Raw genomic sequence first — 72,089 nt, 5'->3', positions numbered from 1 at the left:
GGCATAGAGTTATATGGTCATACCTATATCCTAATTGTTGGCCAAGTACATATATTCAGAATTCAAAGCATAAAAACTTTTATGCACAATAGTAGCCCATAGCAGTAGGTTTTGAGATTTGTGAAGACTGAAAAGCAATGGCATGGTACATGTACAAACTACAAATTGTGAATCCGTAAGCTGCAGGAACAGAACAATGGTTTTTTTGGTTTTCTCTTGTTTAAATTATCATATTATCACGTATTTAAATAATAAAAGAGTCAAATAAAGTAAATCTATTAATGTAATTTTATATAATTCACAAAGCCCACTAGGTTAATAAAAGCCAACCAAATCACATGAGTTGCATCGGTTTTAACTGAATCACATACTTTTCTAATTCAATTGATCACCCAGCCCCGTCTATGCACCGGGTCACTGGTCCAACTGGTCGGTCAAGGCCGGGTTTAATAACACTATGTTGTATTGTTAAAGTAGTAATGTGAAATAGATAAAATGGCTTTTAAAAAATGTAAAATGCATTTTCCTGGCAATTCTTGATGGCAATGCTCTAAGAGCAAAAATAGAAGAACAAAGATGTGAGTAGAAGTGCACATATATATATATATATACTTTGTTGAGAAGATTATTAATGATAATTCTATCAAAAAATTCCAATAGTAAACAAAATCACTTACACACTCAATAATATCGTTATAAAAATAAATAAATAAATCACTTATTACTCAATTTGTTTCGTTAGAAAAATTTATGTGAATATAGTTTTCAAAGGTTTTTTATGTTTGGTAGCATAAAAAATATAAAATAAAAGAAGCCAAGTCAAAGGAAAACTCTATTTAAAATATAACTTTTTTTTAGAGATTGTTTCCCGTTAAATTTCTTTTTTTAGAAAACAACTCTCGCACTCATAATAAGGCCTCTCTCGTATCTTTATCTTCACTTGCTCTCCCTCCACTTTTGCTTTTTGCTCTTTTCCTCTCTCCCTCTATATGTCTCCTTGGCTCTCCCTTTGTCAATATATCTCTCTTTGTCATCCTGTGGCTCATTAGTGTTGTTTATGCCTCTTTTCCCACTCTATGTCTTTGTTGGTTCACGACATGGATTGGATTAATTGCCAGACATGGTAATTGATGATGCATGAAAAATCAGTGAGCCATGCGTCCATCTAGAGGCGCTAGAAGACCTGCAAGAAGAAACAACACTACTAGAGGGCATCGGTGGGGAGTCGGCCAAAGCTTCTTCGATGCCTAAGTCAGAACCTTACAAAAGATTTCCAAGGACTCTCAAAGTATAAGAGTTGAGATTTTTCTCATGTGCCTTGATTTGAGTGAGGTTTGGCCTTTACATAGGGGACTTTGAGTGGATCTCCTTGTTTTGTGCCACTCTTCTCATGGGAGATGTGTTGGCTAAGTGGAGTTAGTGGGAGTGAATTTCGGGGAGATTGCTTTGGCGTTCAAAGTAGTGGACTTGTGGAGTAAATTCCATTGGAAGCATCTAAGTATAGCTGAATTTGTCTAGGTGTAGAATGAATGTTACCTTAGATGATCATAATGTGGATGAACCTTATGGTATGAACAATTGTTTATAATCCACTTGTGTAATTAGGTGGTCCTTTGTATGGACAATCATAAATGTGTTGGACAACACCTTAGACGAGACTGTTACTTTATTCTTTAAAATGACCATTTATGTGGACGAGTCCTATGTATGGACGACCATAATGCCATGGATAGTTGATTATGGTCCTATGGTGGAAATAGGCAACATTTACATATTCTGATTGAACCAACATGAGATGGATGAATAAGTCTGGATGGACGATCTCCTTAGACGAACGGTCTCCCTAGACGAGTGAGGCATTTATCTCTAGTGTCGAGTCATTGCTCGTCGGATGAATAAGAATAAGTATGATCATCGATGGATCATTCCCTATATAAATGAGCAAATAAAGAGTCTCATTTGGAAGAGTCTCATTTGGAAGAACTAACATTTTTTAGATAAGGTCGTTTAGGAGAGTTTTCATTTTCAAATGAAAGGTACCATGGTCATCCATGTAGTTGGACGACTTACTTCGGGTGGTGGTGATGGAAAGCCGACTTGGTAGACATGTTGGACAAGTTTATTGTAGAGTGGCAGGAAATTCGCTTAAGGGGTGAAAATATTACCCTTATCAATAATTGTTGTACCAATACATGTGATACATATATATTAGAGATTAAATTCATAAGGACGGGGTGTAACCCCTTTGGTTTACACTAACCAATAAGGGTATGCCACATCAGAATTTTACTTAAACTCATTGTAAAATCAATACATCATAATACATCTAATAACATCTCAAAAAAAAAAAAAACTCTATTTCACGTTTTCCCTAAAATCTCAATCCCTCCTCAACTACCTCCATTTGCCACCGCACTACCTTGCCAGACAACCCATTAAAAACCAATATAATTCAATATTTACTAAAAAAAACAAGCAAATAAAAAAGAAAACCTATTGTTGTGTAAAGTTTGAACACACTGCCTCACTGAACTTAGAGAAGTTGCCTGAGACCTACTGAGACTGAAATGTGTTTTTATATGACAAAACTCAAATAAAATGTTTCTGTTCAAGACTTCCATGGAAGTCTTCTAAGTAATCTATAATAAACAAATGAAATAAAAAGGAAAACTTAGATGAACTATACTCCAAATACGAAATCATACCCAATCACACTAAGATTTGAAATTCATACCCATCACTACGAATTTGAAACTCAATTTTTCTTCTTCTTCTACTTATTTTTAATTTATTTATTTATTTATTTCAAAGGTTAGAACAATCACACTAAAGATTTGAGGTTCATTCATATAAGATGAGATTCAATGTCGCTCATGGCAGTTGTAGTTACCAATGAAGGAGCGAGGCACTGCCAATCATGGCAGTTGCAGTTATCGGTGAAGGAGCGAGGCAGTGGGAACAGAGAAGAGGAGAGAGAGACAAGATGATGGTGACCACTGGTGAGTGACGGCAACAGCAAGCAAGGGTTGCTCAGCCATGGCTAATGGTTTTTGTGGTTAAAGAATGAGTCTGACGAAGACGATGAATGGGGTTTTGGGACTTTAATTAGGTGTTACCAGATGTATTAGGGGCTGTTTGGTTTTTTTTTTCCATCACTCCTCACTCAATTTTCGTCACTCATCACTTAAAATACCTCAATTTTCTAAACCCCACCCATTTGGCAACTGTTTTCCCTTCACATCACTCAAATATTTCAACCTTTTTGTGAGTCCCATAACTGAGTTGAGTGTCAGACCCTTCTTCTTCTTCTTTTTTCTAATTTTTTCTTCTTTCTTTCTTTCTGACTCTTCACAACAGTGCTTCTTCTCTCTTCTCAACCATTACTCCAACAACCTCCTTTACTCCTCTCATCCACCTCTCTTAAGCTAAAATAAATTTGCTCCATTTGTTTTACTTTTTCTCTTCCTCATCAACTCTCAAGTGCTACGTTTGGAGTTTCATCTCTTCACAGCTGAAGAAAAGGTGTCCTATTCGAAGAACCCCAGCCCAGTTGAAACCCATCAGACACTGAGAAGCCTAGCCGAAACTGAGGCACTCTTCAGATCTCTCCCTTGCTCAGCTCATGAATTTTCTGCCAAAGACTTTGCCTAGGTGAGAAGCAAATAATAGATCTATGCCCAAATAATCTATAATAAATTTTGAGTTTGGATTATGGACTTTGATGTTAAATTTTGATGTTAATCTTGATTGAATTCAAGTGGGTCTGACTTCATATGTTTAGATTTATAAGTTTAATTTTAGTGGGTTTTGTTTGTTTCTATTTGGTGCTAAATGTGGGTTTTCTGGGACTTGAAAAAATATGGGTTTTCTGGGCGTTATGGAGTGCAGTGAAGACCAAAAATATTTTGTGAGGAAGAACCAATAAATAAATAAAAAAAGAAAAAAAAAGAAAGACCTGTAGAGCTGAGATCATGAAAGTATAGAAAGAATAACATATTTTTGCTTGGAATTAATTGCCCAGCTAAGATCATTAGGTAGCTATATAAAGCCATGGAAAGCAAGTAAGTGGACACACATATCATATTACAATACACAAATCATATTAGAACGAAATTGAGCACAATACCCAGTGCCCACATAAAAAATTGCAGAGCACTCTTTACTCCACAAAGACCAAAAAAAAAAAAGCTTACAACGAAGAAAAAAAAAACTTCATGATGATCTTAGAAAAGAAAAAGGAAAAGAGATAGTCTGAAGGATGGGCTGTGTTAATGGCAAATGGGTATGGAGAGAAGAGAGTGGCTTGGGACAAGAGGAGGAAGAGGAAAAAAAAAAAAAAAGAAAAGAGATGGTTTGAAGGATGAGAGAGCCATTGGTAGTCAATGAGCTGGCAAGGAAAAAACAAGACACTGAAAACGGGGGCCACCATTTGAATATATTTACAAAAATGCCATCATAACTATGTTTTCATAACTTGAAAACACTTAAAATGTGTTTTCAGTTTCCATAACCCATCACTCAAAAATCAGAGAATTGAGTGATGAAAACAAAACTTAAAAACAAATCCAAACAGAGTTTCTCTCCGTGGGTCCCACCATTTTTGATTTATGGGTGATGAAAACAGAGTTATGAATGATGCAAACAACAAATCCAAACAGCCCCTTAGTCTTTGATGCTCTATTTTAAAAAGTCTGATGTGGCATTTGTTAATTGGATGGTGTAAATAAGGGGTTTTACATCTTGTCCTTATGGAATTTAATCTCTATATATTAATATGCGTGATTGACCGATTGTTCACATAACTAATTGATTGTGAATCCATGGATATTCATGTAATCATATGTGGTGAATGAATCTAAGATCTATTATAAAGAACATACTAGTAACTGGAAACATTTCCCTTTGGTATACATGTAAATTGTGTGACCTATTTAACTATTGTTGAAGAAGTTCATGGCTGTAGATATTAATATGGGTATAATGTTGCTTTAGGAAAGGGAACTACATCTATATTTATATTTATACTACTATTTAAGGGTCTCTTTTTGTTTGGACTGGATTTTTTTTTGTTCCAAAATACCCTCATATCCAACATTTAATAAGTAAAAACTGTTGAGGACAAAGCAGCAAATACGTCCATTAACTGCCCATAAAAAAAATGCCTCATTAAACTATCTAAAATACCCTCGCATCCAACTTTTAATAAGTGAAAACAATTGAGGATATAGCAATAAAAATACGTCCATTAATTCCCCCTTATAAAATGCCTCATAAATCTGTTGCAGTCTCCCATCAATTTACAAATTGAAATTTAAAGGTTTAGTCTTCTACTCATTCACAATTCGAAATTTCATGTTAATTGGACTTTCTTACATTGGCGGCGAGGGATGGGTGGAGGCCAGAGCTATTCCTCACAGTGGTGAGGAATTGGCTATGGGGATTGGTTTATAATTTTGTTGCTGAGCCTCAGAGATGGGCGTGGATCAATTGAGGGATCACAGTTCAATGGTAATCCATATTTTCATTCTTTGTTTCTAGAGAGTTCTAGGTCTCTCTCTTTTCCCATCGGCATAAGCTGTTTTTTTTTTTTTCCTTTGATTTTTATCAATAATTTATGTACCGATATGGGGTTTTACAACATATATGGTGATTTTTTTTTCTTTTTTGATAAGTAACGACATATATGGTGATTTTATAATTGCTGTGTATAAGATTTGGAACTCATGTAACATGTAAGTTGTTTAATATTCCGTCTTTTGAGAGAAATATGATGGCCACAATTTCTATGATCACTCAATGTAGTCTTTTACACTCTTTTTTCTAAGCTTTCGTTACTTTTTAAAGATCCAATTTTTTTAGTACTTCAATATATTCACTTAGATAAAGTTTTAGTTCAATTGTTTTCAGAATTATATTTTCCTTTATTCTAATTTTTTTAAGTTGGTATTTTATTTATTTCATGGTTCCCATTCTTTTGCTTGAAGGTATTTCATTTGAAAGTCGTTGATTAGATTTAATAAGAAGGCAAAAGAACTTTATCCTTGCTGTCCATCAACAATTATACTATTTATTTATTTAACAGTGGAAATTGCCTTATCGATTATGCTACTGCTACTTTGATTAGATTTATCACTCGAGTTAGTTCAAAATTCCTTCTAAAAAAAAGTTAATTTCAAATTCTTAATTCAATGATTGTGTAATTGCTAACCTTTGAACATTCTTAAAAACAAGGGAATTAATTTTGTGATTAGAAAATGTAGTAGCCCAAATTGAGATAAATGGAAAATTATAATACTAAATCCAAATAAAAAAAGATCCTCAAGTTTCCATTAAAAATGTTATGTACAATTTCTTGGTTTTAAAAGTAGTTACTAAACCTTGAATTTAAGCTCTTTTTTTTACTTTTGTTGTTGATGTGTAATAAGTGGCTAAATTTTAGGATTAAAAATAAGTTGATAACCCCCATAAATAAATCAGAATTTTCTTTTAAAAAAATATAAGAAGCAATTGAGGAAAGAGGTCTAAGTAAAAAATGTGGATAAATGAATCATTTCAAATGAAGTGTTCTTTTTCTATAGTTCACTGAAAAAAAAAAAAGAGATGGTTTAGATATGACCACAAATATCGGACTGAATTTAGTACTAATAATAAAAAGGAATGAATATGGACTTTAACAATTTTAACTTAGTAATACTATTTTTTAAGCATATTTTATATTTTAAGTGCTCACGTTTTAAGTTAGCAGGTTTCAAGTTATATTAGACTAGCCTCTCAGCACACGCATAACTCTTCTATTTTTTTAATTAAAGATTAATAATTTGCATCTATTATAATTTGGAATTATTACATTTTCCAATCACAAAATACCTAGAGGTGTGGTGAGTATTATGAGTTTATGATTGAAATAATTTTTTTCATCACATCTCTAGGTTTTTGTGATTGAAAAATGTAGTTGTAAGTGCACAATTGCACCTGGTCCCAAGAACATTTATGGGCTCAGGCCCAATGAGCCTTAAACAATATGAATTTGTAGAGTGTGGGCTTGAAACCCAGGTTAGAAGCGTGTGAGGATTCAATGACAAACTAAAAAATTGCAAATAATTGGAAACAACAAAGAATATCGTAAATCAGCTTCCTCGAATGTAAACCGAGAGTTGTTCTTATATTATATCTTTGTCTTTGTTTCTTTTTCTTTCTAGGTTACACAAAGTCCGTCCCCCTTTTTCTGTCTTAGATTGCTCTTTAAATACTACTCTTTTGAATACTTTGTACACGTGTTGCCTCACCTCCCCCTTAGCCTAGATATTTCTTTTCTCAGTTCCTTTGAATAGTAACTAGAAGTTTCTCTTCCACTGTTCAGGTGTCACTTCCCCATAAATGCGGCCAGGGTGGTAGGTGCAGGGTCTTTAATGTGGAGGCAGCAGCCTTTATCTTTGACATTTCTTCAACACCGGTGCTTCTGGGGCGTTCTAGGGTTCACCCCTCTTAACCATTGGCCTTAACCGTGTCATCCCCTAATCTTTACCATGAAATCCCGAGTTCTTCGATGTTCATCCGAGGGTAAGCTCACCCTCGGCTGGATCCTCGGATCCTCGGCGTATGGGCCGACCCATAGTACTAACAGATTCTAAACCCAGGAGCAGGTCAGTCTTCCTCAACACGGCCCAAAAGGCCCACATTCCCATCAGGATCTTTTTACCCCCCACAATAGCCCCTCAAAACTCTAATTTTCAACGTCCGAGGAGAAAAATAGGGTTTTGATCCGACGAGAACCTACTCCACTCACTTTGTGAGTGATGGCACGTGTGGAAATCGTTTCGCGTCCCAGAAGATGCCACTTGGCGGTTTTATTTTCAACAACGCGCGTATTTATTACTGCCAGTTACACTTTGTCCCTCACGTTCAACGGTGAGATGGGCATCCAACGGCCCTCGTTACTCCACGAAATTTTAGGCGGGACAAATATAATTTCGAGGCCGCCTTTTCGCACGTCGTGACGCTTTGGGAACCTGCGCCTTCATTTAATTCCTCAGGGATCAATCCCATCAAAACACCAACAATCATTCTTTACCAGCAGAAAACCGTGGAAACCCGTACCTTCAACTTTGTAAGTTCTTGCTCTCTCTATTCTTAACCCTTTCTCCTCGGTATTTGTCATCGGCTACCACTACAAACATTCTCCCTCTTAGAGTTTAGTCTCGCGTTCCTCTGTAATGGGAAGATTCAAGTGTCTAGTAGATACCGCCGCTGGGATGGAAGGCTTTAGGGCCAAATACCGTATTCCCAGCGACGTAGGATTAGAATATTGCCCGGCAGAAGCCGTGGCCGGTTCCAGGAAAGAGGGAGAGGTTATCATCCCAATGATAGCCTTTATAGAGGGTGGGATGACCCTTCCAATGAAACCTGTAACTAGGGAATACCTTCGCAACCACCGATTGTGTCCCGATCAATGCCTCCCAAACGTTTTTAGAGTTTTAGGTAGTGTAGATGCTCTGAACGAGCAGATGGGTTTAAACCTCACATGGCACGATGTCGTGTTTCTATATGAGTCCCACAAACTTTCCAATGTAGGTTACTACATTAAGTCCCGTTCTAGTGTCGTTAGGTTAATCTCATGTCTGCCCAAATCCAACAAAGGCATGAAGGACGACCACCTGATCGTCTCTGGGAACTGGCACGACGGCTTCCATTGCCCAGTTGAGTGGGGGGATCCAGGTGCGATGCCGTAGGATTAATCTCCCCACACCACAACTTCCTCTAACACACACAGAAATGCATATTCGTACTTACTTAAACTTGTTAAATATTTGTGTGAATCTGACCAGGTTTGTTTGTTTTGATGTCTCTTTTGCAGATAAGCAGCACGTGCGTCCTCGTCTGAGTCACTGTAACGTCGCAGATCTAAACCGAGTACTTCGCTCCGAGGTGTTCGTTAGCGAAGACTTACAACTCCGGGCTGCTCATCTCATTCTAGGGTACACTCCCCTTTCCTCGAACTTCCAAGAGATAGAGAACGCCATAATTGCGGGCGACCAAAGACGAAGGAGGATAAACATAGCTCGACCCCACTTTCTGGACGACCGCGACCTCCCGGACGCTCCTAACACCTTTTTATACAACCAGCCTATATCAGCAATTCCCCTTGCTGTGCATTCACAAGCAACTGTCGTTCCAGAAGAGCAGGTGTCTTCCTCGCACACACTTGACGACGAGATAGATCAATTCCATCTCGAAGACACCGAGAGACCTCGCGGGAACCAATTTGTGGTACTTTCCGACGAGGAGGAAGAAGCCACCGAGGCCTCTGGAATTGCAGGGTTTGTGGTTGCCCTTCCCGAGGACGAATTTGAAGAAGACATGGGAAGAATGGAGGGTCTCCTCACCAATAGGGCTGCTAAGGTTGCAGAGAAAATGAGGGGGACGTCTCAAGTTCCCCCATCTCTACCACCTCCCCCTCCTCCAGCTGAGCCAAAACTTCCAGCTGAGGATCCCAAGAAGAAGAGGAAGGGGGATAACGAGGGGACGACTAATAAGGACCCCAAGAAACCACGACAACAACTCCCACCGGCCCAGCAGCAGAAGCTGGACAAAGGCAAGGGCAGGGCCCGCTCGGTTGAAATCGGGGAAATCAGAGACGAGGCTGAAGTGCGCCGAGCACCGACCACCTGGTCCCCCGATCTAAGACTGGACGGCGCACCCATCTCCTGCCTGTCCAGTATAAGGGCGGTTCAACAAGGCCATGCCCACCACCTGGCCGAGGTCTTGGAACGCCCTCTCCTGCTGCCCAAGGACATGGAGACCTTGGAAAAAATGGGCCAGCCACAACTATTCCTCTCTCCAAAAAGAGACTTAGTGCTGGTAAGTGTTTCTCCTTTTTTCCGGAAGATTCCACTTTTAACAATATTTATAAGTAAGTTTATTTTTTACTGTTCTTAGCTCCATCATACTTTGTTACAGGCTATTCAGGAGGTCTTTGTAGCTGAGAAGTTTATTGAAGACACTCGAAAAATAGCCAGAACTGAGCTCGAAATCAGGCTGGAGACTGAAAAGTCCTTGGGTACAGCCCTTGCCGAGAACGAGAAGCTGACCTCTGAGGTGGCGGATCTGAGGAGAGAGAAAAATGGGGTCGAGTCAAACTTGAAGACTATGAAGACCCAGATAGAAGGACAGCGCAAGCTCCTTCATGAAAGAGATGAAGAACTCTCCCAAGCTCAAAGGGAGTGCTCGGATCTGAAGAAGGAACTGGCGTTGATGAAGAAAGAAGCCAGCTCCTTCCAACTCTCTCTCCACGTTGCCAAGCAGGCAAGTTTCGATGAAGGGGTAGCAACCACAGAGGAGCAGCTGACAAAGGAGTTCGCGGCTTTATGTCGCGAATACTGTCAAAAAGTATGGGGGGAAGCTTTAAACGTAGCAGGAGTTCCCCAATCTTCGGATCTGAGGAAGTCCGAGAACGTTTGGCTTCCCCTAGAAATACAGGAGATTGAAGAGGCTCCTGCTGCTACTCCTACCCCCGAGACAACTCTTCCTGCTCCACCTCCGGTGGTCCCACAGCAAGTTCCTAATCCTACAGAACCCTCTGGTTCCAACAAAGAGAAGGAAGGAGGAGGGGATGCAGAGAAGGACTTAAGCCAGACAGTGGAGCCCAACGTCCTTCCATCGAAGACAGCAGATAAGGGGAAGCAAGTCTTGACTCCCTTTGAGCTGGAGTTGAGAAAGACCGAGGGCACCAGTACCTCTCAGCAAGACCCCCCTACCAAAGCTTAGGATCTATCTTTAGGACTTCTCCTTTATATTTGAATTATATATATGTAATGTATATTTGACTGATTAATAAAAAACAATTTCATTTGCTTTTCACTTGGGTTGTATCTGTTTTTACTTTATTCTTTTTGTACTTATTATAGAAGTTTCTCTGAGTAAATAAATCTAACTCCAAGGATTGCACAATCATAACTTTCACATAATCACGCGCATATTATTAAAGATTTAATAAAAGGTGACGTGGTTAATATATTTGAACAATGCCTCGATTAAGAAGAAGAAGAGAGGACCTCGTATAACGATTAAACCCTTATAATGCATAACACTGTTTCTAGTAGGATGTAAGATCCGAGGACCATTCCTTACACAAAGTTGCTTAACACTTGAAGATATAAAACTTAAGATCCAAGTTTACTAAACAGTAACGCATTAACATCCAGACATAATAAGGAGATAACTTTGATCAAAGTTGTAAGTTCAAATGTTAATTTTCTCAAAGTAGGAGGTCCGAGGACCCGACATAACTAAGGTTCTGTTTAACAAATGATAAGACATCAATTTCCACAAGGTTGGTGGTCCGAGGGCGACACTTAACCAAGTTTCTGTTTGATTCTTTAGAATAGTAACTTCAAATGTTAATTTTCCCAAAGCAGGATGTCCGAAGACCCGACATAACTAAGGTTCTGTTTAACAAATGATAAGACATCAATTTCCACAAGGTTTGTGGTCCGAGGACTGCACTTAACCAAGTTTTTGTTTGATTCTTTAGAATAGTAACTTCAAATGTTAATTTTCCCAAAGCAGGAGGTCCGAAGACCCGTCATAACTAAGGTTCTGTTTAACAAATGATAAGACATCAATTTTCACAAGGTTTGTGGTCCGAGGACTGCACTTAACCAAGTTTCTGTTTGATTCTTTAGAATAGTAACTTCAAATGTTAATTTTCCCAAAGCAGGAGGTCCGAAGACCCGTCATAACTAAGGTTCTGTTTAACAAATGATAAGACATCAATTTCCACAAGGTTTGTGGTCCGAGGACTGCACTTAACCAAGTTTCTGTTTGATTCTTAAAAATGATAACCGCGAGCATCAGAGCTACTCATAACTTTGAAATATTAATTGACAAAAACTCATTTCATTAATAATAATACCTTCTAAGATTATTTACATTCCATGGACGTGGTACAATTCTTTCGTCTAGATCAACTAACTTATACGACCTTATGCCTGCTACTGAAACAATGCGATAGGGGCCTTCCCAGTTGGGTCCCAACTTACCCCAAGCTGGGTTCTTAGAAGTGCCTACAACTTTCCTTAGTACAAGATCGCCTGGCGCGAGTGGCCTTAGTTTCACGTGGGCATCATACCCTCGTTTTAGCTTCTGTTGATAATAAGCCATTCGGACCATAGCTACCTCACGCCGTTCCTCAAGTAAATCAAGATCCTTTTCTAGGAGTCTTTTATTATTCTCTGGGCTAAAAGAACTCGTCTTTAAAGTAGGAAAACTAGATTCCAGTGGTATCATTGCCTCGGCACCATAAGTCATAGAGAATGGCGTTTCTCCAGTGGACCTGCGCGGTGTGGTCCGATACGTCCACAGGACATGAGGGAGCTCTTCTACCCATCTGCCTTTCGCATCGTCCAACCTCTTCTTGAGCCCGTTGACTATGACCTTGTTAACGGCCTCGGCTTGTCCATTTCCTTGAGGATAAACTGGGGTGGAATATCTATTTATGATACCCATGTCACCACAATACTTCCTAAAAGTCTTACTATCGAACTGGACACCATTGTCAGATATGAGTGTGTGTGGTATTCCGAATCTAGTGACGATGTTTTTCCAGACGAACTTCTTGGAGTCAACATCTCTAATATTTGCCAAGGGCTCGGCTTCAACCCACTTAGTGAAATAGTCTGTTCCCATGAGAAGCCATCTTTTGTTTCCAGCAGCCCTCGGAAATGGCCCTACAATGTCCAAGCCCCATTGTGCGAAAGGCCAAGGACTGGAGAGAGGGTTGAGGACCCCTCCAGGTTGGTGAATATTAGGGGCAAACCTCTGACATTGATCACATTTTCTGGCATAGTCCTGAGCCTCCCTCTGCATATTGGGCCACTAATAACCCTGGGTCAGGGCTCTATGGGCTAAGGACCTTCCCCTAGTGTGGCTCCCACAAATTCCCTCATGCAGTTCCTCCAGTAATGAGTCTGTCGATTCAGGGTGCACACACAACAAATACGGTCCTGAAAAGGATCGTTTGTATAGCTTCTGGTCCTCGGACAACCAGAAACGCGGCGCCTTTCGACGTATTTTTTCTGCTTCAGCCCTGTCCTCGGGAAGGATGTCATTCTTAAGAAAGGATATGATCGAGTCCATCCAGCTAGGTCCAGGCCTTATTAGATGGATGCGAGGTGCGTCGGTAATGACAACAGAGGGTTTTAGCAAATCCTGAACCAGGATAACCCTAGGTAAACCTTGAGCCGAGGTAGTTGCCAGCGTGGCTAAGGAGTCTGCATGGGTGTTTCCGCTCCGAGAGATATGGGTTAAGGCGAAGGAACCAAACTCAGTTTGCTGACGTTTGATCTGGGCCAAATATTCTTGCATTCTGGGGTCTCTAGCCTCCATGGTCCCCGTGACCTGGCCGACCACCAGTTGAGAGTCCGAGAATACATGGATTTCCTTACCACCCATCTTAAGTACCATCTGCATGCCTACCAGGACTGCTTCATATTCGGCCTCGTTGTTAGTAGCCGAGAAGGCCAATCTTAAAGATTTTTCAAAGACAATTCCTTTAGGGGATATTAGAACGAGTCCAATACCAGATCCTCTCTGATTAGCAGCCCCATCCACATACACTTCCCAAATCGGAGACACCGCAGCTACGATTGCCCCCACTGATTTTTCACCCATGTGGGCCTCTTTCAGAGTTTCTTCCAGCAATGGCTCGGCAAATTCCGCTACCAGGTCAGCGAGGACCTGGCCCTTCACCGAGATGCGAGGCTTGTATTTAACATCAAAAGCCCCCAGGATAGTACCCCACTTCGCTACCCTTCCTGTGTAGTCGACGCTACGCAGCACTGCCTTGAGGGGCAACTGAGTCAGAACAACCACCGTGTGAGACTGAAAATAGTGGGGAAGCTTTCGCGTGGCATGAACCACGGCCAAGAGCGCTTTTTCTAAAGGTTGATAACGCACTTCGGCATCACCTAAAGACTTGCTTACATAATATATCGGTCTTTGCACCCCGTCATCATCTCTTATCAGGACCAGGCTGACCGCGTGGACGGCCACGGCCAGATAAGCAAACAAAATCTCATGTGCCTCCGGACGAGACAGAATGGGTGGCCGAGAAATATATTGCTTGAGCCGTTGAAAAGCTAACTCACAGTCCTCGGTCCATTGAAACCCTTTCCACTTGTTCAACAGTTGGAAGAAAGGGCGGCACCGGTCAGCTGATCGAGATATGAATCTATTCAAGGCCGCAATCATTCCCGTTAATCTCTGGATTTCTTTTGGGTTCCGAAGAGACTGCAAGCCCTGAATAGCCTTCACCTGCACCGGATTTACCTCTATGCCTCTATGAGTAATCATATACCCCAAGAACTTTCCTGACCCCACGCCGAAAGAGCACTTTGAGGCATTAAGGCGTAATTTGTACTTTCTCAGTATCTGAAAAGTGTCGGCCAGATCTCTCACGTGTGAGGGTATTGCTTTGCTTTTCACCACCATATCATCGACATATACCTCAATGGTTTTCCCCATTTGTTGTTCGAACATTCTGGTCATCATTCTTTGATAGGTAGCCCCAGCATTCTTTAAGCCGAATGGCATGACTTTGTAATGATAATTCCCCATTGGTGTAATGAAGGCCGTTTTCTCCTGGTCCTCCAATGCTAAGGGAATCTGGTGGTAACCCTGGAAGGCGTCCAAAAAACTCATCCGAGGATGTCCGACAGTGGCATCCACCAGTTGATCAATACGTGGCATTGTGAACGAATCTTTAGGACAGGCCTTGTTCAGATCAGTGAAGTCCACACATACCCTCCACGTTCCATTCTTCTTTTTCACAACAACCGTATGGGCCAACCACTCGGGGTAAAAAACCTCTTTGATAGCACCAGCCCTTTTAAGCTTAAGAACCTCTTCCTTCACAGCCTCGAAATGTTCCATGGAGGATCGCCGAGGTGGCTGCCTTCTAGGAACGACAGCTGAATTGACATTTAAGTGATGACAAATGAAGCTCGGGTCAACGCCTGGAGCTTCATAAGGATCCCACGCAAAAACATCAACATTGTCCTTCAAAAATTCTAACAACTCCCTCTTCTCTTGATGTGGCAAAAGTACACCGACTTGGAAGAACCTCTCTAGGTCATCGACTACTGGAAACTTCTCCAACCCCTCACAATGTGTCTCCTCCCCTGTCACCATCCCAGATGGACCGGGAGCAGTTAATTGCTATAATTCCTTAGTAATCAGGGCCGAAGATTCGGCCTCCGTCTGATGCAGGACAGCAGCCGATATGCACTGCCTGGCCACCGATTGGCTGCCGAGGACCTCTTCAACACATTCCCCTGAGGGAAATTTAATTTTAACATACAAGGTAGAGGAGACAGCTCCAAGAGCGTGCAGCCATGGCCTGGCAAGGATGGCTGTATACAGAGAGTACGCGTCAACCACAATATAGTCCACCTCAACCGTTTCTGAGCCGGATTGAACGGGCAAACGAATTTGTCCTTTCGGCACAACGGCTCTCCCTTCAAAACTTATAAGCGGCGAATCATAAGGAGTAAGATCTTCCAACCTCAATCTTAACCCCTTGAATAGATTAGGGTACATGATATCTGCACCGCTGCCCTGGTCTATCATCACCCTTTTCACATCATAGTTCCCTATTCTGAGGGTGACCACAAGAGCATCATCATGGGGCTGAATAGTCCCTATCTTGTCCTCCTCGGAGAAACCTAGGACGGGCAAGGTGCCCTTCAACCTCTTCGGCCTGCTACCCAAATCCTCGGCCTGTGAATGGGAAACCGCCATCACCCTAGTGGGACCTGAGCCGGTCCTACCAGGTGCAGCAAAGATAACATTAATTGTTCCCAATGCTGGCCGAGATGAACTGTTCCTCTGGTTGTTTGAACCAACTTGACTGACCTGCCCAGTGGGCTGACACAAGTGCTGCTTTAACTTTCCCTCACCGACGAGCTGCTCCAAGTGGTTCCAGAGGGTCCGACAATTCTCAGTAGTGTGGCCCACATCCTGGTGGTACTGACAAAAGAGGTTTTGGTTTCTTTTCGCAGGGTCCCCTGCCATCTTTCCTGGCCATCTGAAGAAGGGCTCTTTACGAACTTTCTCCAGTAGCTGATGCACTGGTTCTCGGAACACAGTATTTACTGCCTGAGGTGCTGCCGAGCCGGATTGGCCGAAGTAATCCCTCCTCGGCTTGTTGTTGTGGTATCTATCCGACCTGAAATCCCTTCTCTCCTGCGGGATAACCTTCTCCTTTCCCTTCCCCTGCTGCTGGTCTTCCTCTACCCTCTTGTACTCATCAATACGATCCATAAGGCGGCGTACGCTGCGGACAGGCTTTTTCGTCAAAGACTTTCGTAGGTCGTGGTCAGTAGGGAGACCCACCTTAAAGGTATTAAGCGCCACCTCATCAAAGTCACCATCTATCTCGTTAAACATCTCCCAGTATCGGTCAGAGTATGCTTTCAGTGTCTCCCCTTCCTTCATGGCCATGGATAGCAGGGAGTCCAATGGCCGAGGGACTCTACTACACGTGATGAACCGCGAAGCGAATGCCCTAGTTAGCTCTCCAAACGAGCCTACAAACCCCGATTTGAGACCGTTAAACCATCTCATAGCCACAGGTCCCAAGCTGGAGGGGAAGACTTTACACATCAGAGTCTCGTTGTGAGAGTGCACTGCCATCCTCTGATTGAAGTGACTCACGTGCTCCATCGGGTCAGTCCGGCCATTGTAGATGGTAAAGGTGGGCTGGGTGAACCTCCTGGGAAGCCTCCCTCTCTCAATCCTCCGTGAAAACGGGGATTTAGAGAGTTGGTGCAACGCCCTACTCATGGTATCGTTGCCTAAGCCCCTAGAGCGAAGCTTCTTACGCCTGCGGGTTGGCTGGTCGTCCTCCTCACCGGAGGATGTTGCGCTGGTAGGGGAACACGACCTTGAACTGTAGCCAACTCCCCTATCCTTCTCTGAAGAAGAACTAGACGAGGACGGGGAAACCTTACGTTTAGCACGGCGTAACTTCCTCTTCAAACGATTGATTTCCTTCTGCATGGATTTAGAACCTTCATCGTGGGTAGTGCTACCCCCACCATGAGTATGGCTAGCCCCTGGGTATTCTGTATGGACACTTCCCTCACGATCCCTACGATGTTCAAGACGTTCGAAATGATCTTCCGGTTGTGATCCTTGTGACTCTGCATGGTGAGAGCCTAAGCCTGCCATAATATCCCTAACTCTTCTAGACTAGGTTTCCCACAGACGGCGCCAATTGTAAGTGCACAATTGCATCTGGTCCCAAGAACAGTTATGGGCTCAGGCCCAATGAGCCTTAAACAATATGAATTTGTAGAGTGTGGGCTTGAAACCCAGGTTAGAAGCGTGTGAGGATTAAATGACAAACTAAAAAATTGCAAATAATTGGAAACAACAAAGAATATCGTAAATCAGCTTCCTCGGATGTAAACCGAGAGTTGTTCTTATATTATATCTTTGTCTTTGTTTCTTTTTCTTTCTACGTTACACAAAGTCCGTCCCCCTTTTTCTGTCTTAGATTGCTCTTTAAATACTACTCTTTTGAATACTTTGTACACGTGTTGCCTCACCTCCCCCTTAGCCTAGATATTTCTTTTCTCAGTGCCTTTAAATAGTAACCAGAAGTTTCTCTTCCACTGTTCAGGTGTCACTTCCCCATAAATGCGGCCAGGGTGGTAGGTGCAGGGTCTTTAATGTGGAGGCAGCAGCCTTTATCTTTGACATTTCTTCAACACCGGTGCTTCTGGGGCGTTCTAGGGTTCACCCCTCTTAACCATTGGCCTTAACCGTGTCATCGCCTAATCTTTACCATGAAATCCCGAGTTCTTCGATGTTCATCCGAGGGTAAGCTCACCCTCGGCTGGATCCTCGGATCCTCGGCGTATGGGCCGACCCATAGTACTAACAGATTCTAAACCCAGGAGCAGGTCGGCCTTCCTCAACACGGCCCAAAAGGCCCACATTCCCATCAGGATCTTTTTACCCCCCACAGTAGTAATTCCAAATTATAATAGATGCAAATTATTAATTTTTACCTGAAAAAATAGAAGAGCCTCTGAGCACGCGCTTACACGCGTACTCAGAAGCTAGTTATTATTTAAGGGGCTTCTCTTATTTGGGATTCTCAATTTTGATGCTTAAAATACCCTCAAATTTACTAGTTTGTAAAGTTTAAACAATATAGTTAGATATATAAAATTATTAATTTAAAAATGCCTAAACTTTAGCTAAATTTAAAAAATCAGTTTTTTTTTTCTCCCACCACCACATTTTTTTCTCATGTTACTCACGTTAGTTGTCAAGTCAAGTATAATTCAACTTTTTTTTATAAAAAAAATTAAAAACTGCTTCTTTTTTAGTACTAATGAACTCTTCTTCTTCTTCTTTTTTTCCCCCTAATTTCCAAAAAGAAATTGCCTTAAGTTTTTTTTTGGGCGAGAGATAATCAACTAACCCAGGCCATGTTGGTGTGTATGTGAGTGTAAACCACTCTTTTATTCTCCCTTAAACACATACGTGTAAACTGATTGAGAGACCACAATTCTTGGCAGAGTAGTTGACACCGTACTGGTACTGGCCGTACCGGTTGGTATGTATCGTACCAGTACATATACCGGTATTGAAACACTAATATTTCGTACCAGTTTAAATACTGGCCGTGTCGGCCTTACTGGCCGATTTCGGGCAATACCGGCCAATACTGGGTATATCGGCCGGTACAGAAAAAAAAAACTTTTTTATTTTATTTTAGTTTTGTAATTTTTGAATTTTTGTAAAGACATAATGGTAATTTATTTGCAATAACTGATTAGTATTATTTGTTTTCTTAGTATGCAATGAACAATTAAGCTTTCTATTTTTATATTGTGTTTTTTTTTAATTGATACTAAAGTCTAAAATTATGAATAATTTGTTCTAAATTGAGGTAATATTTTATAGTAAACTTTTTTATTTATTATAATACACACACACACACACTCATATATATGTGTGTGTGTGTATGTGTGTGTGTGTGTGTATATATTTATAAATATGAAAAATAATGGTAAATCCAAAAAGGTACACCGATATTGATCGGTATCGAAATATATCGTTCCACTAGTCAAACCGATATAGCCTTCGGTACGAGATTGACTCCCTTACTTCTTGGGTATAAGTGGAATTGGAGTGAAAATTAAAAGTGTTTCCAAGTACTTCTAATCTTTGATTTTGAATTTCACTGCACCAAGGTACGCTCTCTTATTCTTGAATTCTAAAATTCACATAGTACATGTTAACAATTGTGAATGAAGTAGATCCGTTAATTTTTCGTTGCGTATGTTTTGAATGTGATACAAACATGTGTTTTTCCAACACTTTTGAGGATTGTTTCCTCCTCGAGTGGTCGATTTCTTCGGTTTCACGACTTGAAATTTTATCAATGAATTGGGCCGAATTGATGAGGACCTGGGCCTTCCTTCCCCTTGGGTCAGACCCACTTGGTAACATTCCGTGTTCAAACCTTAATCCCCCCACATTTTTCTACACTACTATTTAAAAAAAAAAAAAAAAAGGTAAAAAAAAACTTTTATCTTCATCCCATTTAGTTTTTATTTATTTATTTATATTTATGAGATTATCTCTTGTAGTTAAAAGAATATCGAGTTATCCACAACTATTTTGTTCACTTATCGAAGTAAACCTATTAAAATTTTAAATTTCTAAAATTTAGGCTACTTATAAAATATTTCTTTTTTATTTCTCTTTCTCACTTTTTTTTTTATGTACATTTAATTCTATTAAAAAAAAAAACCCAATTTGTCATGTTGAGTTAAGACTTAAGCGTATTTATAAAAAAACAACAAATAATCTATTTTAGTTACAATTTAAAAGAATAACCACCACTCTTCTTTAATTTTCTTTTATTTCTGATGGGAATGACGAGAATGGCTCACAGACGGGTATAATGCTACAGACGACCTGTACTCCATGACGAGAGGAATATTCCCACGTCACTGACGAAGATACCAAAATGGTTCAATGCCAGCAGTAATACCTCGAGCGGTTACGACACCAGCTTGGTAGACCGTTGGAAACATATTAAAGAACCATTACTCGGCCAGGAGCACAATTAAACCAGGAATTAATGCAGCAACGGCTAGACACCAAAAAAAAGGTATATAAAGGAGAAGCACCATCCACATAGGGGAGATAATTGCATAAAGAACAAATTAATTCCTTAGAAAAACTCTATTTTCTTTTTGGCTAACTTTGGCATCGGAGGTGTTGTGGCAGGCACCACACCGGTGGCCAAGTAAAGAAACCTGTCTTATTGCAGGAGTGACACAGTGATCATCTGGACGGACTCCCACCAGCTGGCATTCATCTGGACGAATCTTCATCAACTGACGATATTCTGCTTCAACAGTTTGGCGCCGTCTGTGGGGACGACGTTCTCGCACTACGATCCGAAAGCGTAGTTCCTACCAACTTCAACATCCAGATGGAGTCCAACCAAGATCCAGCAACTTTGGCTCAGCAAATTCAAACCCTTGTGGCCACTGTGGAAGAGCTCACCAGACAGAACGAAGAAATAAGGCAAAGGCTTCAGCAGGAAGAGAACCGATCGAGAGCAGTCCAAGAAGACGAAGGAGATAGCCATGGGAGAACTGATCGACGAAGGACCATCACTCCGGAGGAACAACATTCTGATCTCCTCCATGAGATGAGAAAGGAGATGAACGAGCTGAAAAATGCCATCAAGGAGAAGACAGATCGGAGCTTAGATAAAATGGTCAGGGCAACAGATTCACCCTTTACCATGGCAGTTTTGGAACGGCCAGTGCCACCAAAGTTTCGGTTACCTCAACTCGAACCCTTCGACGGACTCAAGGAACCCCAAGACCATCTTAATACCTTCAAGACGACATTGGGTCTTCAACAGCCCCCTGACGAGATAATGTGTCGTTCTTTCCCTACCACGCTGAAGGGGGCTGGTAGGGAATGGTTCACGAGGCTACCCACCTCATCTATTGACAACTTCGAACAGTTAAGTAGCGCCTTTCTGCGCCATTTTGTCGGAGGGAAACGTCCCAAGAGACCCGCGGACCACCTGTTTACCATTAAACAAGGTGAAAAGGAGACTTTGCGCTCGTACGTGAAGCGCTTCACTCGAGAGACCTTGGAAGTGGACGATGCAGATGACAAAGTACAGCTGACGACATTTAAAGCCGGGCTTAGGTCTCGAGAATTCGTTGTCTCATTGGCAAAGAATCCGCCCCGAACGATGGCAGAAATGCTCCTGAAAGCGCAAAAATACATGAATGCCGAGGACGCACTGGCAGCCATTATTGACGAGGGCAGATCAAAAAAAGAGGGAAGGCATGAAGACGAACGTAGGGGGCAAAAGAGGGAGCGTCCAAACCGTCGAGGAAGTGACACAGACAAGCGAAGGGAAGAGAAGACGCCACGAACGGTAAAATTTACCCCTCTGATTATGCCTATTGACAAAATTTTGACACAGATCCAGGATCAACATTACCTTCAGTGGCCAAAGCCTTTACATTCATCCCCTAACGTGCGGGACAAGAACAAATACTGCCGATTCCACAAGGATCACGGTCATTACACAGAAGATTGCCGAGACCTGAGAGGACAGATAGAAGAGTTGATACAAAAAGGAAAATTGCAGAAATATGTCAAGAAGGGAGAACCCAGCAGGTTCAAAGACGAAGGCAAGGGCCAGCGCGAGCCTTCGATAAAGAATGGGGCCGGCACTCCTCAACTACCGCAAGACGTGATTGGAGAAATACACACGATTGCAGGAGGGCCACCGTCGGGAGGGTCGTGCAAGTCCCTCAAGAAAGCATGCCAGAGGCAAGTGAATAGCGTCCATATGCTGTCCCCATTCAAGCAGAGACGAACAGATCATGACATATCCTTCAACGAAGAAGATGCGCGAGGAGTAAGGCAGCCACACAATGACCCCCTGGTTATAACACTCACGATCGAGGGATTCAACACGAAGAGGATACTTATAGATAATGGCAGTTCTGCAAACATTATGTACCTGCCAGCCTTCCAGCAGCTGAAACTTGATCCCAAGAGGCTGCGCCCCTTCGACTCTCCCCGCGTTAGCTTCAGCGGGGACAAAGTATACCCCAGGGGTATAGTAACAATAAAAGTCATGATAGGAACGTACCCACAGCAGCAAACACGTCAGCTGGACTTTCTAGTAGTAGATTGCCCGTCAGCGTACAATGTAATCATTGGTAGACCTACGCTCAACAGATGGAAGGCGGTCACATCCACATATTGCTTGAAGGTGAAATTCCCAACTGAGGACGGAGTCGGCGAAGCTAAAGGAGACCAAGTCCTGGCTAGGGAATGTTACCAGGCTGTGGTGGCCACAAAGGAGAACCATACATGGACGATAGAAAAGGAGCAAGAAGAAAAAGCAGAGGCTTTGGAAGCCGTTGAGCTCGTGGAGGGGGAAGTCGCGAAGATGACGAGGATAGGGACATCACTAAGCCCCGAAATGAGAACGAAGCTCATTCAATTCCTCAGGAAAAACCAGGACGTCTTCGCATGGAGTCATGAGGATATGCCCGGCATCTCGCGACAAGTGATTCAGCACAAATTAAACGTAAATCCCGAAAAGAAACCCGTCCAACAGAGGCGCCGTGTCTTTGCCCCCGAACGAAGCCAGGCGATCAACGACGAAGTTAACAAATTGTTGCAGGCAGACTTCATCAGGGAAGTGTATTATCCCGAATGGCTTGCCAACGTCGTGCTGGTAAAGAAAGCAAATGGAAAATGGAGAATGTGTGTAGATTTCACGGACCTAAACAAGGCATGCCCAAAGGATAGTTTCCCTTTGCCTAGGATAGACCAGCTGGTGGATTCCACGGCCGGGCATAAAATCCTGACGTTCATGGACGCCTTTTCAGGATACAACCAAATAAAGATGGCAGAAGAAGATCAAGAAAAAACCGCCTTCATCACGAGCCAGGGGCTCTACTGCTATAAGGTAATGCCTTTTGGACTGAAGAACGCAGGAGCAACGTACCAAAGGTTAGTAAACAAAATGTTCAGCAAGCAAATCGGCAGAAATATGGAGGTATATGTGGACGACATGCTCGTCAAGAGCAAAAAAGAACTGGCACACCTGGACGACTTGGAAGAAACATTCAACACCCTCAGGAGATATCAGATGAAGTTGAATCCTAGCAAGTGTGTTTTTGGGGTAACATCAGGGAAATTCTTGGGATTCATGGTGTCTCAAAGAGGGATAGAGGCCAATCCGGAGAAGGTGTGAGCAATACTAGACATGACGTCACCGAAGTCCGTCAAAGATGTCCAGAAGCTCACAGGGAGGATCGCTGCATTGAATAGGTTCGTCTCCAGAGCAACGGACAAATGCCTCCCCTTTTTTAAGACGTTGAAACAAGCTTTCGCCTGGACTGACGAATGTGAAGCCGCGTTTCAAGAGCTCAAACGCTACCTAAGCAATCCACCCCTACTAAGTCCGTCAAAGGAAGGGGAAAACCTCTACTTATATCTGGCAGCGTCAGAATCAGCCGTCAGCGCGGCCCTCATCAGGGAAGAAGACAAGAGACAGCTGCCAGTTTATTACATAAGCCAAGCCTTTCAGGGGGCAAAAACCAAATACCCCAGGATTGAGAAAATTGCATTCGCCTTGATAGTAGCCGCACGGAAGCTGCGACCATACTTCGAGGCGCACCCAATATTGGTAATGACGGACCAACCGATCAGGAAGTCCATGAACAAGCCAGAAGCAGCCGGGAGAATGGTTCAGTGGGCAGTGGAACTTAGCCAGTTTGATATTGAGTACCTTCCCAGAACTGCCATCAAAGCCCAAGCGTTAGCGGATTTCATTGCCAAGTTCACCCCTAAAGACGACGACAATTGCGAAGATGCTGCAGAACGATGGACGATCCAGACTGACGGATCATCAGCCCGAAGAAGGGGAGGAGTAGGGATCGTTATAACAACTCCCGACGGAGAAAAACTCAGGTACGGAGTTCGACTCAAGTTCCCAGCCACCAATAACGCAGCCGAGTATGAAGGAATACTGACAGGGCTGAGACTAGGGAAGGCAATCGGAGCAAAAAACCTAGTCGTCCAAAGTGACTCGAACTAGTAGTAGCACAGATCAAGGAGGAGTACGAAGCGAAGGAGGAAAGAATGCAGAAATACCTCAAGATAGCAAAGCATTTGGCCCGAGAATTCGACAAACTGGAGTTCATGCAGATCCCGAGATGCCAGAATATGGAAGCAGACGAGATTGCAAAGATAGCCTCGTCAGAAGATGAACCTGCATGCACGGAGCTGACCATGGAGATACAAGAACGCCCCAGCATCGAAGAAATCTCGATATTCACAGTCTAGGGAATAAACAGCTGGATGACGCCAATCATATCCTTCCTCCAAGACGGGCACCTCCCCCAGGACCCCAAAGACGCCAGGAAAATCAAGCAAAGAGCAACCAGATTCACCATTCTGAATGACCGATTGTACAAAAGAGGTTATTCCCTACCATACTTGAAGTGTGTTAACGAGGACGAAGCCAGGTACATCCTAGAAGAAATACACGAAGGAGTGTGCGGGAACCACGTTGGCCCCAGATCCCTGGCGAGCAAAGTCATCCGAACAGGTTACTTCTGGCCAACCGTCCAAACAGACGCAGCGCAACTCGTCAAAAATTGCGACAAGTGTCAAAGATTTGGGAACATCCAGCGACTCCCAGCGGAGAAGTTGACGACCATATCATCCCCGTGGCCATTTGCACAATGGGGAATCGACATCGTCGGGCCGCTACCCCCGGGGAAAGGACAGGTAAGATTCCTACTCGTCGCAATTGATTACTTTACAAAGTGGGTGGAAGCCGAGGCAACGGCATCCATCACCGAAGCATGAGTCCGAAGCTTCGTGTGAAAGAGTATCATCTGCAGGTTCGGGATCCCACGGACGATTGTCACGGACAATGGGCGACAGTTTGATAACCAAGGCTTCAGAGATTTCTGCTCCGACCTTGGCATCAAAAATCAGTTCTCGTCCCCTGGGCATCCACAGGCGAACGGGCAGACGGAAGTAACGAATCGGACACTACTTCAGATGATCAAAACCAAGCTGGACGATGCGAAGGGTGCCTGGCCGGAGGAATTGCCCAACGTGCTGTGGGCCTACAGAACCACAGTAAGAACTCCAACGGGCGAAACCCCATTCAGGCTTACATATGGCACTGAAGCAGTAATCCCGGTCGAAGTGGGAGTAACCAGCATCAGGCGAGAAGCGTTCCACGATGAAAGCAATAACCAACAGTTACGAGTAAACCTGGACTGCCTGGACGAGGTAAGAGACAGAGCCTCGAACAGGATAGCAGAATACCAGAAGAAAATGACCGAGTACTACAATAGGAGAGTGAGACTCAGACGACTCCACGTTGGTGACCTCGTCCTGCGGAAGGTGACGACAGCAACCAGAAACTCCACCCAAGGAAAGCTCGGCCCCACCTGGGAAGGACCTTACCGAGTCACTCATTACTCCAGTAGGGCAGCTATCACCTGGAAACCATGGACGGGAAAGCACTCCCTCGACCATGGAACATTGAACATTTAAAGAAGTACCATCAAAAGGTGTAACAAGCAAATGTATTCATGTTTCTGAAATTAATAAAAGCATTGCCTACAGTCGTGCAAACAGACCAGTCCACATTACTGACGAGGCACAAAGAATGTCTCCGAAACGTATCTAAGTAATAAAATTCCGCACCGATGGATGTATATTACTGACGAGGCACAAAGAATGTCTCCGAAACGTATCTAAGTAATAAAATTCCGCACCGACGGATGTATATTACTGACGAGGCACAAAGAATGTCTCCGAAACGTATTCCGCATCGACGGATGTATATTACTGACGAGGCACAAAGAATGTCTCCGAAACGTATCTAAGTAATAAAATTCCGCACCGACGGATGTATATTACTGACGAGACACAGAGAATGTCTCCGAAAAATATCTAAGTAATGGGATCTTGCACCGACGGATGTACATTACCGACGAGACACAAAGTGCCTCCTAAAAATCTAAGTAGTGACAGGTGTGCATTACTGACGAGATAGAGAGATGTATATTCTAAGCAAAACAAAACAAGTAGCTACAAAACCAAGAGCAGTGAGCAATTACTTTAAAGCAAAAATAATATTCTCAAAATATGAGTAAAATAATATTCTCAAAATATGAGTAAAATTGTTCTCAAATTAAAGCCCAAAATACAAAGGGCACAAAAAAAAAAAACAACACAAGCAGAAATTATACAAAGCTTTCATTCATCCTCTCTTTCATCAGCAGGAGGGACTTCAGCTGGGGTGCTAGCATCAGGAGCAGATTGCTGCGCAGCCTCGTCAGCAGACATCTCTTTATCTACCTCCTCCATGTCCAGGATCTCCAAGTCTACTCCAGAGGGGTGTTTGATTAGGTATCTCCGCAGCAACTCGAACCCCTTGAAGTACCAGCTGAAGAGGACAGAGTTGTACTCTTCAGTTTGCTGGAAGCCCTCTATGGCCCTTGCAGTAACCCCTTTCAGCCTCTCCCGAGCAGAAGCAAGTTTTTCGTCCTTCTCTAGAACCAACTGCCGCTCGGTTCTGAGGTCGTCCTGAATCTTCCTGGCTTCCTCCTTGGCAGCATTAGCTTCACCCATGACGGTTATAAGCTCCTTCTTCAGCCTTGAGTTCTCCATCTCCAAGGCCGATATCTGTGATAAAGCAGACTCGACCTTGGCCTCTTGAGCTAAGTACTCAGAGGAAAGATGAATACTCTCCCCCAACACCTGTAGAACACATAGGGAGGTCAAAAAAAAAAAAAAAAAGGAGGAGGAGAAGGAAGAAGTGAACGGGCATATGAAGCAAAAATGACACAAGGACATTACCTGGACCAGCTTGTGCAAATGACGACCCACAAGGTCCTTTGCTGATGAGCCTGAGAAGACCCTCAAGTCCTCCGCCGTCACCACCTCACGAGCTCTGTCCACTGCAATTTTCTCGTCGTCCCAGATTGATGACGAACGGGAGTCAACTTTCTCCTTCCCCTTGTCTGAAGTTCGCTGCTTCTTAGAAGCAGGAGTGGGGATCTCCTCGATAGAGGCAGCAGGAGAGGCTGACCTCGTCGTGTCAGTCCCGGAGGCGAGATGAGTGACAGAAGCTACAGGAGTAACCGGAGGGCCCTTCCCGGTAATGCGTACCACCTTCTTCCCAAGGTGGGATAAAGGTTCGTCCTTTTTTGCCCTCATCTTGTCATACATGCCTTTGTTAAATTTGGTCGTCATCTCTGCAAGAAAGGAACATAAAAAAAAAACATGTGAAAGGAACATACATGAGAAAGAAATACACGAGGCGAAAATTACTTTTTTTGCCTTCAATCCTGAGGTTACGCAAGACGAAAGCAGAAGGTTCAGGGCCGAGACAATAGAACGCGAGAGTGCGCGGATCTACAAGGTCGTCCCAATCCACAATTGTCCGCGCGTACTCAATCGCCTTCTCCACACGTTCCTTATATCTGCTCTTGAGCTTAGGACGCCTTTTTACTGCGCAAAACAATGAACAGAGAAGTTAAAAAAAAAAAAAAAAAAGGGAGAAAGCCAAGATCAACGAAACTCGGGTGACGGGGATAAGTAGTGACGCACCTAAGTTTGGGGTCCTCCATTGACGAGATAGCCTCGGGAGTTCACCCCAAACCCCTCCAGAGGGGGTTTCAAAATCGTCCCCCGACACAAAGAAGAACCGGGATTTCCGATGCACTCGAAAGACGAGGGTAGATTTCGGACGATCCGAGTCCTCTTTTCCCATGGGACTAACTCATAATACCCGAACTCTTTAGATTCCTTTAGACGGTACAAATAGGTGAGCTCGTCCACCCTAAGCTCTCCCCCATCCGTAGCGGCCAGCCATATTCCCATACAGCTGACCAATATTCTCCAGGAGTTAGGCATAAGTTGCCCCGGAGCAATGCCGTAACGATCTAACAACTCCATAAAAAAGGGATGGACCGGGAGCCTCAACCCGCAGATAAAGGAAGACTCATAAAAACAGACCTCCCCAGGGAAAGAATGACAAGCCCGATCCTCCTTGGTTGGCAAACGAACCCTAACCCGCTCCGGGAACTGAAATCTTTCCCTAAATCTACCTAAAGTCTCAGAATCCAGCCCACATACCTCTCTAAGGGCGTGGAAAGCCCTGACCTCCCGGAAGGAAGAGACGGCGGTATCTCCCCCCACTGGGTCGTCACTGGATGACAGCCCGGTCTCGAGCTCACTCGTCCTCACCTCAGACATCCTTTCCTACTCCCTTAACAAATTCCCCAACCAATTGACGGATAGACGAAGCAGTGGCAACAAATCGGCCACCACTACTCCCAAACCGTTACCCTCTGAGATAAAACCCTCAAAGTTTGGGGAAACGCCTACAAACCCTCCTAAGCGTGCGAACAGGAAAGAAACTGAAGGACAAATAACCCAAACCTCAGAACTATCTATCATAGAAAGACCAAAGAAGCTAAAAAAAAAAAAAAAAAAAAAAAAAGGGAAAAGAAGGAAAAAGGGGGCATCAGAATCTCATTATCAAAAAGAAGGGGAGAAGAAAGAAAAGGAAAAAGAAAGAAAAAATCAAGAAGGAAAGAACGCACCTCGGATAGAGAAGCTAGAGAACCCTGCCTTGCACCAGCTTTGGAGGAATGAAGGATGCGCACTAACTCACAGAGAAAATCGAAGGAATAGGAAGAAGCACAAACAGGAAATTTTAGAAGATGAGAAACAAAACAAAAAAAAAGGAAAAGTGGGAGTTTTTAAACAAAGCCCAGAAAAAAACCGCAAATTAGCGGGAAACCCAAGGGTCGCACAAAAGAAACAGTAACTGCACCCACCAGTAAGCGCCACGTGGCAACAATCAGAATGGCGCCGCCACTACGCCTTTATTACAGCACGAAACCCCAAAAGTCATCTGCAGTTCAAGCGATTCACATTCTGTGGACGACGCATTCGAACGATTCGCATCCTGTGGACGACGTGACGTGTCACGACGACCACATGATCCGGGGGCATCTGATGGGAATGACGAGAATGGCTCACAGATGGGTATAATGCTACAGACGACCTGTACTCCATGACGAGAGGAATATTCCCACGTCACTGACGAAGACACCAAAATGGTTCAATGCCAGCAGTAATACCTCGAGCGGTTACGACACCAGCTTGGTAGACCATTGGAAACGTATTAAAGAACCATTACTCGGCCAGGAGCACAATTAAACCAGGAATTAATGCAGCAACGGCTAGACACCAAAGAAAAGGTATATAAAGGAGAAGCACCATCCACATAGGGGAGATAATTGCATAAAGAACAAATTAATTCCATAGAAAAACTCTATTTTCTTTTTGGCTAACTTTGGCATCGGAGGTGTTGTGGCAGGCACCACACCGGTGGCCGAGTAAAGAAACCTGTCTTATTGCAGGAGTGACACAGTGATCATCTGGACGGACTCCCACCAGCTGGCATTCATCTGGACGAACCTTCATCAACTGACGATATTCTGCTTCAACAATTTCTAATACAAATTTCAGATTCAAAAAATCAAGGTTAAGGCACAAATGCATATCTTCACATTTCCTCCTCTCTCAATTTCTCTATATGGGAAATTTTGAAGAACAAGATCTATACTATACAATAATTTTTTCAGGTATTTTTTTTATATCGTAAATAAAATCTCCACTCTTCATATTATTTTTTTCATATAAAATAATTAATTACTTCAACCATTGGTCCATTGCTACTTTTGTTACTATATGTCTATTATTCATCGCATTAAACTCTTGATTAATTTTTATTTTACCTTACTTTTGTACTCCATTTGAGCGAGCATATGATCATCTTAAACGCATTTTTACCACTAGCAAGTACCACTGGCTTTATTTTACATTTGTTTATTCATCTATTTTCTTATTTTTATTTGCTTTGTATATAGTGGGAAAACTTTAAATTTTTGTTTTGTTTTGCAATAAGGAGTGCTTCAAATTTTTTCAAAACTATGTTATTATTTTGGCATAATTAAGATGCTATTAATTGTAAATTTGTCATACATATTTGATTTTAGTTTTGAAATATTTTTCCCTTTTGATTATTAGGTATTTCTTCTTAGAAAAAAAATAAAATAAGCACAAGTTTTTTCTCTTCTAATTTTTTTTTTTTTTTTTACATTCTATTTCCCTTTAGTGGAAGTAATCTTTTCAGTGGAATCAATAAAAAATAAAAAATAGAAGAGCCTCTAAGTACACGTGTGAGTGCGTGCTTAGGGGTTAGTAAACATCAAGGAAGTCAATACCGTACCGAAGGCTGTACCGGTTTGGCCACCGGTACGATATATTTCGGATACCGGTCAATACCGGTATACCGTTTCGGGTTTACCGCTATTTTATATATATATATATATATATATATATATATACATATACACATACCAAAATCTCTGGAACCATGTTTATAAACATATAATATTTCACTTATATTATAGTAAATATAAAAGTTTATTATAAAACATTACCTCAATTCAAAACAAATTATTCATAGTTTTAGACTTTAGTATCAAATAAAAGAAAAAAGAAACACAATATAAAAAATAGAAAACTTAGTTGTTCATTGCATACTAAGAAAACAAATAATACTAAGAAGTTAATGTAAATAAGTTACCATTATGCCTTTACAAAAATTCAAAAATTACAAAACTAAAAAAAAAAAAAAAAAGCTTTTTTCTGTACCGGCCGGTACGCCCGGTATTGCCCGAAATTGGCCGGTATGGCTGGTACGCGGCCGGTACGGCCGGTATTTTTTCCGGTACAATATAGAAGTGTACCGGTACCGGTGCACTGGCCGGTACGGTATCGGCCACACTGGTAAACATTGAAGGAATTTTCTTTACCAACATTGATGAAGATTATTGATAATTAATTTGATGAGATCCTATCATGTTATTTTAGTTTAACAGTATTTTTTTTTTTGTTGATAAGAACACACATTGAAATATTATTAAACATCAATAGCCAAGTATATCATAGATAAGAGTTTGTTGAATACAACAAACAATCTCTTCAATCCAAATTACATCATTTACAAAGCTTTGAACTTATCGTGCTAGAATGTGGGCTGGCTTATTACCAGTCCTACGCACATGAGAATAACCAACAACCCCAACAGCTGAACTCAATATATAAATTCCTTCCACAATAGCTGCAACCGTAGTAGGAGGCTGTGAAACCTGCTTGAGGGTGTTAGAAACAATCAAAGAATCTCCTTCCAACACTCCATTCTTCAGCTCCAAATGTCTTGCTAGTAAAACACCAGCTTCATATGCCTTTGCTTCAACTTCAAGTACCCCATTGGAGCTCTAATTTTCCTGCATAATGCAGCCAAAAATCTGCCTTGCTGATCTCTAATGACCACACCAATGCCAGCCAACGTTTTTGTGGGAAAAAAAGCACCATCTACATTAATCTTACATAGACCTGAAGGAGGAGGGACCCAGACCGAATGTTGAACATCATTTTGTCTGTCACCGAAAGGCTGAATTACGTTAGAGGCAGTGGAGTCATGCTGCTCTGTTGCAAACCAATATTCCTGTAAATAACTTGCTGCTGACCGAGCCACTTCCAGTCCATTTTTTGCTTCACCTTTATGATAAATTTCATTCCTATTGCACCATAATTTCCAAGCAACCATAACCAATTGTGAACATTTCATATCCCCAGCATCATTGGTCATCATTTCATGCCATAACAGATCCTGGAAAGTAACGATATTAGCATCAGAAGGTAACAGATTCAGCTTTGTAGCAGCCCAAGCCGCCTGTGCTGTCGGACAGCCCTAGAAAATATGACCATTCGTTTATGCACTATCCAAACAGCACACGCACAGATATTCAACAATAACATTACGCCTCATCAATTTAACTTTTGTTGGTAAAGTGTCACGACAAGCACGCCAACAAAAATGACACCTTATGAGGAATAGGCAATGACCACACTTTCTTCCAAAATCTTCTTAGAAGAGTACCATCAGAAGTAATATCATGGCATTTAGATTTAGACATGGAAACCGCCAATTTATACGCACTCCCAACAGTGAAAATTTCATTATTAGTTACAACCCAAACCAATTTATCCTCCAGTAAAGTAGCGCTCAAAGGAATACTTTTAATTAAACCAGCTTCATAAGGTAGAAAAAGACAATCAAGAACTTCATTCTTCCATTTTCCTGTGGTTGGATCAATTAAATCAGCAACCATTATATCAAGACTCAAAAATAACCTTGGAGAAGTGACCCTATAAGTCAAACCGCATGGCAGCCACTTATCTTGTCAAACCTTTATATTTGCTCCATTGCCAACCCTCCATCGTAAACCTTCATTAACTAGGCCTTGGGCAGATATTAAACTCCTCCAAGTATAAGAGGGATTATTTCCAATCGAGGCATGAAGAAAATCACTAGTTGGGAAGTATTTAGCCTTAAGAACCCTATAAACAAGAGAGGTGCTGCCCATTTGAAGAGGCCAACCCTGTTTTGCAAGCAAAGCCTTATTGAACAATTTTAAATCCTTGAATCCCATTCCTCTATTACACTTAGGTTCACACATTTTCTCCCAACTAAGCCAAGAAATTTTCCTTTCCTCCTTTTGTCCCCACCAAAAATTTCTAATCATTCCCATTAAATCATCACAAATCGAGTCTAGAAGTTTGAAACAACTCATAGTATAAGTCGGTATTGCTTGGGCCACAGCTTTAATTAGAACCTCTTTCCCCGCTTTTGAAAGTAACTTCTCCTTCCAACCCGCCAACACTTTCCCCAATTTCTTCTTGATAGCATTGAAGGTAGTTCTTTTATTTCTCCCAACCAAAGAAGGCAAACCAAGATACTTCTCATGTTGCTTAATTATTTGGGCACCAAACTGATTTTTTATCTCCTCTTGGACACCTCTTGAGGTATTACTATTGAAAAATAAAGATGTTTTTGCACGATTTAATTGTTGACCGGAAGCTTTTTCATACACCGCAAGCAATCTTTGTAGTTCATCACATTCCTTGAATGTTGCCTTGCAAAAAATCAGACTATCATCTGCAAAAAACAAATGAGACAATCTTGGACCTCCTCTACAAATTTTCACCCCCTTCATTTGACCCTTATCCACCGCTGATTGAATCAAAGCAGACAAACCTTCTGCACACAAAAGAAAAAGATAAGATGATAAAGGGTCTCCTTGACGGATCCCCCTAGATGGAATAATGTGCCCCCTTGGTACCCATTAATTTTAATTGAATAAGTGATCGTAGAAACACATCTCATGATCAAATCCCTTATCCTATCAGCAAAACCCAATTTCTCCATAACATTTTCCAACCAAACCCACTCAATTGTATCATAAGCTTTACTCATATCTACTTTAAGAGACATTTCCCCTACCTTACCCCCCTTTTTCTGACTTATATGGTGCATTGTTTCAAAAACTACCAATACATTATCTGTGATCAACCTTCCATGAACAAAAGCACTTTGTGTATCGCTGATAATCGAGGGTAAAAACCGTTTCAGTCTATTTGCAATAGCTTTTGATGCAATCTTATACACAATGTTACATAAACTAATAGACCTATAATCAGTTATCTTCTTTGGCTCTTTAATTTTTGGAACAAGAGATATGTGGGTGTCATTAAAATGTGGTGGAGAAATACCAAAGTTAAGAAAATTAAGTACCGTTTTGGTGACCACCATGCTACTAGTGCTCCAAAAATGTTGGAAGAAAAGAGGAGGCATCCCATCAGGCCCCGGTACCTTCAGTGGGTACATTTGTTTCAAAGCTCCTTTGACTTCACTCTCTACAAAAGGGCGAACTAGCCAGTCATTCATTACTTGAGTCACTTTAGGTTTCACGGCAAGGAGTAATTCTAAAAATTCCACCGGATTACTAGTAGAGAAAAGATCTCCAAAATACCCAATTGCTATCTCCGCCATTTTATCCTCTTCAACCTGCCAAACCCCATCATCATCAAATAACCCATTCATGAAATTCTTCCTTTGTCTAGCAGAGGCCTTGGCATGAAAAAAGCTTGTGTTTCTATCACCATTTTGGAACCAATTAACCCTTGATCGTTGCCTCCACATATCATCCTCTCTATCCAACCAACAATTCAATTCAATTCGAGTATGTCGCAATGCTTCCACTATTTCCTGAGAAATGGGTTGCAATTCTAATCACTCTAATTTTGTTTGAAGCTCCACAATAATCCTTCCCACATGACCAAATTCAGAGTCATTCCAAACGGATAAATCAGCCTTACACCTCTCCAAACATTCTTGTAGAACCTAATCCAACCCTACCAATTGACCACACTCCCATGCATCCTTAACAACCATTTCACACCTTGAATCCTTCAACCACATTGATTCAAACCTAAACAGTTTCCTATTTCTTTTTTTCGTTTGCCGCTGAATCAAGTGAAGAGATAATAGAGAGTGATTGAAACCGAAGAAGACAAATGATGAAGCTTTGCCATAGGATAAAGAGACCTCCACTCTAAGTTAGCCAAAGCCCTATCCAATCTTTCTCTTATTTGAACACCACTAGTTGTTTGATAGAGCCAAGTAAGCTTAGACCCGATAAAACCCAAATCACACAATCCACAATAATCAATAGTAGACACAAAATCCTCCATCTGCTTTCTAGGACGAATACAACCACCCTCCTTCTCCGAAAGACCTATAATCTCATTAAAATTACCAATAACCAGCCATGGTAAAGAAGATGTAAATTTCAACTGCTTTAATTTAGCCCAAGATTCATGCCTCTTAGCTGTATCCGAATGGCCATAGAAACCCGTAAAGTGCCACTAACCAAGTTCTCCACCATCCACCCAAGCATCAATATGATTTTGAGAAAAAAGTTTTAACATCTACCATTAAATCTTCTTTCCACAACAAAACAAGACTACCACTATTCCCAATACTAGGAACAACAAAACAATTTTTCATTTTTCATTTTCCCTTAATTAACTCCAACTAATCTTTTTTCAATTTTGTTTCCATAAGGAAAACAATAATGGGCTCTTCTTTATTAACCACCTTTGCCAAGGCATTAACTGTTTGGAGGTTCCCAAGCCCCCGACAGTTTCAACTTAAAAGACTCATTGTGCTCGGCGGGGCTGCTGAGCAACCTCCGCCGTTTGAGTAGTTTAACAGTATTGATGAAGAATTAGATCTTTTTGGATATATACCACTGTTAGTTTTTTTTTTTTTATAACTTTTTCTCCTCTTCCCATGTATGTATTAAAATACTTAGTATTCTTAAAAAAAAATTGGTTTTTCAATTTATATTGTTTCCATTAGTTAGTTTATACAATATATATGTTATTCATGTCAAATTAATTATACAAGAATGTGCTCTGAAAAACAAATTATACAAGAATGTAAAAAAATATTATGCATACCAGAACATTTGCAAGTTTGTTTTTAAAAACGTATTTACCAAACACAGAAAAATAAGGTAATTTTTCTAAAAATACTTTTTGAAAATAACTCATTGCAAACTCAACTGGTGCCTCGCGGGTAAACAAAACAACCGCGGTACCGAAAGAAAGAACCGAAAAAAACAAACAAACAAACTGACTGACCGTCCAAACGCACCGTTGACAAAATCCACTCGGGTCCCAAGGACACGTTCGCCATTTCCCTTCTCAATTCTCACAAACCACCACGCACATTTTCCCAAGTACACAAAACAAAACACGACTTCCCCTACTCTCACCGCACCAGATCCAAGCCCCCCCACACACCCTGCCTTCTCTCACTAGTCATTTCCGTCAAAATAACAGTCTCTCTCTCTCTCTCTCTCTCAATGCCTCTGATCACAACCTCGCGGAACGGATCTCAATTTTTTCTATAAATACACACAGAGACTCCGTTCACTACGCTTCGAAGACTCGGTCTGATTGGTCCTCTCTCTCTCTCTCTCAAACCTCACCACCGGTTTTTTTTTTTTCGTTCAAAGAAATCTTTAACAACAACAACAACAACAAATATCTTTTTAGGGTTTTATCGTTTTTTTTTTCTTCCCAATTTTCTCTCTCTCTCAGGTGCATATGAAGTTATGTGCACAGAACAACGTTTCGCATTTCACCATCCTCTACCAAATTTCGATTCTCTGATCAACTTTTTCGGAAATGGCTGCCTCGCCGGTCAAATTCCTCTTCGGATTCTTGTTTGTTTCCATCACATTGTGGTTGCTCTTCATGTAAGTCCCTCAATTTCGCCGATTCTATTGGATTTTTTTTTTCTTTCGGGTGATGCAAACTGTTTTTGCTTGCTTAATCGAATTGAGTCTGTAGAGCTTGTGTGAATTCCGGTCTCTGATGATTTATGATATCTGAAATTGCGATTTGACACCATTGCACAGGAACTCAACGCTAATAACACTTTAGGGTTGGCCTTGTTTATATTAGAATATGCTCTTAGTTCGTTAGGGGTGAATGTTGGTGGATTACCTGGTTCTGGCTAGAGGCGAGTCTAAACAATAGTTAAGAAACTGAATTTATTGAAAGTTTATAGTAGAAGTATCGAAAGAATTTTTCGTTACAAGCCCTAGGTCAACTGGCACTTTGTCATCCCATAATATTTTGATGGACGGTGAGTTCGTGCTTAACTTACCAGTAAAGAAAAGAAAAAACATGAAGTAATTTTGTTTGTACTCTTTAAACCCTGCAAATGTTATTATAGGGACCCCTTATGTTGAAAACCTACAAATGTTAGTACATTGTTGCACATTTACCTCTTAATATGTAAACACTACTCACTAAACCCACCATATAGTAAAATCAATGCTTGGAAGGTTTTTCAGCTTATAATCCTTTCTTAATTGATCCATAGCAGTAACGTTAATATCGTCATTGGTTTTGACTTTTCCACGATCAATGTTATGCCCACCTTGTTCCTTCGCAGTCATCATTTTATTATTATTATTATTATAATTAACAATATTTATTAATAAGATTAAGTATAGCCCAAGTACATTGGAAGTATACTATAGGTACATCAAAATCAAACTTGTAAGTGCAATGATTAAGCAAATCTAAGAGGGTGGAAAAGGAAAATAAACCTAAAGCTAGCATCCAATATACAAATATTTGAAAAACAGTAGTTTCAGATCTAAAACAGTCCTTTCACATCCCTCAAAGCTACTAACATTCTTTTCTTGCCAAAGACACCACAACCTCCCTCCATATTTCTATATTATGATGTCATAAAAAATGTCATTGCCAACAACTCTAGGACACTTTTTAGCTCATTGTCCTTGTAATGCATTCATTTGGTTGTTCTTACTTATCAAAAAAAAAAAAAAATGGTTGTTCTTGAAATTTACGAATAGCTGGAATAGCTCTGTTGGCCAGAGCTTGTGGCTGTTAACCACAAGGTCGGAGGTTCAAGTGTTGCGCTTATTATTATTTTTCACCTATATAAAAAAAAAATTGAAGTTGTTCTTGTGGTGAGTCATAAGTTTGAGTTTCTCTCTTTAACAGACCTTGAGGCATTGAACCAATTCACAATTGAGGTGGTTGTGGCAGCAAATTTGCATGAGGCAATCCATCAGTTATCATTCTTGCAGAATATTTGGCTAAAATAGAATCTGCCAGCTTATCCAAAGTTTGTCTCGTAGTATTTGACTATTTTGGCTTTGCTTCTATGGAACATGTCATGTTACTTGATCATTGCAACTTCTTTTCTACAAAATCTTGAGAAAAAGCCTGAAACCTTGAATTTAGTTCCACATTGGAGAAAATTTCTGTGAAGAACTTGTGGTAAGACTTTGACCATGATACCAAATTGATGTAGGACAAATTGGTGAATCTATGTACATGTGCTTGTGGTGGGTTAAGGTTTAGGAGGATTTTTGGATCTAGGGTTTAGAATTGTGAAAGAAAGGGTTAGGGTTTGATGAGTTTTTTCATGGTTATTTAATAAAGAAATTATGTGGGGTTTTAGGGCTTGATAGGTAAGCAGACGGGCTTGACTTGAAGTTGTAGGGAAGAAGAAAAAGGGAGAAATTTATAGTGTTCAAGGGTTGTATGAATAGTACTTGTGAACGCTAACACTGAAACAAGGAGGAGATGGAGGAAATAGAAAATAGAAAGGGAGAAAGAACACGCAGAGTCCAACATGCCTAAATGCTCAAAAATCAATATTTTTAATAATCAACTCAACTTGTTCTTTGAGTCATTCAGCACAAATATATAGGACTCTTTCTTGTACTAGTAGTATTAGGACTTCTAGTTTGACTGGTAAACTAAAAACTTAATAAAAGACTATGCTGGACTCAAGGAAAATAAAACCTACTCAGAGAAAGTTCTAGACTCAACAAACTATCAGATTATCCTTAATTTGCAGGGATTGCATAAATTACCATTCTATTCCTAAATTCAAAATTGACCTTAGCTTATTAAATAGAAACCCAAATTAGAAACTTGTTTAATCCTAAGAGATATATAACTAGAACTTTAAAACCACCCTACTTTACTTCAATTGGACTTCACACGTGGCACCAATAATATGTGTTGTATAGACGAATTTGCGAAGTACCAACAAATTAATCTTCAAAGGCTGCATAAAATCTTCATCTCTCTGTACTGGTTTGCCATCATTGTCATCATTTCCCTGATGTGCTTTTGTTTGTATCATTGCTGATATATGATTTAAGGATAACTTTTTGCCATCAATACAATTTTAAAATATCATCATTTTGTCATTGTCATGAGCACATCTTGTATGATGATGTGATTTGGATTCATTCTTCATTGAACTCCCCCCCCCCCCCCCTCTCCTCCCTCCATTTCTCCAGCTTTGCTTCCAGGTTGCTGGCATGGGTTCTAAGCCGGATTGTGGGAGCATCTGTTAGATTTCGGGTTGGTGGATGGAAATGTTTACGGGACGTTGTGGTGAAGTTCAACAAGGTTTTTCTTTTACTTAGTAACTTAGTTAATTTGTTACTAATTGCTTGGGTCAGCAATGTGGCTTATTTTTCTCCTTATTGCATTAAGTTAATGGCTCATAATAACGTCTAATGCTTTACTGGTTAGAATTCTTTCGTATCGCTATTGGGGTAATGATTTTATGATTAACCAAATACTTTTGTTTGCTAAAATTTTTCAAGTTTGCAACCTAAAATGTATTAGGTTAACAAGATACGGTTACCCAAATTTTTGGAAATGGGATGGTTTTAATGATGATGTTGACTGACAGATCCTTCCTGTGGTATTTCAATCTGTGCAAAATGTGGGTCACAATCACTTTACCCATGGGTGGTGCTCATTAATTGGCTCTTGTTTTTTGTTGTTCTTCCAATAAACGTGGGGCTACTTCATTTATTTCCATCTTATGGTTCAGTTTGTTTTGTTGTAATACATTTTTCAGGGTGAAATGTTTTCAAGGAAAATAACTTATTGTGTGTTGTTTGGATAGAAGTAAGGAACTGGTCTTTGGCTGTTTGCCTGTGATGTTAGCAATTTTGGTGACGATGGATATATATATTTTAAAATTTTGGTTGATTAAGGAAAAGGTTTTCATTGATTTGGTTTTCAATTATACCAAGCAATTGAAATGTAGAAAATACTTTTCGGGAAATAATTTTAGGCGGAAACAAACATGCTTTTGGTTGATTTCTTAGAATATCTCTTAGTGTACTAACTGCAAGGTAAATCTTTAGGTGGCCATGTAGATTTGAGTGTGGATTATTCTCAAAATGGACTAGAGTGCCTACATTATCTTGTTCTTCCTCTCTTTTAAAGAAATAAAATAACATATAATAAAAGTTACCTTCAAGAGACTTGAAAGATATCTTGTTTGAACTGGACTACTACCAGTAAATAATACTGTGTTGTTGCTTTCCCCTTGTCCTCTCCCTCCTGCTGCTCTTCCTTCTTGGCAAAGAAGAAAATCCGTCACTGGAAGCCTTTCAACATCCTATGTAGAAATATGGCGTGTTTGTTATGTTAGCAGATTTGTCTCTTAGCCTCTTAGGGATTATGACATTCATGATGTTCTGACTTTGATATTGACAGGGTGCTGTTGAATCTGTATCTGTTGGTGAAATTAGACTCAGCTTACGTCAGTCCTTGGTCAATCTTGGTGTTTCTAAGGATCCAAAGCTGCAAGTGTTAATATGTGACTTAGAAGTTGTAGTGAGGCCTTCAACTAAAAGCACAACGAAGGCTAAAATTCGAAGACCACGCACCTCCGGCAGGGGAAAGTGGATGGTTGTTGCTAACATTGCAAGATATTTGTCGGTTTCTGTGACAGATTTGGTTGTGAAGGTATGTGGTGTTTGTCTTAGTATTCTTTTTGGATGATTGTTTTCCTGACTATTCTTTCATGATACTTCTAGACGTTATATGACTTGTCTGCTCTTTGGATTTCCTTGTTGACCAAATTGTTTGTATGGAGAGGCTTATAAGGATGTATGGTCACTTTGGACTCATGAAATCACTATAATGCTGTTAATTTTAGAGTGAATAAAATGAAAATGATATGCCATAGGTTCTTTTTTCTTTGGAGTGTGTTTTTGGGGCCGGGGGGGGGGGGGGGTAAGTATTTCTGGCTAGTGCAGAACTTCAATGTAATTAGGTTTATTAACAACAAAGTTGTTAAGATGAGTATTGCTGAAATTAAGGTTGAAAAGTTCTGAATTTAGAACAATGTGGTTTCTCTTTCATCCACTAAAACAGTCCCTGGGTTCCTTTTTGTTACTGTCTCTTTTTGTGGGAAGGAATTCATTTGCTCATGGTTGTTGTCTCTTCAATGTTGCAGACACCCAAAGTTACTGTTGAAGTTAAAGAACTGACAGTGGATATTTCTAAAGATGGTGGATCCAAGTCCAATCTGTTCGTTAAGCTACATATATTACCTATTTTTGTTCACATTGGTGAACCACAGGGTGGTTGTGACCAATCATCCAATTTTAACAGTGGAGGATGCATTTCCGCAGGACAGTCATCCCTTGCCATGATTGATAGATCTTCTGCTCCAATTAGCTGTGAAGAATTCTCTCTATCTTGTGAATTTGGTCATGATAGGTATCTTTTATATTTATGTTCTGATCATTAGTCTTTATTTAGATGTAAATCTAAAATCTATTCTGGAAAAAAGTGTAATCTGTTGATTGATGGGAAACTTGATGTTGCTTTTTTGGCTAACTTGGCAGTCAAGTATTGCATTATTTTCTGGGATTAAACATCTTAAATATGGATAGTCTCCATTTGTTAACTTTTTTTTTGTGCAAACTTTGATCTTGAATATGCTGGTTTATCAACTAAAGATCTTACAAATCTTTCTTTCGGGCGTAGGGAAGTAGGTGTAATTATCAAGAATCTGGATATTACCAGTGGAGAGGTCACTGTGAATCTTAATGAGAAGTTGCTTTCAAAAAGCAAGAGTTCATCAGACACTTTTTCTCATTCTGATAAAGTTATGGAATCAACTGTTGATTCTGTGGGTTCTAAAAGTCCACAGAAAAAACAGGCTCTTGTAGGCCTTTCAAAGTACACGTCTATGTTTCCAGAAAAGGTTTGTCAATATATTTAAATTTTATTGTTGAATCCTAGTTGATTGGGATTGGGAAAAAAACCCATTTCAGCATCATTGTCTTCCATTCGAATTCAGAAGCTTTATCAGTTGGACTAGCATTTAATGTTTTTCCCTTCTTAACAGACATTTTTATACAAATATAAAAAATAATGGTTTTCTTTGTACTTCTGCTGGTTGACTATGGCAAGGCATTAAATCCTAATAATTAATGAACATTAGCACCAGAAATTTCTTGCCTGAACCTGATAGGCTGCACATGTAGTTACTTATCAAAAAAAAAGAAAAAGAAAGTGTTTGATGAACCTGTGGGAAAGAAAAATTCTTTAGTTGCCCTTGCACCAAAAGCTTAACCTAATAGGTAACTATGGATTTATTTACTTCAATTTATCAAAGGCTTTTTTTCTTTCTTTACTTGCTCAAAATATGAGGCCTAATTAGAAGAAATGTTCATTATGTGGTTCTCCACTCTGTAACCATAATTTCTAACTTCTTAGACGGAGTTATAGTTCTTTCATGATGGAAATCCAACACTATTGTAGTAAAACCTAGAATCAACCTGAGAGAATTTTATAGTACTTTGTGATGTTTTTTTGGTTCATGAAAAAATGCTTTGAAAGAAAAGGAGTTACGGGCATTTCAATATGCAAAAGTTAATAATCCAAAAAAGAAGAAGTTTATTTTACTTAATATATTTCAAATTAACAGGAGTTGGTCTTATTGGTGACATAAGATCTATAGTTGTACACTCCCTGTGTAGTTAGGCTATCTTTTTCATCAATAAATTTTTGTTGTCAAAGAAAAAAGAAAGATTATATAGTTGTTAAACCTGGATAAGTCCCAGGTGTAAGAGCCATCTTTTCTTCACCACTGGCTACTAGCAGAGCCATCTTTTCTGTCTTTGAAGGATCCTTGCATTACAGTTTCTCGGGCATCTCTTTTGCTATGTCTAACTCAAAACATATTTATATGATGTAACACTATCACTATAGTTATTTATGGTGCAAATTGTTTTACCATGTCTATTACATAAGTTGTATTAGCTGTTATTCTATGCATGTGGATATAATTGAGCATCTTCTTTGGTTCCTTATGGTAGTGATAATATCTTTATGTGTTTTTTGTAATTCTCAAGATATATAGAATATTGCTAATGAGCTCTGGCCAAATAGCACTTCCTCTCCCCAAAAGAATGGATTGGAAGGTGAGGCCATGTGTTCTAGACCCATTTGGTGCATAACTTATCCATAATAATAAAAATTTATATATAATTTTTCCTGGCTGTGTTTAATTGGAATGCATGAAAAGCTTAGAAAAATATGCAGACTGTTCTAAATCTAACAGAAAATAATGTTTTTAATTTATAGGTTTGCTTCATTTTGCCAAAATTGGATGTGAGATTTGTGCATCAAGAGCATGATCTTGTTATCGAGAACAACATCATGGGCATTCAACTAAAAATAATCAAATCTCGATCCAGTGAAGATGTGGGGGAGAGTACACGCCTTGATGTACAAATGGATTTCAGTGAGATTCACGTATGGATATTGATGTTCTTTAACCTCTATTGGTATAGTAGTTTTTCAACCATGTTACAGCATCATTTATTGATGGTGATTTTTTCATTATATTTCAGCTGCTCAGAGAAGCTGGTACATCAGTTTTGGAGATACTGAAAGTTGATGTTGTTTCTTTTCTATACATACCGATGCAGGTCAGTACTTTCAGTTAAACTATGGCAGCCTAGTATTTCTGTCATTTTTTTTTATTATTTCTATATGTATTTGTTTCATGTTCAGTGTTCATCTTTGTGAACATGATGTTCATTTCTTTTAATAAAAGTCTTATTTCCTATCAATTTTCTTTTTATTTTTTATTTTAAGATATGATAGAATTTTGACTTATGGCGTCTGCTTCATGATGATTTCCCTTTATCATTAGGCCAAGGCAGCAATTGGTTTTTGGCAATTATTATGCTTTTAATGTGCACAAATCACTATATTGACCCATAGCATGTTAATATAAATGCTGTTGTATGTATAATTTATAAATAATAATACTTTATTTGGGTTTTAGTTTGAAATAATTTTGGTGTCTCACTTTTGTGAGGTATCTGAAGTTGTTAAATCTTGTATAGGCAGTGCATGGTGTGTTTTTTTAATTCAATGTATATTCTTTGGATGTGTTAACTATTCAGCCGACCTCGCCTGTTAGAGCTGAAATTGATATTAAACTGGGGGGCACTCAGTGTAACATTATAATGAGTAGATTAATGCCGTGGTTACGCCTCCACTACTCAAAAAAGAAAAGAATGGTGCTTCGGGAGGAATTGTCAGCTCCTGAAAAGCCTCGATCTACTGAATCCAAGGCCATCATGTGGACATGTACAGTCTCAGCCCCTGAGATGACTATTGTGCTTTATAGCATCAGTGGTGTACCAGTATATCATGTAAGTAATCTGTTTACTAATTTATCATTATCACAGTTTATTTTATTAGGGAAAGTGTTTGAACCTGTTGTTTTGAGATGGTATTGTGTTATTGCTTGTTAGCTATAGGGCAGTTTATGTTCCTGGAGTATCATTACCTTAGACCTATCTTTTGCCAAATTTAGAAAACCAACTCTCTTTTGATGAATAAGCGATGTCAGAAGCATGGGATTAAATGACTAAATTTACTATTTTTCAACAGTTTAAGTTTTGGGACAATCAGTAATTTGACATGGTATCAGAGCAGGAGGTTTTGAGTTCGACCCTTGTCTCCTCCACTCTTCCTCCCATTTAAAATCTCACATGTTGAGCCTCACTATTAAAATAGAGTTTGAGCTTACACGTGAGAGGGAGTGTTAGAAGTGTGTAGTTATATGATTAAATTTACCATTTTCCAATAGCTTAAGCTTTTGGGACAATTGGTAATTTAACAAGAGATAAATTCATTACCAAAGAAAAAGGAATACACTATATTATGTACATCCCAGCACTGCACCAATCTGCTACACACAACCACATGCCAAAACTAGACAAAAACAGCAGCACTATAACAGCACAGCAATAATTAAATAAATTTATATAAATAAAAAAAAATCAGCAAAAGTACATCATTTTAACAAATTGGCAACTCCGGTGACAGCACAGAAAAACTTCCTCAATTCTTGAAGACTTTAGAAGAGATGCACCAGTTAGCACATAAAACCTAATAGCCATAAGCTGACAATTTACTGACTAATTTGTCAGCATGATAGCGGAATCATGATGATTTTGCTTTGCATGAACCCTTAACATAAACCCTATTAGGGTTTTAAAATTTTAAGTTAGCCACTATTTATGGCTATTAGCAAATGCAGTGAAGGGGTTGACTGCTTGGAGTTCTCTGCCACTTTTAAAGGGATGAAAGTTGTTGGGCCATGACAGAAACCTGATACTGAAGGCAGCATTTTGGTCTCCGATTCACTTTTCTTATCATTACTTTCTATATCAAATTGCTTGACTGCATTTGTGGAGGAGCTGAAAATTTCATTTGTAATTTTTTTTATTTTTTATGTTGGAATGTAAATAGTAGATGACTTGACTTTGTTTTTGTAGATTTTTCCCTTAGATTTCCACCTGTGAAGTAGTTGTTTTATCTCTGTATTTTGTACTCTCTCACTGTTTGATGTGCTCAATTGCTCATCCACATTTGTATATTCCCTCCATTCTTTCTATAATTTTCCCTAACCTCTGAAGTTATGACTGGACAGTATATTAACTTCTCATTCCTAATTTAGGGTTGCTCACAATCGTCACATGTGTTCGCAAATAACATATCAAATACGGGAACTGCGGTACAGATGGAACTTGGTGAAATAAATTTGCATATGGCAGATGAATATCAAGAATGCTTAAAAGAAAGCCTTTTTGGCGTGGAATCAAATTCTGGTTCTTTAATGAACATAGCAAAGGTTAGTTTGGATTGGGGCAAGAAGGACATGGAGTCCTCTGAAGAAGATGGTCCTAGGTGTAAATTGGTTCTATCTGTTGATGTAACTGGTATGGGTGTTTACTTTACTTTTAAGCGTCTTGAGTCGCTTATATCAACTGCTATGTCCTTTCAAAATCTCTTGAAAAAGCTGTCTGCATCTGGAAAAAGAACAACACAGAGTCGGGGAGGACGTTCATCCAAATCATCAGGGAAAGGGACACGACTCTTGAAATTTAATCTTGAGCGGTGTTCTGTAAACTTCTGTGGTGATGTAGGTTTGGAGAACATAGTTGTTGCAGATCCCAAGCGTGTCAATTATGGATCACAGGGTGGTCGAGTTGTCATCAGTGTCTCAGCTGATGGAACACCACGCTGTGCAAAAGTAACGTCCACAATTTCTGAAGAATGCAAAAAGTTGAAATATTCTCTCTCTCTTGACATTTTCCATTTCAGTTTGTCTGTGAACAAGGAGAAACAATCCACACAATTGGAACTTGAAAGGGCCAGATCTGTTTATCAGGAATATTTGGTGGAACATAAGCCTGCAACAAAAGTGACATTGTTTGACATGCAGAATGCTAAATTTGTCCGTCGTACTGGTGGTCTGAAAGACATTGCTGTCTGCTCCCTTTTCAGTGCTACCGATATTATGGTCAGGTGGGAGCCTGATGTACATCTATCACTAATTGAACTTGTTTTGCAATTGAAGTTGCTGGTACATAATCAGAAGCTTCACAGACATGCTAATGAATCTGTGGAAGATGTCTCTAGCATGGGGGATACTGTGCATAAGAAAGAAGCCACCACGGAATCCGGACATTTAGATAAGCACTCTAAAAGGGAATCAATATTTGCTGTTGATGTAGAAATGTTGCGTATATCTGCAGAGGCTGGAGATGGGGTCGATGCAATGGTTCAGGTTCAGTCTATCTTCTCTGAGAATGCCCGCATAGGAGTACTACTGGAAGGGCTTATGCTTAGTTTCAATGGGACAAGAGTATTCAGAAGTAGCCGGATGCAAATTTCACGTATTCCTAGTGCCTCTATTGATGCAAAAGCACCAGTAGCCACCACAAGGGATTGGGTAATCCAAGGCCTCGATGTTCATATTTGCATGCCATACAGGTTGCAATTGCGTGCCATTGATGATGCCATTGAGGACATGTTGCGGGGTTTGAAGCTTATAACTGCTGCAAAAACTAATCTCATATTTCCTATGAAGAAAGAAAGCTCAAAAGCTAAAAAGCCCAGTTCAATGAGATTTGGAAGTGTAAAGTTTTGCATACGCAAGCTAACTGCCGATATTGAGGAAGAACCTTTGCAGGGTTGGCTTGATGAACACTATCGGCTAATGAAGAATGAGGCTTGTGAATTAGCTGTCAGGTTGAAATTTCTTGATGAATATATCTCCAAAGCCAACCAATGTCCTAAAACAGCTGAAACAAATGATTCTGGTCAAGAAAAAAAGACCTTTGATGGAGTAGAGGTTGATGCACAAAAGCCATTAGATTTTCGCCAAATGGAAGAAGAAATTTATAAACAGTCATTCCGATCATATTACAAGACCTGTCAGAGTCTAGAACCATCAGAAGGTTCAGGTGCCTGTAGGGAAGGGTTTCAGTCTGGTTTTAAGCCTAGCACCTCCAGAACTTCTCTTCTTTCTATTTCTGCGACAGATTTAGATGTAACCTTGACTAGAATTGATGGTGGAGATACTGGGATGATAGATGTTCTTAAGAAGCTTGATCCTGTCTGTCTTGAAAAAAATATACCATTTTCTCGACTCTATGGGAGTAATATTCTCTTGCAAACAGGTTCTCTTGTTGTTCAGCTACGAAATTACACATATCCTCTCTTTTCTGCGACTTCTGGTAAATGTGAAGGTCGTGTTGTGCTAGCACAGCAGGTAAGGTTCACAGCTGCCTCTCTTTTCTACCACTTCTATGATTTTTCTTTTTTAGTATATACTTGCATTGTTTGGATGTGTTTTGTTTAGGGGGAAATCTGTCATCACTGGATATGTGGAAATTTATAGATCCAATAAGCACATTATTTTTTATGCTGACACTTGCAAAAAGATAATCAATCTATAAGCTTAAGAGTTTTACTTCTCTATGTGTCCTTTTCAGAATAATTAACCTATATATTGCTAGATTGTTCTCTTAAATAAAAAGGAGATAGAGAGAGAGGTGGGTTGGGGGGGGGGGGGGTCATCCATTAAAATGTAGACGAATTATTTCATTTAAATGTAGACCTTAATTATCATTACTTGATTAAAATGTGGACCTTGAAGGAAGCATGTGTACCTTTTTGATTGGTGGCCATATCTCCTTTCCACCCTATCAGGTCTGAACATTTTGTATATATTCCATCTTTTCTTTCACCAAATGTGATTCTACATTTCCTGTACTTAAATGAAATGAGTATAGAATGGTTTGAAGACATGACATCTTATAATCGTATCTCTGGATTCATTGATTGTGTTCTTATAATCATATAATGTCTCGACATCTAAGTTATGCTCTATGGTTGTGACTGTTCTCTCTTTGAATTAGGCAACATGTTTTCAACCTCAAATTTACCAAGATGTCTTTGTTGGGAGATGGAGAAAGGTGAACATGCTTCGTTCAGCTAGTGGTACAACTCCACCAGTGAAAACATACTCAGATTTGCCTATATATTTTCAGAAAGCAGAAATGTCCTTTGGAGTGGGATATGAGCCAGCTTTTGCTGATGTGAGCTATGCTTTTACTGTGGCTCTTCGCAGGGCTAATCTAAGCACTAGGAATGTTAATTCTATTCCAACTCAGCCGCCAAAAAAGGAACGGAGCTTACCATGGTGGGATGATGTAAGAAATTACATTCATGGAAATATCACCTTAATCTTTTCTGAAACCAGATGGAATGTTCTTGCTACTACTGATCCTTATGAAAAGCTTGACAAACTTCAAATTATCTCTAGTTCAATGGAGATCCAACAGTCAGACGGTCGTGTTTATGTTTCAGCAAAGGATTTTAAGATGTTGTTGAGCAGTTTGGAGAGTTTGGCAAGCCGTCGTGGTTTAAAACTTCCTAGTGGTGTGTCTGGTCCGTTACTGGAAGCCCCAGCCTTCACTCTCGATGTTACTATGGACTGGGAATGTGAATCTGGAAATCCACTTAATCATTATTTATATGCACTTCCCATTGAAGGGGAAGCTCGTGAAAAAGTTTTTGACCCCTTCAGATCAACTTCTCTGTCCCTCCGGTGGAATTTCTCTCTTAGACCCCTTCTTTCATCATCTGAGAAACAATCCCCACCTTCCACTTTGGAAGATAGTGCTGGTGTAGATGGAACTGTCTATGGTCCTCCTCATAAGCTTGAGAATGTTTCAAATGTTTCACCAACAGTGAATATTGGTGCCCATGATCTAGCATGGATACTAAAATTCTGGAGCATGAATTATATTCCTCCTCACAAATTGCGTTCCTTCTCTCGCTGGCCTCGTTTTGGAATTCCAAGAGCTGCCAGATCAGGGAATTTGTCATTGGACAAAGTGATGACAGAGTTTATGCTCCGTGTAGATGCTGCGCCTACTTGTATGAAACATATGCCATTAGATGATGATGACCCGGCCAAAGGACTGACATTTAATATGACAAAGCTGAAGTATGAGCTCTGTTACAGTCGAGGTAAGCAAAAATATACTTTCGAATGCAAGCGTGACCCTCTTGATCTCGTTTACCAGGGTCTTGACCTTCATATGCCTAAGGCATTCTTAAATAAAGAAGATAGCACCAGTGTTGCAAAAGTAGTTCAAATGACAAGGAAAAGCACCCAATCTGCATCCATGGATAGAGTTTCCAGTGATAAAAGTAACTCTGTGACTGGATGCACTGAGAAGCATCGTGATGATGGATTTCTGTTATCATCTGATTATTTCACAATCAGAAGGCAGGCCCCAAAGGCTGACCCTGCTAGGTTATTAGCCTGGCAAGAGGCTGGAAGAAGAAATCTTGAGATGACTTATGTCAGATCTGAGTTTGAAAATGGGAGTGAGAGTGATGAGCATACACGATCTGACCCAGATGATGACGATGGGTACAATGTCGTAATAGCTGACAATTGTCAGCGCATTTTTGTCTATGGCCTCAAGCTTTTATGGACTATTGAGAATAGAGATGCCGTTTGGTCCTGGGTTGGTGGTATATCCAAGGCATTTGAACCTCCAAGGCCATCTCCTTCTCGGCAGTACGCACAGAGGAAGTTACTTGAGGAGAGTCAGCTACATAGTGGAGTTGGAACGCATCAAGATGATGTGCCTAAGCCCCCTTCTAATAGCCACAGTGCAAGTGTTCCCTCTACTCAAAATGCTGAGACTTCATCATCTCCTTCACATTCACTTAAAATGGAGAACTTGTCAGTTGCTGCTGCTGGTAAATCTCAACCAACCTTTGATGTTTTGGTTTGAAGAAATTAGTTAGCGGTACAAAATTGCTAATAGAACTGGTAACATCTCTTTAGTGTAATTTACTCTAGGGTCTGTTGCAAATGATTGCCAGCAGCATTGAACACATTTCTAGCTATATTTTGTCATCAAATTATTCATTAGAATCATACATTCTACTACCAAGATTCAGCTAAGTGCCATTTATTTTTCGTGATTAGCAATGAAAAAATTAAGCATGGCTGATTCTGAGGAGGAGGGTACTCGTCATTTCATGGTGAATGTTATTGAGCCACAGTTTAATCTTCACTCGGAAGAAGCCAATGTAAGTTGTAAAGGATACTTCAGCTTCAGATTTTTTTTTTTTCTTTTTTGCATGAGATTTTTCAGTCAAAGATTATTGTTTACTTTGATTTTTCTGGACCTTTGTTTTTGCTATTGTTGGGTCAATGTTCTATAAGTTTGATTTCACTTTTTTGTTTTTTTGATAAATAAGAAAAATTTTATTTAAAAAAAAATACTACTTTTTGCAAAAAGACACGAAGCAGCAAAAGTAATATAACGGAAACAAAAAACTATGTATAATTCAGAAAAAACAATCAGCAAGAGCTAAGTAAGCTTATGCCAAACGCGCACTCACTATGTTTTTGCAAACAGGGTAGATTTCTGCTTGCTGCAGTCAGTGGTCGTGTTTTGGCCCGATCATTTAATTCAGTCCTCCATGTTGGTTATGAGATGATTGAGCAGGCACTTGGTACTGGAAATGTACATATCCCTGAATGTCAACCTGAAATGACATGGAAACGCATGGAGTTCTCTGTCATGTTGGAGCATGTGCAGGCTCATGTTGCACCAACTGATGTTGACCCAGGGGCTGGATTGCAGTGGCTTCCAAAAATTCTTAGAAGCTCTCCAAAAGTAAAACGTACTGGTGCTTTACTTGAAAGGGTTTTTATGCCCTGTGATATGTATGTTCGATACACAAGGCACAAAGGTGGGACTCCTGAACTAAAGGTAAGACAGTTACTTTCCATTTGATGGTTTATTTTGATATCAATACCAAAGAGCTCTAGCTCATATGGCACCTCCTCCCCTTGTTAGAGCAAGATTGAGGATGAGATTGTGTGTTCACTCAGTGGGTTCAACTGTAAGTTGCCTATTAAAAAAAAATTTTATTTGGATATCATATCCCAAGTATATATTTTGATGTAATTTCCCATCATATAGGTACGTGTGCAATTACATGCATGTGTGTATTTGCACACTTGTTTAATAAATCTTAAACTCTCACTTGTGAGACTTCATGCATTCACAAACACATGCATTTTTGTGTGTGCGCAAACAAACACTAAACTAGGTTCTCATTTGAACGCTTTAATTGCAAAAGGTTTTGCATCTTTCTGTTGCAGGTGAAGCCCTTAAAGGAGCTCATTTTCAATTCTCATAATATAACAGCGACAATGACATCTCGGCAGTTTCAGGTCATGCTGGATGTGTTGACCAATCTTCTTTTTGCTCGGCTTCCAAAGTGAGTACATGATATTTTTTTTCTTAATTTCTCATCAAATTAAATATGTGCTCTGGGTATAAACAAGTTGTGTGGCATTGTCTGACCCTTAAAGTTATTTGATTAACATGTGTGATTCAGGCCTCGAAAAAGTAGTCTATCATTGCCTACTGAAGATGATGATGATGTTGAAGAGGAGGCAGATGAGATGGTTCCAGATGGTGTTGAAGAAGTAGAACTTGCAAAAATCAACCTTGAAAAGACAGAGCAAGAGCAGAAGTTGCTTCTTGATGACATTAGGAAATTGTCTCTCAGGTGTAGTACATCCAGCGACCTATATCCAGAAAAGGAAGCTGATTTGTGGATGATAACTGGAGGAAGATCTACCTTGGTGAGAAATAATCCTTGCAAATAATCTTTAAATAGCTAGTTTATGACAGTATGATTCTAATGTTAGTACTGTTTCTTTGCATATTTCATGATCAACCTTCTTGCACCAAAATAATGATCAATTCTTCCAGGGTTTGAGATTGTTGCACTCCCCGATTTTTCTTTTTTCTATAGAGAACTTTATTTGCTTAGGTCACCAATAAACATTTCCTTAAAATTTAATATGGTGCAATCATATTGTGCTTCAGCCTTATGGATTTTTGCATTATAATATGGTTGAAGTACATGTTTCCTCTCTTTTCTCAGCTGAATTATGTAATTTCTTGATCTTAAATTTATTGGGAACTAAAATGAAATCTTACATTTGGATTCATGACTTGTAAATGTGAACAACTATATCCTCGGGAACTATGGGCACTCCTTTTGATGCATACATTTTACCAAAAATCTCGAATATATCTATTATATCCAATCTTAATAAACCATTTTCAATCCAAAATAACTGAATAAAACATTTTTCTTCTCTTTATTTCCTTTCAATTTTGTAAAAATAAGAAATGTTAACTTTTCATCCCTTTTCCATAGCTTTTTATCTCTTCTCATTTCAATAAATTTTTTTACTTGTTATAAAAAATAGATATAATTTTTAGTACCTCTCTCTCTCTCTCTTGTGTTGTTGTTCATGTTTACATGTGTATATGTTTGTTTTTTCGTTTAAATATCACTTTTCAAAATATCTTATAGATTGTAAACAGTATGAGCTTCACTATTCAGGTGCAAGGTCTAAAGAGAGATCTTGTAAATGCACAAAAATCAAGGAAGGCAGCATCTGCGTCATTAAGAATGGCACTGCAGAAAGCTGCTCAGTTACGACTGATGGAGAAGGAAAAGAACAAAAGTCCCTCATATGCCATGCGTATTTCTTTGCAAATTAACAAAGTCGTTTGGAGCATGCTTGTAGATGGTAAAGCTTTTGCTGAAGCTGAGATTAATGACATGGTGAGTTTCTGAAGATGTTCAGAACTGAATTTATTTATTTTCTAAATCTAGTGAAAGATCTGTTGGTATTTTGTATGATTCCTGTTGTATTATGGCTAAATCTTTCTCTATACAAAAGAATTGTCTTTTTATGCGCGCGCAGCCGTGCACACCCACGTGTGTGATTGATTGATAACTCTGAGGAAATGGTATTAATGTTGATTATTCTAGTAAAAATAGAGATGCTTATAAGGATCTGTGGTCAACTTTTTCCATTATTGCATTGTTCTCGTTTTGATCAGATTGTTTGGACAAGTGGTGATTGTTCATCAGGTCAGGTGTTAAGGATAAACCTTGTACAATTTGAGAGGGAGGAATTTTTTTTTTTTTTTTTAAACTTAATTTTACATGTCTTTATTGTGGGAAACAATGGTCAGGATTTATTGCTCTCCTGGTATTTCTTTTGAAAGCTACTTTTAACCACTTACCAATTATCATTGAGTTTAGGGAGGTTGGAAGTGAGTCAATTGACTTAGAGCTTTAATATTTGTATTTGTAGTTCTAAGAACCTTGTGGATGTTGTTCTACAGCACTGGCAATCTTCACATGCAGTGGGTTCTACGGGTTCTACATGCAAACTTGCTACCTTTAGCAAAATAGTTTAGGCAAAATTTATATAAATAAAAGGGTTCCTGGGAGGTAGGGGGAGAGGAAGTTTAAAGGAACTCAAATCATTGTTGGTGATTGATGGCAATGAGGAGGTGCACACTATTAGCTCACAATAAAGATTTAGAAGACAACAGCAGGCCACATTGGTGACTAATGTTGGGAGGCAATACTTTTTTTTCACACTAGAGAGTGGGCAAGAAATGAGTTTCTTAAAGATTAGGCACTTGGAAAAGCAGATTGTGGATTTTTCTAAATTCATCCACTCAAAGCCTTTTCCATGTCAACTTAAGAGTTTTGTTTTGTTTCATTTGTGCCATTTAAAGTACTATGAGCCCGTTTGTTACCGTTACTAGAATAACAGTTTTCGGTGTTTAAACAAAATTACACGTATTTTCACACTTTTTCACCCACACATTTTCAAAAAATATAGACAATGTTACTAGAACAACATTACCAAACGGACCCTATATCTTAGTGGTTAATGAAGATTAAGATTCTAGTTTGGAAGGACTTGATTTGGAATTTTCCAATGATTGTTGGAGCATATGATGACTGTTTGGCAGTTTAATTGACCATCATTGTTTGCATGAGTTTGATGTTCTTGGTGGATATTCCTGTTTTGGATGGATTTCTTCTGTATTGTTGGATATCTAATCTTCCTGACATATGCTGCTTATCCTTCATTAATGTTTTAGGAAGTGCTATGGTTTATAGTGTTGGTAGCATTTAGTTTTTTCAGCTGATTCATATTTATAATTTTTCCTCCCAACAGATTTATGACTTTGACCGGGATTACAAAGATGTCGGTGTTGCTCAGTTCACAACAAAATTTTTTGTTGTCAGGAACTGCTTGACTAGTGCCAAGTCTGCTATGCTTTTATCTGCATGGAACCCTCCGCCCGAATGGGGAAAGTATGTACTTTTTCTTGTCTGTTGCATTGGTGGTACCATTGGCTATTAGTTATTCCATTCATAGTAAAACTTTATAATCTTTTTTTCCATTTTCATTTTGTTGTGGTTCCTAAGAACAAACGTTTTGTGGTTCTACTTTGTTCAGTGTCTCCAACAAGTATAAAAATTCAACAAAATTTTACTTTTAAAAAGGAAATTCTTTCTAAAGGTCTTCCTTGGGTCCTCAAGAGGAGCAGAAACTACCATCCTAAGCCCTTCAAATCTTTAACTGTATGATTTTTTCCCCTGTTATCCTTTGGGCATAAGACTCTTAACACTGCTCTAACTTTTCTGGCTGTAGAAAGGTCATGCTTCGTGTAGATGCAAAGCAGGGAGCTCCAAGAGATGGGAACTCTCCACTTGAACTTTTCCAGGTGACTAGTTTTCTTGGTTTCCTTTGGAGTAGATTATTCTTAACATCACTGTTTTCAATAAATAAGAACTTCTGTTATTTTTAAATTGTTAATCTTTGGGAAGTGTGTTGTGTTAACGCAGCACATATTACTAATATAATGCTTCTAATACATTCTGACTAATTTTCCCGTCACATGTATATTACTCATAACATAAAATTGTTTTTAATTGTAATTTGTGGATTCTGCTTTCTTTTTACATGCCACACCTTTCTGGCATTGCCAACCCTATGAATGCTAGCACTATAATAATTTGTTTTTCCTTGGGGCATGAAGAGGCTGAATATGGAATATTTTGTAAAAACTTCTGCTGAGGATGTTCTGTAGTTGGAAGTTTGAAATGATTATTTGTATAGTAAAGACTTTATGAGTTTTTGTTGCTAAGCAAGATTTATAAAGCTTAGTGATTACTGTTGATAGAGTGGTACAATAGCTTAGCATGCTTGCCATTATTTGGGCACTGATGCCTCTATCATATCATGTATCTGCTGCATGAAAAGATTCACAATCATTCAGGATCAACATTTTAGCGATCTCAATGAATAGTTTCTGTTGAAGAAGCAGCTTTTATTTATAAGGTTGTAATTTGTATGTTTTAAGAGTTTATTGCTTGACACCAGCTATTTCTGTACATTGTAGGTAGAGATTTATCCCCTTAAGATCCATTTGACGGAGACAATGTATAGAATGATGTGGGAATATTTCTTCCCTGAAGAAGAGCAAGATTCACAGCGGCGGCAGGTTAGTTGGAGACATTCGGGCTTTGAAATTTGTTGTTTTTTGTTTTGGGTAATACCAGCCAATAAAATAGGAACAGTTTCTTTGTTGTAGAACCTAAGGAAATTGATGATTTACATTGTGGCGTGCAGGAAGCATGGAAGGTTTCAACGACTGCTGGTTCAAAACGTGTAAAGAAAGGCTCATCAATCCTTGAAGCCTCTGCATCAAGCAGTCATTCAGCAAAAGAGTCTGACATTGCATCCAAATCGAGTGCCTCTGCCCCTGTTCCCAATCAACCCTCTGTCCATGCTGATTCTGCTCAAGTGAGTTTCCAAATATCTTCTGGCATTTGGTATTAAGACATTGTATAACCAAACGTAGTTAGCACTCTTCTTAGGCCTGGATACCCAGGAATTTTATATTTTGTGAGGGGTGAAATATAACTTTTTTGTTTATTCTTTCATATATTTATATACTGTCACTCCATTTTCTTTGAAGTTTTATGAAATTCGTGGTTACCATGCAGGCATCAAAGTTGCAAAACATAAGAGAAAATTCTACTAGTGGTTCAACCTCAGAATTAAGAAGAACGTCATCCTTTGATAGATCATGGGAGGAGACTGTTGCAGAATCTGTAGCTAATGAACTTGTCTTACAGAGCATTTCTTCCTCAAAAAGTGGGCCACTTGGTTCTATTGACCAATCAGATGAATCCTCTAAAAATAAGTTGAAAGAGTCCAAAGCTATTAAATCTGGTCGATCCTCTCATGAGGAGAAAAAGGTAGTGAAGTCTCAAGAAGAGAAAAGATCTAGACCTCGAAAAATGATGGAGTTCCACAATATCAAGATAAGTCAGGTTGGTTCAGTTTTTTTGTGGTCAAAATCAATAATTTTGTCTTGCTGAAATTTGGTTTTTTAAATCAAACTCTGTATATTTTCTGGCATAGGTTGAGCTATTGGTTACCTACGAGGGATCAAGGTTTGTCGTAAATGATCTGAAGTTGCTTATGGATACATTTCATCGTGTTGAGTTCACTGGAACTTGGCGGAGACTGTTCTCACGAGTTAAGAAGCATATTATCTGGGGAGTCCTGAAGTCTGTCACGGGAATGCAGGTAAGGGTTCTGCATACATCCTTTTTAGTACTTGTTCCCATTGGATCACATCTGCAAATGCTAATAATCCAGGATATATGTCTAGGCGAGTATGACAATGTTATACAAAGTCTTCCAACTATTGCAAATATTAGCTGGATTATTCTTAAAGCTGTACCTTCTCATATAGAACATAAGAAAGAAGAGTTATTTCTCTCATCAGCATTATCACACAGCTCTCTAATGTCTTTGTATATGACATTAGCAAGTGAACTTACAAGTATAATGGTTCTAGTTTTTTCAAATCAATGGCAAAACTATAATCTTTAACCTTTTCACTTCAGAAATCATTGTCATGGTCTTTCCATTAATCTTGTAGGGTAAGAAGTTCAAAGACAAAGTACACAGTCAAAGGGAATCCAGTGGAACTGGTGTTCCTGATAGTGACCTAAATTTCAGTGACAATGAAGGAGGTCAGGCAGGGAAGTCTGATCAGCATCCAATTTCCTGGATTAAGCGTCCAAGTGATGGAGCAGGTGATGGATTTGTCACTTCCATCAGGGGACTTTTCAATACTCAACGTCGCAAGGCCAAGGCATTTGTGTTGCGTACTATGAGGGGTGATGCAGAGAATGATTTCCAAAATGATTGGAGTGGGAGTGATACAGAGTTTTCTCCATTTGCTAGGCAGCTCACCATAACCAAAGCTAAGAGGCTTATTAGGCGGCATACAAAGAAGTTCCGCTCAAGACAAAAAGGTTTGTTAAACTGTTATTGCCTTTTCACTTCATTTTGATGATTATCACCTTTTTGGTTTTCATTGCATCTATAGTGATGATTTATAGGGATGTAAACAACAATTCCAATCCCTTCACTCTTAGAGCAATCAGTTACACTTGTCAGGAATATCTGGTCATTTATTTCCCAAGATTCTGGATCTTTGTATCTAGTGAATTTAACCTAAGTGGATTTGGTTGGAGGATTTTTCATACTTAGCCTACTGACTGGAGGATTTAAACTCAAAATGGATTTAACTCAGATGTGACTTGTTTATGTGTCAGGTTCATCCTCCCAACAGAAGGACTCACTTCCATCATCACCAAGGGAGACCACTCCATATGAGAGTGATTCTTCTAGTGGATCCTCGCCTTATGAGGATTTTCATGAATAGAAGCATCTCTATAGTCGGGATTTGTCGAAGGCCTTAAGGACTACAAATCGCAGGGTCCATCAGTACCTACTCAACTGAGGGGGTACAGAAATTGAGCAATTGTAGTTTGTTTGGCTTTGTGAGCACCCTGAATGAAGGGCTTGAGAGATTCATCCTGCCACATTATCTTAAAATATAATGCAAGATGGGGGACACCAAGAATGGACGAGATGAATATGTGCCTTTAGGGATATCAATTTATCAACTAGAAACATAATGGCTGGAGCCTACGAACAGTGATTCACTGCAAGGACCCGAGTCGAACACACCTGCAGCTTAGTCCATGATCCTAAACTCTCTTGGCCCAAGGGAAGAAATAATCCCTTTGCCTCAAGGGGGTGTCTATTTGTATATTTTTGTAGCTTACGTAAAGGGGTAGAATAGAGTCTCTAAAATTTGAGTTACCACAATTTTGTTATTTTGTACATACATTAAAATATATTTTACCCAATAGAAATAAAGTTATATTTCCTTCTGCGTCTGTGTGTGGGTTTAATAAAATCCAACAGGATGTGAAAATTATGTATGGCAAAAGTTTTGGTTCCTTAACGTTATCTGCGACAATAGCTTTCACCAATAACTGGGGATCCTGTATATGCTCTGTTAAGACCGTGGCAGTCTTTTTTCGGCAGGAATTTGTATCTCTATGTATGTTCAGTGCAAAATTGGGCTTAGCTTTGGACTCTTATCTTGCGATTTAGAGTACTCTTTTTAAGGTGGGCTTGGACTTGCATCTTATTACTGATATCCATAAGGTCCTATTATGTTCTAGTACAAGGTCACGGACAAAGCTGACATAATCTGTTTTCTGTTTCCAGATTCCCAAAAGTAAAGAAAGCAAAACACTTGAACATAATAGAAATGTCATTTAACATCTCTGACTCTCGCTTTTGGTGATCGTAATTTCTTTCCGTCACTTTTTTGTAACCCACTACGGAATATATATAAAAAAATTTCAAACCTTGGCTAATTTAGACTCTACAAGGGCAAGTGGCTGAGTCCCATATCACCTCATGCTAAAGTACCTTTCTAATTCGTATCCAGTTTTCATGCCCAGACTCCCAACTTCCATTATAAAGAACGTAATGGAGGCGGTGACTCTGGTCAGGCAAATTTCAGCTGCACTCAAAACAACAGACAAGCCTACTCATTAAACCTAGTTAAAATTATACTCCCGTCAATAGCAACTGTCAAAGTAAGGAAATTACTGGACAACGTGTCTAAATGACTTGACCAGACCAATTATTGACAATCTTTCTCATTTTGTAGCTGAACTGAGGTTTGTTGAGATCAGAACATCACAAGCACTTGGTACTTTTTGACATGAATTAAATGTGAGAGGTGACATTAAATATACCGCAATCAGAACAGCCCTAAATAAATCACATACAGGTAAATAGCACTCGAAACATTTCTCATAACAACTCTAACACATGCAAGATCCCGGCACTTGTATCGACACCAATAATCGCCAGGAATCTATGTCAGCTGAAAGCAACAGTGCATTCCTCCAGTCACAAGATGATTCCGTTGCACTTGGGAGTTCACATCATGGTTGTTTTTAGTCATGACAACTGGAGTCCCTAAAGGCCCCTCCTTTACAAGGATCATAATCTTAGGCCTGTAGGTAGCATGATCACATGAGAGAAATCACATTGATATAAGACCAACTAGTAAGACATGAGGGCAACCAAACTGATACAGCCTGACTAGCAGCCATATCTCTTACATCAATCAATTAACAAAATCATTACCTTCTAATCAAAGTTAGCAGGGATATCTATATCTGTATCTGAAGGATTAGGAAGCTCAACCAAAGTTTCCTGCAGATACCACAACTTCAACATGAAAAATTGTATATCCAAAAACCCATATCAGAACCTCCCATGAATGATGTAACGATTATCAGAAGATTACATTAAAAAATTTTGAGATTTTAAATCTGCAGTTACAAATTAAAATACATTTATGTAAAGTGTGGGGGGCAAGAGCGGAGTTCAAGTCTCTAGGAAGGTGCTTCACACACATATACACATAGATTAGGCTAAAGTAGAATTTTTATATTGTATTCATATATATATATATATATATATTAACTTCCTACTGTTTCTTATCTGAAATCTTTGGTACAAATATGAGACTAATGGACAGAACAAATGGTGCCTCACTTCTTATGTGTTTGGATTTAGGGAAGTGTTGAGAATTAAATGGAAGATAGGTGAAAGTGATTACACGGGAAGTACTTCACCGTGGAAATGAAGAAAACTGCAACAGCAGAACTTTGCACTGAGCCCACTTTTTATTTATCAACACTAGAGGCAGTGAGAAGTGGAGAAATAGAGCTCAGTATTTTGAAAATTTCTAGCTCAATGGTATTAACTCAAAAGCCATCATTACCCAAAGGGATTAACTCAAAAGCCAAGATATAATTATTATACCTGCTCCTCATCATTAACTGAAGAATGGACAAGCCCCATGGGAAGATCCGAAAAATCTACAGCAGTGTCATGCAAACCCTGCACCGCATGGAATTGAAAGTCACCATGGAAACAAATAAAATACAATTAAGGGTTGAAATAATAATTAGTGAGAGATGAGAAGGAAGTTAGCCTGGGGTTAGATGTCTTAATATGCTGAACAAGATCTTTCGTAAAAAAAAAAAAAGTTTCCACACGAGAGAGAGAGAGAGAGAGAGAGAGAGAGGAAGACATTGTTGTTTTAACAAGATAAACCATTTATTCTGAAGAACTCATGCAAGAAGAATTCTGTCCACCAAGTATCCGCCAAGACTTCTACTTTTTTGATAAACATATAAACAGTAAGGGAATTATTAGGTTTTGTGCATGTGTGTGTGTAAGTCTTTTGTCTTTACTATTTTTATAACTTGCTTTAGTTTAAAGATTTTGAGGACTGACATTAGGGCCGCCTAACAAGTTCCTTACAAAATATACACAGCTGGGTACTAAAACATAAACATGGATTTCAAGGTATTTTTCAAATGCTAAGGCTATTTTAACCCTCTCAAATCCTCACAGTACGCTCAAATTGTTTTAGTCACAAAAGAAACAGCATAACTGCAATCAGTGTAAGAGCAAATTTCATATCATTGTACCAAATATAAAACAAACTAGTGCAGTTGATTTAAATGTTTCTTCAAGGCTATTAAGAACATAATTAGTCAAAGATATAAAAAAAGGACAAATGACTTCATTACTCTATTGCTTGCTCTCAGGAATCAAAAACATACTTCCTCATCAGGGTTAACAGTAGACTTATTGGTTCCTTCAGTGACAGGTTTAGAAGGGTCTTCAGGAGCTTCCTGCATGCACCATAAATTAGTTTAGATGTTTGAAACAAGCTTGTCCAATTCACTTTTAATGTATTTGAAGCAGATAAGAAAATTTAATACTTGCTCATCCTGGTTGCCACAGAATTCTCCATCCGTAATTGACGGTTTGATATCAACTGGGGTTTCCTGCAGATCCCGTTAAAGCCTTTAGGTAAATTGATCTTGGCAACAATAGCAACATAACAATACCAGAAAATTAATTAAACATTGTGTACAACAGACAAATTCTGATATACTAACTAGACTCATTTAGCAATCTGGATGTCAGCAATTCCAAGCATAATAATGAACATAATAGGATGATCCATGTGTTAGATGAGGCAGAGTAATACTACACAGAAATATCAGATTATGACAATGCAAAAGCCTAGAATTGTACAACCCCCATCCCTAGGGAAAAAAATAAAATAAAAGCATGAGGCAAATCATAAGTAAAAAACTCATTAAAAGAAAATGCTATGGGGTGCAACCCTAACACACAGGACGTATACACAAGGAAGAAGAAAATCATAAAACACAAAAAAGGTATATGCTTCCAAACTTAAAGAAAATACATATTCTGGAGACATTGGGGTTATTTCTTGTGGTACATACAGGTTCAACATGGTCCATGGAAACATTCCTTCCTCCCTTACTGAGATCCCTCAACGTTCCCTGTACATTCAAGAAAGTTGTGAGGAAAATATACAAGAAAGTTGTGAGGGAAATAGACAAATTATACCAAAGGAAACGATATATCCCTGTAACAATAGCAAAACAGCAAAACTCAAGCTGAAGCCACACTTAGATAACAACAATACAAAATATATCTTATGCAATTATCTACTAAAGCTGAGGTACACCCTGACACTCACACAAGACACAACAGCCTATTTGAACATGAGATTGTAAAGCTTAAGGAGGAGTTTGGCACATTTGTATTCAAACTGCTATCTCTTATTTTTAACAAAACTATTTTACTCATTAAAAAAAAAATGTAATGCACAAAAGCACTCCTCACAACCAGGAAAGTTAAAAGAATAGATAAACTACAGAACATTTATTAGCAAATGAATCAAGTAGAAGGGTCACACAATGACAAAGAAATGTAATAGAATCAATATTGAAACTATCTTTATCTGCATGTCATGAGTAAATAAATGAGCTGTTTAAAGTGTAATTTTCTATCAAATACAGAAGAGAACAGACCTTGGCACTAAATTCGTATTAGCTCACTATATAATCTCAAATCAGTAAAGCAACATTATCATTTATACCAAGAAAACCTTATAAGATTTCTTAAAAAACAAGTAGTGCACCCAACTTCAATGTAGCATGTTAGTAACGTACAGAGATCTTGAGTTGGTTATACCACTCTCCTCAAACAACGACCCACAACTCTTCAACTCTTTGTAGCTACCACCTATAATAGCTATTGTGAAGAAGTTAATAAAACACACGCACACGCACACAGGAAATCAGGACCAAGCATTCCATCAAACATGACATCAACTCCTACAAACCAAAGCTTAACGATTCCAAGTCCAAATACATACAAAATGGCCCACTATGCAATCACACAGACCTAATTTGAATCACAGCATTCACATTGATAGAACACAGCCAACACACTCCTTCAGAAAACAAAATAAAAGAAACCTTATTTGCCCACATTAGACCGCATGCATTACATAAAGTCCTTGGTCCAGCTGGCCCACGACGCATTGCAGGAGTATTATTTTCACTAACACCACAATGTTGACATCTGCGCAAACTGGAAATAAAAATTCCAGAAACAAGAGCAGTGAACATAAAAGTTAGTACCACTAACAAATAATGGATTATTCAAAAGCTGAAATAAGCAACAACCAATATAAACCTGGAACTCACACAGATTCTGGACGAGGAGTACCATCTTGAGGGCAACTCTGAGGAGAATCCCAACTAGAAGCACCTGAATTTTCTTTTACAGATGCAAACTGTCCATTCTTGCGGTGCATCCTACCAGAATTATAACAAGGAGAGAGAATCATGCATCATTGACACTGACGCCATTTTTACTGGTTTAAATAAGTATATACCTAAAATCTGAAATCACAAGTTCAAGTGCACTAGGGCAATAATAAATTAATTTTGCCACACCTACAATTTAGCACATTCTTCCTATAGTTTCATTTCTTATATTCATGCACCCATACTCGGCCAAAAAGCCAAAAACTGTGTGGGAAATACTAGAACACGTGGATATCAATGCAAAATCCCATCTATATATACTTCTAGAGGAAGAAATTTTAATGATTTTAAGAGATCTAACCGTATACAGATGACATGATGTGTTTGAATCAACATTAAAGATACCAAGCCTTGTGGATATGAACCAGCATCCAATTAATAGAAAATGTCATTTCTTCTGTAAAATGCTAAAGTACACTCGCACAAAGAAATATAACACTCAAAAGTTTTGGTCGTGGACTTGTTTGAATGTTGTGCCCAGGATATTGCTTATTCCAATATAGTTAGATAAATTATTACTAAACAATAGAGAAAAAATGGTACTTCTGCTTTGCGAAATTGCATAGTTATATTACTTAAATTTCTAAAACCAATGGGGGAGCTAGATGGAAAAAATTCTTGAAGTGATTAGTGGCAAACCTCAGCCACTAGATTTCAAATAACAAAGAATCTCTGATGAATCACAGAAGGTGATTAAACAAGCAATTGGCACCAATAGAGTAAAAAATCATCCTCAAAACAAAATTTTTTCTTTCCATCCATCTAAAACTTCTGCATCACCCAAGAACAAAAACTAAAGCTTAATGCTTTCTTTTATGATAAAAGAACGCATAGCATCATTTTCCTTTATTTATTTCTTTTAAATATATCAAATGTATTATTACCATGCATAAAAACCCAAATGGGTATTTTCTCAACATAACCAAAGAAGAAATACCTTAATTCCAAATGGTCAAACTATTAAAGCATTAATTACAGATAAAAATGAAAAAACCAAATACAAATTCATCTCACCTCTGTGCAACTTCTTTTCGAACAGTGTACCGAATTTTTTTATCAAAACATCTCTCCTTCCGTTTTTCACGAAACCTAACCAAGGATGCTATTCTTCGTGAAAGATTTGAGCGCTTTGGGGTTTCACCTACACCCTACACATAGTGGCCCGACAACTCATGAGAATAGGCACAGAAAATGCAACTTCTTGCTTTCAATAATTTCAAATTTTGTGGTACCCTGTTATTTTGATTAAAAGGTACTTCAATTGTAGGCACACCAGTTGGTACATCGCGTCCACCTAGAAGCAAGAGCACTGCTTGTACCTGTTGCACATGACACAACCCAAAAAACCCAGGCATCCTTCAAAACGGGCACACTCCAAAACCAGCAAAGTCATTTGAAGAGATTGTAGTGTGTGTGTGTGTGTGTGTAAGAAAGTGATTTGACCAGTTGATAACAAGAAAAAAAATGAAAGATACAACATACTTTAACTTTTGGATTAAGGGCAACAATATAACATACTACAGTACCCAATTATAATAATTATGTGTGTTTCGAAAGTCCAACTTCCACAAAAATAAGATGAAAACATATCAGGGATGATCAGGTTTAACTTTATCATGATCAAATACTCTACTATTAAGGCTTCAAATATTAAAAATCATTCTACAGTTTTCTACTTTCCAATGCATAAATCCACAAAATCACCAAGTTGACTAGGGACTTGAAAACAAGATTTACATTAAGAGACACAGAATTCTGCTTGCAAGAAAAGAAAACAGTATGAATATACCAAAAAAGCTGTATAACTTCTAAAATAATATTAATAAAAAGACACCCTATCAAATCCAACAAATAATATATAACAATGGCCATTAATTACCAATAAATTCCCTAAATTTCCAAGGAATTATTAGGTACTCCTAGAATACAGTTGATGTGATACTCCAAGCCAATAAAAGCAGGCCACCTAATACAAAAAAATGACATAAGAAAAGTCATGTGAATAAGAAAGATTTCTGTAATTGGCAGCTAGCTTTTATTGGTTTGGAGTGCCATGGTGGTACTCTAAGAGTGCCTAATAATTATCTGAAAAAGTCCCTAGTTACTATTAGGTACTCCTAGAGTACAAATAACGTATTGACGGGTACTCCAATTTTATTATATATATATATATATACACACACATATACTAAAAAAAAAAAAAAAAACCACATAATGTGAACAATGAGATAAAATCCTTAGTCCCAAAATTTTTGAGGTTGGCTATAAATCCTCAAGAAGACTATTTATGGTCAACCAGATGTATTCTTTTCCTTCATTCTATTATATCGGAATTCATAACCTTTGTTACTTCCTTAATTGACATGTTCTTTTCAACTACTTCTACTGATGCCATTTTTTGTCTTTCTCTACCTCTTTCATCCCCTCAACTTAATCATCTCTCTTTCTTACTTGTCCATTAATTGCTCTACTATTCACATGATCAATCCAGAAGTATCTAATACTTTCCAAAATCCCCCATTGTCGTTTTGTTGTTGGGACTGCCTTCCATTAATCTCAAGTCTTTAACTTAAAAACCCAAATAAATACCGAAAACATTAAATACAATTACCAAATCCAATATTCCCATATTTCAAAAAGAAGAAAAGAATTCAATGAACTCAAAAAAATTGTTCTTAATATCATCTCCACCTAAAAAGCAAAAGCAAAAAAAAAAATTCATAACAAAACCATAATCAAATTACTCTCAGATAGAGATAGAGATAGATAAATCTATACATATATATATATATACCTTTTCAGGCGTGACAGCAGGGAACACGTAGACCTCACCTTCGAAAGAAAGAGTAAGCTCACTCGTCCGAGACGCCATAACCACTCCTCCACCAACACCTCCACCACCACCACCGCCACCACCAACTCCAACTCCAACTCCATACTCCGCAACGCTAACCGAATTCACGTGAGCATCTTCCAAGTCATCCATAGCATCATCACCACCACCACCGCCGCCGCCGCCATCTTCGTACTCACCTTCATCATCATCCTCAAGCGGTATGGGTCCCCGCACCGCCACGTGGTCCCCATACGGACGCGCCTGCAAAGGCTGTGGATTCGCTGCCGCCATAATTATCTACCTAATCAAAACCTTTATTTTTACTATACTAATCCAAAAGTTCCAAACCCTAAGTTCTCAACCTGTTCCATCGAAGAAGAAACATGGTTTTTTTTTTTTCTTCTTTCTTTTCGTCACTTCAATTTAAATTAAAAAACAAAAAACCCTAACCCTAAGAATTGAGAATTCGTGAGCTGAGCTCGAAGAATAATAATAAGAAGCTTCGAAAGAATAACGATCAAAAAAATAAATACCCTGAAATAGCTAAGAATTGCAGGGTGTGCCCCTGTGTTTCCTCGAAGAGGCTCAATTGGGTAAATAAATTTTTCTTTTTTTTCTTTTCCTTTTTGGAGATGAAAGAGAATGTCATTTATGTGACGGCTTGTCGAGGATTTTTTTTTTTTTTTAAACTTTCTATTTATAGATAAATAGGTTGGGTTTGTGTTGTGTGTTGCGCGTGTGTATAGGGGTAAAATGAAGGTTTCACGTGGATGTGGGGCCCACTGGAAAGTTGAAAATGGAGTTTAGAAGTGTGATCTGACGGGGGGTGCGTGGGATATTGGGATTGGGATTTTTGGAGTGTGTTTGAAGTTCCCGACAGAACAAAAGGAAGGAAAAAAAGGAAGAGGGAAAGAGATAGGGTTTGTCCATTTAAGGAAGGAGATATATATCATGGATTTGATTTTTCATCCAAGATAATTTTAGTGCTTGTCACTGTAGTTGGAGGAATTTTTTTTTTTTTTCTTTTTTTTGGATAAGGGTTGCTATAAATAGTGTAATCCAATGATTTATAGCGGTGGCATGCCATAAATAAGTTAAAAAGCATGATTTTAAAAGTCATTAAGATAAAATGGACATTTTTGCTCTCAGTTCTTGATTTTTACCGGTTTTGGCATGTTTATTTTTACTGGTTTTAGGATTTTTTTTTTTAACCATACAACATTGGTGCCCAATTCCTAATTGAAAACTATGAAACTATGAAAACAATTATTAATATGGAAAAATGTCTAATAATTATTTGATTGGATTATTAGTGCATGTTTAGAATGCACTTATAAGTCAGTTTATTGTTTATTTATCTACTATTTGCGGGCCTTATGTAAATCATTTACTTATTTTGTATAATCTTTACTTTTTATTTACAATATTGCCAGTAAAAACCTAGAGAAGATGTTTGTAAATAGAAATTTAGGATATGTTTAGTAACTATTTTTTTTTAAAAACAATTTTTTATTTTAAGACTAAAAAACTTGTTTGACAACTCAAAATAGGCAGAAAACAAAAATCGTTCTCAAAACTCAATTTGTGAAGAAAACTGATAACATCAAAAGATTATTTTTAGTTTATAGTTTTCAAAAGTTAATGAAAACACTCATTTGATTTAATAATTTTGTCTCATTTAATGAGTTATCATTATATTTTAAATGCTAGTAACAACATATTTTAGTATTTTCTATTTTTTTTTCAAAAAACTATTTTTTAAATTTCAACTAACCAAACATATTTTTAATTTACAAAATACAAGAAATTTTTTTTTCTTTGTATTTCCAAAAACGAGTTTTTGAAAATAGAAAACGAATTGTTACCGAACATAATTTTAGGCTTTTCATGCACTTTTTATAAGTACATGGAAGGAAAAATGCACTATAATAACGTTACGTTGATCTTTGATGGTGAATCAATGCTTGCAAACTGTCCTAATGTTGAAGACTTTGAACTCTAGATACATTGAACAAACAAGAAAGCTCAATTGTTGCCGATGTGACATTATCTTTGACACTTTGATGCCTAGTTAGCGTTTGTATTTTAGGAGAATAGGACCATAGGTACGATGTTACGTGATAGGTTTTTCATACCTTGCTCTCCTTGAGATCGTGAAAATTTATAGGCACTGGGGTGACATTGCATACTCTTTCATTTTAATAGTTATATTGGTGATGGCTGAGGTGAGCGTCAATTGGTGTCTCTTCTCTCACTTTCAATTCGATTTGATCTATTATGATGCCATCAACTAGTAGTGAGAATTCGAGTGGGCTATCCTAGTGGTTAATTGGAAATTCTTGGGATGTCATTGTGAGCAAAATCAATGGGAGTTTCTTTTTTGATGGCATAAATCTTGGCCATGAGACTATTTTCCCTATGGATATAGTGATGGAAATCAAGATCAATTGATTGAGAACTTGAACTAGAATTGCATTAAAATTAAGAATTAAAGCGGGAATTACAGAGAAACTGGAGAAACAAGTTTCTGTCTAGGTCTGAAACTAAATTATATTCACATAAAAAACTGATTGTACTCTTACATAACTAGCCTATTTATAATATTTAACTATTAGGAAATAAAGTAGCTAATAGTTATATAAGTCAAAGCTGCAATTAAAGAGGATAAATAGCAGATATGAGAAGTCAAAATAAGGGGCTGTTGGCTGTTCTAAGAGGTCCAAAGTTGGCTGGCTGTTTGGCTTGTAAAGGGTGGTTGGCTGTCAGTCCTAATGATAGAGGGGGGGTTGGTTGGCTGTTTGTCACTCCTAATGGTAGAGGGTGGTTGCATCATATAGACCATGTCATCTGAGGACTACACCCCTATTTAAAGGCCACCCTTCTAGTGAACACAAGCATTAGGTCATTTTTTTTTTATATAATTTGCCTTGATTAGTGATTGAGATTGAGCACAAGCATTAGGTCATTTTTTTTTCTTATAATTTGCACGTCTTGATTAGTAATTGAGACTAGATTGTCCGTCTATGTTCACCTTAGTAATTGAGACTAGATTGTTCGTCAATGTTCGCCTATACACGAACAATAGACAAGGACCCTAGACGATCTATTCCTTATCAACCTTCATTATTATGAGGTCACTTCCATTTTTTATGTTGTGTTTTTAAAACATAAATTTATCACTCTTCCTAGGTGGCTATTAATGATGTTGCCATGCTTGATATCCAATTTATGGTATACAAAAAAGCACAAAAGCATCATAAACATAAATTTAACGAGCTTTTCACGTAAAGTCATGAAAATTCAAAAATCAATATTAATGTTATTAATTCACATAAAATTATTTATAACATGTTCACAATTGTTGAAATAGCATGTTATATAATTAGTGAACAGTACAAATTAATGTCAATAACAAACCCATATAAGAAATAATATATTATTCCACTCAAAATTTAATATTTCAATAAATTATGAAACATTTTTGTCTCTTTAACACTGTACAAATTTATTTTTGCTAGTTCAAGCGACAGCCAGAACTTTGATCGGTAGATTGGTCAAGTGTTTTTTTCCGGATTTGGTTGGACAGATTTGGACGCCAGCCGACCAAATCTGTTACCAGCTTTTTGTGCAGGTTTGGATAAGAATTTTATATAAAATACAAAAAATTCATTACTTTCGATAAAGAAATTATTATTTAATCAAAAGTTGCCAGATTGATAGCAAAATAAAACCTCGCTTTTCAGTCAAAAAAAAAACCTCGCTTTCAAAAAATAAAAATAAAAATAAAAACAAAACAAAACCTCATGAATGAAGTCAAGGAATGAAATTATATGAAGAAACCAAAGTCAAAAGATAATGATATTATTATAGTGTTTCGTGCCTCGATTTTCCAAGTTTAATTGTGAGGAGACTATAGTCAAAGTGGGAAGAGAAAATGGAAGAAAGAACAGGAACAAATAGTGCCTAAAGCTCTAGTAGTTATAGGCACTAAGCAGTAGGCACTACGTAGCTAGGCAGATGTTTGTGCTAATATTGCGACTAAACTTGCATAACAAACTATAAAATATTCAGATAAAAAAAGTATAAAATATAATCAACTTTGGAAATTGGAAAGCTACTGCACAATATAATTGTATTTTCTTTTTTTGTTTGAGAATTAATATAAATGTAGTATCAACAATGGAAAAAAGTTATCAATATCTTAAAAGTATTTATTAATAAATTTTTTTTTTAATTTTATAAAAAAATAAAAAATAATTAATATTTTGAAAATATTTTTAATTTTTCAAAAAGGCAGTATAACATTTTTAAAAAAATAATTTATTAACAATTGTTTTAAGAGTATTAATTTATTAACATGATTCTTAATAATAATAAACAACCATCTAGTTAATTAGGAGTTTGATAACGAAAATAAAATTGAGAATGAGCATCTCAAGTGTGCATCAAATTCAAATGCCCCCATAAAATAAATTCAAATCCTTTGTAATAAAATTCTAGCCACAAGATAAAGGTTGTTTAGTTTTTTTTTTGGGTAAACTACATATTTGGTCTCTATCCTTTACACCATATTTCAATTTGGTCTCTAACCTTTTAATTGTGTCAATTTGGTCCCTAATATTTCAATGTTGTGTCAATTTAGTCCCTGCAGTTATATTTTGAATGAAAATTACTAACATAGCAAATGACTAAAATAAAATTTTAGTTTATTTTCACGTCAACAGAAGTTAATTTTTTATTTTGGTCATTTGCCATGTTAGTAATTTTCATTCAAAATATAACTGCAGGGACTAAATTGACACAACATTGATATATTAGGGACCAAATTGACACAATTAAAAGGTTAGAGACTAAATTGAAATATAGTGTAAAGGATAGGGACCGAATATGTAGTTTACCCTTTTTTGGGTAAATTTTTTTTTGATGAATGGGCAATACTTATTTTATATGTGTAATAGAATATTCTAAAAAAAAAGAGGGGAAAAGTTAATATGTGAAATATTAAAAATAACTAATGAGTTTCACGTGTTAATGACTCCATCAAGGGACACTTTTTCCCACACAGCCTAGTTCAACGTATTTGAAGAGAAAATGGAAATGTTGAAGAAATTGTCGCATTCATACAAATTAAAGTTTTCCAGTAATCATCATTTAAAAAAAAAATCCACTTACCATGATGAAAAAGGATTTGGATAGAAACGTTCCATTTCACAGGAACTGTAGTTTGCAATAATTTTCCAAGAAAATAGACAACCTCATTTGATTTGTTGCGACAACTAGAGCAGCTCCTACTAAGGAGTGGAACCGCATAGGATAGATGAAATTGGTCGAATGGACTTAGTTGATGATGTGAGATTGCATATGTTTATGGATTGAATAAGATTCAAGCTATGTGTGAAAAGGTTGAATTTTCCATCAATGTGAAAGTAAGTGTCTTGAGAGTAAGAATGTATGTAGGATTACCATTCCCTTCTGCGAAAGTACTTTTCTCCTCGGTCTCTACTTTTCTAATTTTTACTAATGTAGCCGGAAGATTAATTAAACAGCCCTTCAGATTATAAACCAGGTTACCAGAATTCAACCATGTAATCTGTCGGGATTTAATTGGGGACTTCAAAAGAGGTTAATTTAATTCATTTTGAAACTTTTTTACTCCATGTGAATTACAACGGTGAAACGTTTTTAGATTTCTAAAAACGTGAGTTTGGATAGGTCGCTGAGGCATATGATAGGCCATCTACGATTTCATTCATCTAAAACCGAGCATTTTCAACTTTAAATTGTGGGCCAACGTACCCTAGATATAAAATTAGAGCAATACTAGGGTGACAAATAAAAAGTATAGAAACAAAGAATAGCCAAAACTTGGGTTATCATCATTGTTCAATAACTCAAAGAA

General features: G+C 38.6%; 4 protein-coding genes across 5 annotated transcripts; 3 read left to right on the top strand and 1 right to left on the bottom strand.

Annotated features, from left to right (window-relative positions):
• Positions 1 to 20,518: 20,518 nt before the first annotated feature.
• Positions 20,519 to 24,178, top strand: LOC142620266 (uncharacterized). The gene is made up of 2 exons (XM_075793666.1): positions 20,519 to 22,810; positions 23,453 to 24,178. Exons 1-2 carry the CDS (start codon positions 20,519 to 20,521, stop codon positions 24,176 to 24,178), a joined length of 3,018 nt encoding a protein of 1,005 aa, XP_075649781.1.
• A 263-nt stretch (positions 24,179 to 24,441) lies between these two features.
• On the top strand, positions 24,442 to 25,656 carry LOC142620265 (uncharacterized). Its single transcript, XM_075793665.1, has 2 exons — positions 24,442 to 24,873; positions 25,111 to 25,656. The coding sequence occupies exons 1-2, from the start codon at positions 24,442 to 24,444 to the stop codon at positions 25,654 to 25,656; spliced, it is 978 nt and encodes a 325-aa protein (XP_075649780.1).
• Positions 25,657 to 35,927: 10,271 nt separating this feature from the next.
• On the top strand, positions 35,928 to 58,488 carry LOC142619037 (protein SABRE). The gene is made up of 24 exons (XM_075792113.1): positions 35,928 to 36,063; positions 36,205 to 36,362; positions 38,961 to 39,072; positions 40,180 to 40,431; positions 40,925 to 41,190; positions 41,461 to 41,680; positions 43,066 to 43,236; positions 43,335 to 43,412; positions 43,896 to 44,147; positions 45,461 to 47,560; positions 48,210 to 50,070; positions 50,303 to 50,406; positions 50,739 to 51,095; positions 51,491 to 51,609; positions 51,730 to 51,979; positions 52,753 to 52,977; positions 54,398 to 54,537; positions 54,878 to 54,950; positions 55,629 to 55,730; positions 55,859 to 56,032; positions 56,236 to 56,565; positions 56,657 to 56,824; positions 57,183 to 57,561; positions 57,865 to 58,488. Exons 2-24 carry the CDS (start codon positions 36,292 to 36,294, stop codon positions 57,972 to 57,974), a joined length of 7,914 nt encoding a protein of 2,637 aa, XP_075648228.1. The 5' UTR covers positions 35,928 to 36,063; positions 36,205 to 36,291; the 3' UTR covers positions 57,975 to 58,488.
• A 746-nt stretch (positions 58,489 to 59,234) lies between these two features.
• LOC142618358 (GATA transcription factor 18-like) lies at positions 59,235 to 66,811 on the bottom strand. Of its 2 annotated transcripts, none has more exons than XM_075791279.1 (11): positions 66,149 to 66,811; positions 64,587 to 64,673; positions 64,369 to 64,502; positions 63,232 to 63,342; positions 63,001 to 63,115; positions 61,957 to 62,016; positions 61,423 to 61,488; positions 61,261 to 61,332; positions 60,452 to 60,529; positions 59,768 to 59,851; positions 59,235 to 59,634 (listed from the first exon to the last, which is right to left on the bottom strand). In XM_075791279.1, the coding sequence occupies exons 1-10, from the start codon at positions 66,479 to 66,481 to the stop codon at positions 59,771 to 59,773; spliced, it is 1,137 nt and encodes a 378-aa protein (XP_075647394.1). In that variant the 5' UTR covers positions 66,482 to 66,811; the 3' UTR covers positions 59,235 to 59,634; positions 59,768 to 59,770. The 2 variants fall into 2 exon arrangements, with proteins under 2 accessions (XP_075647394.1, XP_075647395.1); XM_075791280.1 differs by having other exon boundaries at positions 59,768 to 59,836.
• Positions 66,812 to 72,089: the final 5,278 nt, after the last annotated feature.

The sequence above is a fragment of the Castanea sativa genome, chromosome 12, assembly GCF_040712315.1.
Source record: "Castanea sativa cultivar Marrone di Chiusa Pesio chromosome 12, ASM4071231v1".
Lineage (NCBI taxonomy): Eukaryota > Viridiplantae > Streptophyta > Magnoliopsida > Fagales > Fagaceae > Castanea > Castanea sativa.
The sequence above is the reverse complement of the archived record's forward strand: the minus strand, read 5'-3'. Positions and strand labels throughout refer to the sequence as shown.

Bases quoted from the DNA above. Each gene is read 5' to 3' on its own strand.
- LOC142620266 (XM_075793666.1), top strand. From the start codon at position 20,519: ATGGAGTCCAACCAAGATCCAGCAACTTTGGCTCAGCAAATTCAAACC. The intron at 22,811-23,452 runs GTAAAGAAAGCA...CCCTTTTTTAAG, and splicing joins GGCTTGCCAACGTCGTGCTG to ACGTTGAAACAAGCTTTCGC.
- LOC142618358 (XM_075791279.1), bottom strand. From the start codon at position 66,481: ATGGCGGCAGCGAATCCACAGCCTTTGCAGGCGCGTCCGTATGGGGAC. The intron at 64,503-64,586 runs GTACCACAAAAT...CACTATGTGTAG, and splicing joins CTTTTAATCAAAATAACAGG to GGTGTAGGTGAAACCCCAAA. The intron at 61,489-61,956 runs GTATGTACCACA...CGGGATCTGCAG, and splicing joins CCATGGACCATGTTGAACCT to GAAACCCCAGTTGATATCAA.
- LOC142620265 (XM_075793665.1), top strand. From the start codon at position 24,442: ATGACGCCAATCATATCCTTCCTCCAAGACGGGCACCTCCCCCAGGAC. The intron at 24,874-25,110 runs GTAAGATTCCTA...GGGCATCCACAG, and splicing joins TACCCCCGGGGAAAGGACAG to GCGAACGGGCAGACGGAAGT.
- LOC142619037 (XM_075792113.1), top strand. From the start codon at position 36,292: ATGGCTGCCTCGCCGGTCAAATTCCTCTTCGGATTCTTGTTTGTTTCC. The intron at 39,073-40,179 runs GTTTTTCTTTTA...TGATATTGACAG, and splicing joins TTGTGGTGAAGTTCAACAAG to GGTGCTGTTGAATCTGTATC. The intron at 56,566-56,656 runs GTTGGTTCAGTT...TTTCTGGCATAG, and splicing joins ACAATATCAAGATAAGTCAG to GTTGAGCTATTGGTTACCTA.